At 46.6% G+C, this 53,649-nt stretch overlaps 2 protein-coding genes across 2 annotated transcripts; both read left to right on the top strand.

The window, feature by feature from the left end:
- The first annotated feature begins 3,822 nt into the window (after positions 1 to 3,822).
- On the top strand, positions 3,823 to 18,730 carry LOC136653191 (von Willebrand factor A domain-containing protein 5A-like). Its single transcript, XM_066630101.1, has 17 exons — positions 3,823 to 3,884; positions 3,967 to 4,169; positions 5,409 to 5,631; positions 6,281 to 6,444; positions 8,650 to 8,764; positions 9,625 to 9,797; positions 10,033 to 10,121; positions 10,643 to 10,787; positions 11,051 to 11,130; positions 11,225 to 11,339; positions 12,008 to 12,172; positions 12,382 to 12,485; positions 13,514 to 13,722; positions 14,296 to 14,340; positions 15,385 to 15,545; positions 16,056 to 16,179; positions 18,651 to 18,730. The coding sequence occupies exons 1-17, from the start codon at positions 3,845 to 3,847 to the stop codon at positions 18,728 to 18,730; spliced, it is 2,235 nt and encodes a 744-aa protein (XP_066486198.1). The 5' UTR covers positions 3,823 to 3,844.
- Positions 18,731 to 25,563: 6,833 nt separating this feature from the next.
- LOC136653190 (von Willebrand factor A domain-containing protein 5A-like) lies at positions 25,564 to 53,347 on the top strand. The gene is made up of 21 exons (XM_066630100.1): positions 25,564 to 25,808; positions 26,122 to 26,203; positions 26,288 to 26,490; positions 28,626 to 28,848; positions 30,522 to 30,694; positions 32,670 to 32,784; positions 33,317 to 33,489; positions 34,050 to 34,138; positions 36,523 to 36,667; positions 36,827 to 36,906; positions 37,004 to 37,118; positions 37,838 to 38,002; positions 38,205 to 38,308; positions 39,225 to 39,490; positions 41,157 to 41,300; positions 42,624 to 42,686; positions 47,724 to 47,837; positions 49,601 to 49,693; positions 50,490 to 50,704; positions 51,244 to 51,367; positions 52,517 to 53,347. Exons 2-21 carry the CDS (start codon positions 26,164 to 26,166, stop codon positions 52,594 to 52,596), a joined length of 2,724 nt encoding a protein of 907 aa, XP_066486197.1. The 5' UTR covers positions 25,564 to 25,808; positions 26,122 to 26,163; the 3' UTR covers positions 52,597 to 53,347.
- Positions 53,348 to 53,649: the final 302 nt, after the last annotated feature.

Raw genomic sequence — 53,649 nt, 5'->3', positions numbered from 1 at the left:
GTGTTTAAATTAACCACCTGATCCCTGCATTATGCTGTGTGTACAGGGTGGGAGAGTAGCATTGTTGGCCTCTCTCCCTGTGTGCCAACACAGAGATGCGGGGCAGGGTCCCTGCTGCTGCTGCTGCCTGGAAATCATCTGATCCCTGCCTCTTTCTTCTTAAGTGGATTTCCTATTGCCCAAGAATTTCTGCTGCAGCTGTTCAGTGATGAGGGATCCAGGCTCAGATGGGGAAAGGTTCTCAGTCTGTACTCCCAACATGGTTTCTTCCAGGAAAACATGTTTCTAGATGTTTGTGATTCAAAATCAGAACTGCAAGACAGGAGGTTATGCAAAAAGCGCTTCTCTACTCTCCTATTAGCAGTCCCCGTCCCCCGCCAAATTTTCAGTTATGCAGGGGATGGATACAATGGGTAGAACAGTGGTTCCCAAACTGATAGGCCACAACCCACCAGGGAGACCAGAAGCAGGGCATTCCCCCTTAAGGAGGGGTGACAATGGCAGTGACAGCACCACAGGGACAGGGTGACCAGACAACCTCCTTTTCTAGGATGTGTCCTCTTTTTTTTAGCTTTGTATCCTGGAAAATAACTTAAATGTCTCCTGTTCCCTGTGAGTGCCCCCTGCAGCAGCGCATCGCCTTCTTGCAATTATTAAATTCTATGTAATATAGTTTAAATTTAATAGTAAGTAATGTAGTGTTTAAATTAACCACATGAAATCAATCTATGAGTGTTTTTAGCTTTTATTTTGCCATGTCCTACATTTTTCTTGAATGTCCTACGTTTTGGGGTGCCTTGACCTCTTTTGCAGTTAGGACATCTGGTCACCCTGTGCAGGGATTGTGGTGCTGCCTCTTCCAAGGGGCAATTTTGGGGGGGGGGGGACAGCACTAACCTCCTGCAGGGTCCTAGAGGTCACAGTGTCCTCTGATCTCCACAGCTGCTATATAAAGCCTTTATCTCCAATCTAAAGTTACTTCCTGTTTTCAGCAAAAATGGGAAGTAACTTTAGATTGGATATAAAATCTGTTTACATCAGACAAGGAGGAGATCAGAGGGGGCTGGGAGCCTCCAGGAGGCCACAGCACCTTGGAAGCCACAGCACCTTGATCACTGCTCCTCTTCCCACCCTCCCTCTCTACCCATGCAGTAGGAGTTTGGGAACCAGTGAATAGAATAATGTTCTTTTCCCTTTTCCCTGTGTGTTTTCCGCACAGCACCAGACCAGGGGACATCCACTAAAAGTAAGCGTCAGGAGAGTTAGAACAGACAAAAGGAAAAGGGAATTTTTTACCCAGCGTATAATTGGTCTGTGGAATTCCTTGCTGCAGGTTGTGGTGATGGTGTCTGGCCTGGTGGTTGCCTTTAAAAGGGGATTGGACAGATTTCTGGAGGAAAAGTCCATCACAGATTACAATTCCTGATCGGTATGTGCAACCTCCTGGTTTTAGAAGTAGGCTACCTCTGAATGCCAGATGCAAGGGAGAGCCCCAGGATGCAGGTCTCTTGTTGACTTGTGTGCTCCATGAGGCATCTGGTGAGCCACTGTGAGATACAGGAAGCTGGACTAGATGGGCTTTTGTGTCACAGAAAAGGCAAAATTGGACAAAGTATAGGCTTCTGCCTGAAGCCATGTTAACTGCCTGGAACCATGTTGGCCAGATGCAACTGTGGGAAAGTTGTTGATTAGGACATTCCTGAGAAGCTAACTTCTCGGAGGGGTGTGGGAGCAGCTACCCCTCATCTCTAAGAGATAGCTGTTCCCAGAGTGGCTTGATTGGCCAAGGACACCTTAACTGGGAATCTGTTCCAGCTGCAGGTTTCAGGCTGGGAAGGGTGATCTTCAGTGAGCAAGTTGCCAGAGTGCATGTCCACCACTAGAACATTTGACTGGTTCTGAATTTTAATTGGCTGTTGAACTCAAGTTTGGTGTAAGAATTACCAGTTGGCAACATCGTTTGTCTTAGTTCTTCTTTGGCCTGAGCTTTCACCACTCTGGTCAAAGATGGACAACCCTGACCATGGCAGGGTCAGCTGATGGACTGAGATTTATTGATGTGAGACTTTTGGTGAGTGATAGTATTAGCGTTGGAAGTTAATATCTATTATTTTAATTTTGGTGTATGCTCTCTTTAAATTCCCATTTCTATCTGAGAAGTCTGGCTGAGACTCTGGCTGAGAAGTCAAGGCTTTGGAGGGCAAAATTGACCTGCTGGAATGGTCTGTGAGCTCCTCAAGTTGAGAGAGCAATTGGTAGTAACCAGAAGCTGGTTGGGTAATTAGAGGGTGATTGGGTTATTGCCCTGCTGATTGCCTGACTTGTGAAAAGCTTCTGCCCTCATGCCCGTCACACTTTGGTCTGATCCAGCGGAGCTCTTCATGTTCTTAGTTTTATACCTAGTACACATGGAGCTGATGTTCTGTGCAGCACAGCTGATAGAGAAGAGCACTGGAAGCTATACAGCTGCAAGACTTTAGTCCTTTCCCCAAGCAAACAACTTTTCTTGGGAATGCAGCTCTGTTCTTAGTGGGAAGCCTGTACCGATTCTCAAGTTGTCTATGGGTGCAGTGCCCCCCCCCCTTGCAGAACTCTGATTTCTCAGGTACAAAATCTTGGCATTGGCATCCTTCAGTCTCTGAAGACTATGGTATCGGGCTCTGAAAGGTGGTTCTGGAACAGCGTCTAGTGTGGCTGAAAAGGCCAATTCGGGAGTGACAATCCCTTCAACACTGGGAGCAAAACTTCCAGAAAAAGACAAATTAAAATTTCTTAGCTATTTTAAATCATTTGGCTTTCACTTTCCATTTTTATGCTTTATTATTTATACAGGTTGGGCACCCCTTATCCAGTGTTTGGGAGCAGAAGTGTTTTTGGATATCTGATTTTTTGCCCGCATTTTGGAATACTTGCATAATGAGAGATCTTGGGGATGGGTCTCAAGTCTAAAGATGAAATTCCTTTATTTTTCGTATACTCTTTATGTGCCTTGCCGGAAGGTTATACAATATTTTGAATAATTTTGTGCATGAAATAAGGTTTGTGCACGAAATACAATTAGTGATTTTATTTTTTTAGGCAAAAAAAATGTTTTTTAACAGTCATGTTGGTGCTCAAAAAAGTTCTGTATTTTGGAATATTCCATGTTCTGAAATTCTGGATAAGGGGTAGCATGGTGGCTTCAGAGTCCATAGTGCTTTTCACAGGTCTTCACTCGGTTGCTCCTACTTCCCTGGCCACTGATCCTTTCTCCTCCCCCCCCCACCATCTTCATACTCTTCAGTGTCTGGCACACAATCCACATACCTGGATTTACAGGCCTCAATCCTTAACAGTGCCCTTGCTACCTCATTGTACCCTGCCACTGAAGTTCTTTACCTTTCAGCAGCCACTCCTGTTCAAAGTAGCAAGAAGGTCTCACAAACCACAGGATGAATTTCTCCGCAGCAAAACTATGGAGAGCACCCAAACCACTTAGACAATATGCAGGCTCTGCACAAAATATTGAGTCTTATATTAACTAATATTAATACTGATGCAGAGTTTATTAACAGTGAAACACAAGTGTATTAAAAGAGCTGAAAAAAATAAATGCTTTCATGTTGAAGAGGAAAGATTGCCAGGTATGGCTAGCTGGAGAAAGCATTGAACTTGAATACCAGGTATGGTGGGGGAAGCAACAGATGCAGGCAGAAGAAGACATTGTTTGATAGATTTGTCTACATTACAACTTTCCTTTTCTCAAATGAAGAGAGAAACAGAAATGGAATTCTTTCTTTTTTTACCACAGACTGTACCTTCTTCCCCTGGACTCCTGCTTCCTCCCCGGAGGTTATCATCAGCCATGCCTGAATGTGGCCTTATTACATGCTCCCAAAAGCCAGGTAAGTGATCTGCTTGTGGTTTCCTGACATGCCAGGCCTAACATTCAGCTAACCTCCACTCTTCATTGCTACCTTGCCCCAGTGCCTTTGCGAGGCATCTCTGTGGATGTGGTGGTTCGAGGCTTCGTGGCTGACGTGGTCTCTGAGCTTTGCTACCAGAATGAGGAGAAGTCCCCAGTGGAGGCTGTGTTTGTTTTCCCTCTGGATGACGAGGCTGCCGTGTACGCCTTTGAGTGCCTGATTGGTGGGACACGGATTGAGGCCCGGATCCTAGAGAAGAAGAAGGTGGGTTCTTCATTACACTGCAGAGAAAGAACTTACTTGAGAACCCCACCATTCTGGTCTGTGATGCTTGACATTGAAGCATTGCTGGGGAGGGTATGGCTTTGTGATTCTGGCAAGGGCCAACCAGTCTGCGTGGCCAACTTATCTTGAAAACAGGAAGAACATGTTTCTCCTACCTTTTGTTCAGTGCAGATGTTTGCACACCTACCCAAAAAAAGTGTGACTAAGGAGTCAGTCCAGATTCACTGGAACAACATAAGTGCGCCTGTGAAGGAGTTCAGCATGTGCCAAAATCACTGAGCTGAACTTGATAGGACTTAAAATGTGTGATTGACAGTTGTGTGAATACTACCAGTGTTAATTTACTTTCGGCCCATTCCTGGCAGTACCTTGTGATCCATCATCTCGTCCTGCAAGCCATTGGTACAGCAGCTGCTCCATAGAGCTACTGCCAGCACAAAGGCTTGGAGGCTGTGTGCAGGTGCCAGCAGATTGTGGACAGCATTCCCAGTAAGGGGCCCATGCATGGACTTCTCCTACAGCTTCACAGTGTTGCAACACTGCCTGTGGACATTTGCCAATGATGTTGTTGCCGAACTGCTGAACTCCATGCTGTGTGGAGTGTGTCAGGGAGGTGTGCAGCCCACACCTTGTTAGGAACAATGCTCACAGAACTACCACCAACCCAGGGAAGATGGGAGCAGGATCTTTTGGACTGGGATTTGCAGGGCAAATCAGGCTGGGGGCATGTCTGAAGTAGATCTTGCCAGCAGCAGCAGTGTCCATGAGATCCTATGTTCTCAGCCTGGGCCCAACACAGTTCAATTGGACCTACCGTGTTTATGTCAGCAAAATAGCTAGCGTAGCCCAGTGGGGACCAGGGAGCAGTGGAGGAGGTAAGTAAATATGTCTCTACTTACCTATGTGCTGCTGACTAGGCCTCCGCTTGCCAGCTGAGGGTAGGATTGGGCTGTTCTGTTATAGAGCCGCATCTTTCATAAAGCAATGCTTATCACCAGCATGTGCAGTATATATAGGTTCAACAGAATACATGCTATCGACAGTAAAAAATAAACACCTGTATATGTTGCATATGTATGCTCTTGGATAACAGTGTTATCTAACCATTTTTGTTCTAAAATTCTCAAGGGAACTGGTATTGCAACCTTTCTTGGGATCTTCTCTCCTTGCCCTCTTCGCTCCTCCTTTTCCTTTTTCTTCTCCCCCACCCCAATGCAGGCAGAGCAGGAATATGAGGATGCCATAGTTGAAGTCCACCAGGCTTTCCTGCTTGAAAGGCAAATGAGTGACATTTTCAGCTGCAGCCTGGGCAACCTTCCTCCCGGTGGGGAGGCCACCCTGAAGCTGCGCTACGTTCAGGCATTGGCTCCAGAGGCTGACGGAGCCGTCCGCTTTGTCCTGCCCGCTGTGCTGAATCCCCGCTATGATCCCCAGGGTAAGAGTCAGCCTTGTGACACCAGAAAATGAAGCTCCTTCACTGCCACCCATTCCTCTCTATGCTGTCTGACGCAATATGAAGCAGCTTCCCACATCCCTCTACAGCCCTAGAAGGAAAGGCACAGGTTGGGATGGGAACGTTCTTCCAGGCACGCTAGTTTTTCATTCCTGTCCTGTGGTGTGATCAGTGAGGTGGCAGAGTGGATTCCCTTGCAGCTGAGCGACTGCATGCGTGAGACTCCATGGTGTTCAAAAAGGAAAGAAAGTAGCAGTTTGGGCTAGTGGGGCCTTTGTCCCAGGTGAGCCTGCTTTTTATGTACAAGATTTTGTTTTAAGGGTGGGAGTCTTTAAAAATGGCAGCCCTCTGTGTTACTTGAAGTGCTACAGTCTGCTCTTCCTCCGCTGGATCTGACCACTCCATCCTGCTCCCTGTTAGACCAAACCTCAGGATAGTTCCCACCACCACTCCCATACTAGGTGGTCCTGCCTCATGGTGTCTCCACCTGCCACATCCGCTCTGCTTGGGTGTTTCTACTGACTGTTGTTCATTGCCAGTAGACGCTGGAGGGAGGGTGGTTTTTACAAGAGGATTTTGCTTGTTCTGTTCTACAGTCACAGGCTTGACTATGATTTTCACTTAATAGATTCGGCAGGCAGAGGTATCACCAAACTCATACCACGATGGTCCAAGGGGCAGCTTCCCTACTCACTCAGTCTCAGGGCCACACTGGAGTCCCCATATGCCATCAACCGTGTGGAATCCAAGTGCACCCTTACGCCCCTAAACTATGTGGCACAAGACCGTACCAATGCCCAGGTAAGGGGATTGATGCACCAAGCAGAGGGGTTTGGTGTTTGGTTCTGAAAATAGGTGAATTTGCTCTACTAGGAGATCAACATACATTGCCCCCAGATGAATGCTGTAAACCAGTTTTACTTAGCCCAGGGACAGAGCACAAGCATTACAACACCACAGGAAAGAGGGGATCAGGAAAGGAGAAGAACATCCATTCATTTTGATTCAGAGCAAAAACACAGGTATAAAGGATGGGAGCCAAGGAGGCTTTTCACAGCTTCAGGTTCAGACCATGGACCAGGGGTGTCAAGAAGGTTGGATACAGCCCATGGAAGCTATATATCCAGCCACCATGATGATTGGGTGGGTTTTTGGCCATGGCTAACTGTTGCAGTTATGCTGGCCGTTCACAGTCAATGGTTGCTGTTCTCACCTGGTCCCATCCCCATGTGAGACCTGGGCTTGGTGGAAGCATCTGATTGGCTCTTTAGGTCTCTGGAAGCACCTGATTGGTGCTCAAGAGATGGCAGACTTCCAGATGGCAGCAGCCTAGATAGCTGACAGTGTAGCTGAAGAGACCGCTTGCAGTAAAAGAACAATTTGCACAGATAATGTTTTAGGCCTCTTTTCAGTCTTAGTAATAAACTTGCTCCTTTTGTCCAACTTTTAAAGTTCAGAGTTTACAATTGTAGGTCAGTCGTTACTGGGGGTCACAGGGGTACCACCCTGTCTCTCTTTACACCTTGGGCTGCAATCCCTGAGCTTGAATTTAAAAACTTGCTTGTTTTTAAAAGAAAAGAGAGAGCCAGAAGACAAAAAGGGGAGCTGTTTTGAGATCCTCACTGGCGAAGGAATGTGTCCACTGCATGAATAGAGAAATATGTTTTCAGTCTAGTCCCAGACTCACACAAACAGTAGGGATGGTGGTTTGCCTTTAACCAGACAAGTTCAGTGCTTCTGCATGAAAAAGAATTACATGTGGGACCTTGGTATTCACTGATTTGACTTACCACTGATACCGAAGTTCACCTTTAAATGCCTTGTGACAAGGCAAAAAAGCACCCAGATCCCATTTCCTACCTTCACACTGTTAAATAATTATAGTTTTATTCCCTTGTATTTCATTATTCACACCATCTAATGGCGTGATCCAATCCAAGGAACCTGGTAGTTGGTCTTTTTCCTCTGATCTGGTATCCGCATGTTTTTTTATTTTTAATCTACTAGAGGTTCCAGAACAGAACCCCAGTAGACAAAGAGGCATGACCTGTACATGCATACCGAATATGCATGCATAGGGCACCTTTAAGCCTAGATAGGGAGGAAGAGGAGGAGCCAACGGTGTGGCTGGGGAGAATAAAAGCAGCGATGACAGGCAGTTCTGGAAAGGGAAGGCAGGAGGCTGGAGCTGCAACCCCCTACCTGAAGACCAAGGGCCTCAGGTTCTGCCTCCAGGAAGGACGACAAGGGTGTTGTGAACCCCCTCCCCCTGACTTGGTCAGAGGCTCCCCCTGCAGGGAACCCCAGGGAGGTGGACACACCCACCCAGGGAATCCCAAGAGACCAACCAACCGACCCTCGGCACCCTGCTGGGTGACCCCCAGAAACCCCCTTCACGGGGCACCCCTCACAGAGGGAATTCCTTTTGAACTGAGCAGCAGTCAGTCTTGTTGCCTTCTTCATACACCCTAAAATGAAGAGCTCCAGTAAATATCCTACCATCTTATTTCCTGTCTGAGTGAACAAATAAGCAAGATGACCACGAACCAAACTTTGCACACTATAGAAAAAGTGAAGCCTGCAAACGGATGGTGGTGCAGATCCAAAATGAAAGCAATGAAGGAGAAAACAGTCTCTCAGGCCAGCATATTCTATTCCATATGAATACAAAACCACACAGCTAAGATTTCTGAATCCTATGCCTGGACCAGAGTTTCTCATATGACTGGAGAAGATTGGGAGGCAGATGTGATATTGACTTATCAGTCTGGCAGACTGGGCAGAAGTGAAGGAACCTGAACAGTGAGTCATGCAGTGACATCTGCTTCTTTCCCTGGTCACTTTGGGAATCCTTTTATTCTTTAATTCATTTATTTATCAGGGGCTTTACATATTTCCTAGAGGTGCTTGTAATTTAGGAATTGATGCTCCTGACCCTGAGGCATTCTGAAATCTTGTCCATCCCTCAACTTTTCTTCTCCTGTCTGTTCTCTTCTTCTTCTGAAGATCTCCTTGGCTGAAGGATACAAATTCGATCGAGATGTGGAGCTGCTGATTTATTACGAGGAAATTCACAAGCCCAGTGCTCTGCTGGAGACAGGGAAGACAGGGGCTGCCTCAGGTGAGCAATGCTGTGGTGCAAGAAGGAAGTGGAAGCTGGAATGTAAGAGGTGTTAGGAGGCCAACTTGTACTAGAATGAGGTCCTAGGTGCAGTACTTGGTGCCTAGGCAGGGATGACTGAAGGTAATCCATTGCTCAACCCAAAGTCCTCAGCAATAAAGCCGACAGCCCACTGATGTACTCTACAGTGCCTTCAAGAAAGTGCCTGTCTCCTTGCATTACTTCTCTCTTGCATATTCCCTTTAAAGAGGTCAGGAAGTGTGGAGCATGCTTGGGGTGTGCTTGCCATGTCCTGCACTCCCTTCTTTGTTTAAAGCAGAGGTGTCAAAGCCATTGGCCGAATAGCATTCATGGTGCCTGCTGAGGACTGTAGTGACATCATTAAGCAGGAAGCTACATCATTAAGCAGATAATGGCCAGAAATAAACACTTGGTTCTCGCATAGAAACTCCTTAGCTGCCAATGACAGAAGAGAACATGTGCAAATCTTGTTCCTAACTTCAAGGTATGCGAGAGCCTAATTATGACACTGGGGGAGCCCAATTATAACAGGAGTGGAAAAAGGCTTCAGGGGAGGGAGCGCATTTGTCCTACAGACCTTATGTTTGACATCCCTGGTTTAAAGGGACCACATAAGGAGAAAGTGGGCTAGATTGCTGTCTTTCGATCTGTTATGGAAAGCAGATTGAAGTGTCCATGTGGCAGCCCACTTGGTGTGAAAGGAACCCCAAATCCATTTGCTGCTCCCCGTAACCCACCGTAAAAGAAAGTTTCATTATTTGTGTCATTCATGATCCAGTTGTGTACAAATCTGGGTGTGGAACTGACTACTGAATGTCCTTTCTCTGTGCAAAAAACAGGCTCTCTGATGGGGGATCCAGCACTTCTGCTTACACTGTACCCCAGCCTCCCTCCATCAAAACCTGCCCTGAACGCCACTGGGGAATTCATCTTCCTTCTGGATTGCTCTGGCAGCATGAGTTGGAACATTGGGGATGACCCAAACTTGCCTACACGCATTCAGAGTGCGAAGGTGCGATGCCAATTGACACATGTGGTAACACGTGTAGTGTGATTGAAAAGGATGATCCGGAGGCTGCTGTAAAAACGTGGGTGGGATATTAGGAGAGGAAGGAGTCAGGGAGTGTAGCATGGAAGGGTAGTAGCAGATGGGTCCTTAGACTGGGGTCTGCTGCATTGAGTCTGAAAAGAAAAGCCCAGATGTCCAGGGTGATTCTCTAGTTTTTGTCCTCCCCTCCCCACTTCAGGAGACCCTCATTCTTCTACTGAAGAGTCTTCCTCTGGGGTGTCACTTCAACATCTATGGCTTTGGATCACACTACGAGTCTTTCTACCCGTGAGTGTCAAAATACCCTGCCTTTCGCCAACCACTGTCAATTTCCGGTTTTCCATGTTCCTGCCTATTGCGAATTTGCATTAATGGAAAAGGAGAAAAGGGATTTTGCTCATCTTTGACATTTGGGGTCCAAGGATAGGAGAGAGCCGAAAGAAAAGCAAAACCACACTGAGAGAGGGGCTTGGGACAACCCCCTCCTGTTTCTCTTGGCCCCAAACCCCTTCCTTATATATGGCCTATCAGGGGCTACTCAGATCTCCTGTCCTTGCTGCTTCCAGGAACCTTCCTGTTCCCCACTTATGCCAACTCTGCCCTGTACAGTGCCTAGTTCCTCATCGGCTTGATAGGAGGAGCTTGAATCTGAATGCATAAAGGGACATTTATGTGCAGAATATCAATGATGGAGAATATACAGGGAGTCTGTTGGGATATGGTTACTGCTAGGAACTGCTGATCAGAAACAAGACTGAGCCTTTGCAGATTGGATCCACTGTTCCTTTACTCTTTTATATGCTCTGCAGGAAGAGCGTAGAATACACCCAGCAGACGATGTCAGAATCCCTCCAGCGGGTGAAGGAACTGGATGCTGATTTTGGGGGCACAGAGATTCTGCAGCCACTCCAGGCCATTTATAGACAGCCATTCCAGGAAGGACATCCTCGTCAGGTAGGAGAAACTCTGTTGGGAGGTCATTTCCTTTCTGTTATAAGTCAAAACAAGACCAAAAACATGAAAAAAGAGAACAGGAGAATCGTGATTGTACCTGGCCTGGGGTGTTTGTGATTTGAGGCCCGTACTGGGGCATGCGAAAGCAGAGGGAGGCTGCAGCATGCTTAGGCTCTGAGAAATGGAGGCTCCCAGCTCTGATCCTGTCTCTATCTGTCCTTCCATAGGAGAAGCTATGATCCTGTCTCTATCTGTCCTTCCAGCTCCTGGTGTTCACAGATGGAGAGGTGGGGAACACAGATCAGGTCATCTCAGAAGTTAGACGTCACAGCAGCTCCCACAGGTAGGAACTGAGAAAATCTCACACACACCCCGTTCTCCATACTGTGTTGTGGTCCAGCTTCTCTGACCATGTCTCCTCCCCCCCCCCCGCACAGGTGCTTCTCTTTTGGCATTGGAGAAGGGGCTTCTACAGCCCTCATTAAAGGCATTGCCCGAGCAGCTGGGGGCAGTGCAGAATTCATCACGGGCAAGGAGCGCATGCAGGCCAAGGTGAGGATGCTCGAGAGCTCTGCCACCCTCTCTCTGAAAGTCAGCTAGGCTTCGTTTCTCTCCACTCAGCTATAGTTTGTTTACTGAAATCTCCAACATGTGTGTGTTCATGGGCCCTTGTGATCCCAGCCCCTTCTACCAGAGAACTTAGCTGCAGATTTTGGGGGTGAAGAAGAAACCTGAGTAAGGAGCTCTTTCTCTTTGCAGCTTCTTTGACAGCACTGAGGATGACCTTCTTGAGCGTCCTTTGTCTGAACCCTCACCCTCCTGTGGTGTCCCAAGACAACCTTTTAAAAGCTTTGTGCAACGAGTAGTACCCAAAGTTTTACCTCTAGATTTTCCAAAGGAGGCATTTTAAAATATTTTGGTGAGGGGGGAAAAATCCCACCCATCTGGTTTCTGTCCAGAAAGAATGCTTTCTGAACATTAGCACAATATCCCGTGCATGCCAGCTGTGCGACACATTTCTGTCTCTGGCCCTGTACATAGACTGCATGTGTACTAAACTTAAAGGTTATCTTATTCAGCCACTTCTCAGGCTTCAGCAGGGACTGCTCACATCATTTCAGGCATATTTTTGCAGCCATCAGGGCGAGACACTTTCCTTTTTGTTGCCCAGGAGCCCTTCTCCCTACCCCTCCGTTCACATGATAATTGTCTTTCCTCAGGTACTGCAGTCTTTGAAGAGAGCCCTGCAGCCAGCCGTGACAGGGATTTCTCTGCACTGGGACTTGCCTTCTGGACTGGAGGCCAAGGTTGTGGGATCAGGCCCTCGGGTGATCTTTGAGGGTCAGCGTTGCCTCATCTATGCCCAGATATGTGGGCAGCATCAGGCAAGTAACTCTTGCTAAAGCTTTAAGCAGTGAGCAGCCCTCCCCACCCACCCCTAATTCTGAATTCTATCAGGTGAAGAAGTTCTACTCTTGTGCTTTCTGTTCACTAGAGCCAATGCTGTCCAAAGGCAGCCCTCCAATATGATGTCTTTCCATCTCTGTTTCCCTCCAACCCATCCATACTGTGACACTCTTCTGTTCTCCCGCAGTCATCAGGAGTCACAGAAGGGTCTGTTGAGCTTCAGTACACCTTCCAAGACCAGACTATCAAGGAGACTATGAAGTTCCCACTCCAAGCTCAGGAGACTGGCAGGTAGGGCACTCTAGACTCTCCTCTCAGTCCAATGCCCAGGTACCTTAGCTAGAGATATGACACTCTGGAAACTTTGGCTGCACCAGCAGGGGCCAAATGTGCAAAGCTGCACTCACTGTTCTGTGTTTCCTGTCTCTCCTGAAGGTCTAATTTGCCCTGCAATCTGCATCTGAGGATGCAATTCACAGTTCATACACTGAGTAGCTGCATCTCATCTCACCATTTTTCAGATAGGAAACCCTTGCAGGGCCCTCACTGCATGTGAGTGATTTCCTAACCAACTTTCCAGCACTGGCATAGCTGTGCCAGTGGGGCATGTGCTGCATCCTGCAGGTGGGGGGCAGTCATGGAGGACTCCTCAAGGTAAGGGAATGTTTGTTCTCTTACCTCAGAGCTGCACTGCCCTTACCTCTGTGCTAGAAAGTTGGTTAGGATTGTGCCCTTTGTCTCATTTGTCCATTTGGTGCTTTGAGACATTTTCAGGCTTAGCTTTGCAAGCAATGATAATCCACTTTGGAACAGGCTTATTAGAAAAGTCGGTATTAAAATGTATAGCTATTCTAAACAATTAACCAAAGGCTTTTATTCAGCAGCATCAGTTTCCAGTGAATTGCAAAGGTTGCAGCACAGGTTTACCACCTAAAACCAATATTTTGTGTACAAAGGCTGGGGTTCCAGGTGAATTGGATGGTGAGAAGGTTTCTGTCTGAAGAGCCATGGTGACTGTCTTGCTAGGGATTCCACAGCTGCACACTGGCGATATGGCCTATGTGCCAAATATTATTGTTTGCCATGAATTCCACCTCGGTACAGGGGCTTTGCACACATAGATCAGGCACAGTTAGTTCTCCTCTTCCACTGCCAGTGAAAAACATGTTTGTGCAGCATCAGCAGAGGTGAACATAACACAGAGCACCTGTGGTTTTATATAAGGATGCTAATACTGTTGAGAGCCCAAGGAAAGGCCCGTGGACTTCAGATGGATAAGCTGTCCTAAGTGTTCCCCCTCCCCATTTCTCTCTTTCTAGACTCCCAGTTCACCTCCTGGCAGCTCAGACCCTGTTGCAGGAATTGGAGGAGACTGATGAGGAGGAAAAGCAGCATTTGGCATTGGAGACCAGCCTGAGCTCGGGGGTGGTGTGTTCCCAGACAGCCTATGTGGGGGTGAACACCGAGCTCGGCAAGACCCTTCAATGCCCCCTCGTCCACCGAGACATCCTGCTTGAAGGTTCATTTGGTAGGTTGCCCCCAATCACTTTGGGCCTCTAGAACTCAGGTGAGTTCTAGATGTATAAGTTTATAGGCGAGAAATTCATCTGGGAGCAAGAGCTGGAAACGTTCTGCTAGAAAGCTTCAAGGTACACATGGTGGTGGAGCGTAGCATATGTTACGTCTGGGCTGAGAAGAGAGGAGTGTGCCAGCTGCTTTGGCATGGTAATGTCACCACACTTGCCAGTTTCGTTAACTGCATGTGTACCTTGAAACATACACACCCACCTAGTTTCTCCCCCTTGAAGCCTCATTAACTTGGAGAACTCGTGCCCTTGATCATTGGTCTGCCTAGAGGAGAGCAGGTTGCCAAGGCCGCAGGCCCCTGTCGGGAGTAGTAATAAAGTGATGTCTTTTCTATGCTCATTTTCTAGCTGACTCAGGGGACAAGAGGCTTCCCCTATATCAGCTATCAGGACCTCTCCTGTGCAGAGCTCAGTGCAGGAATGGCATGATACAAGCAAAGAAATAACAGGAAACGGTCTGGTTTGTGTGTGGTTAGCTCTCCTCATCGAAACTGTGTATTTTCCTCCTTCCCCAGGTTTCTGCAGTGCTCCCATGCCAGAGGCACGTGTTTTGAAGCGAGGTATGCATTGGGCCCCAAAGATCATGATGTGTGCTAGTTCCCCCGCTAGGCCTTGCTCTTCAGGTAACAAATGATTTCCAAATGTGTAGCAGAAACCAGAGATGTCTTGATAAGTGTGAGGTCAAGAAACTTGCTTTTAGACGTGGAGCATTTACATCTCTGGAGAAGTCCATGTTACCAGGCAGATAGTTGTAAGCCATCTTTAGAAAGATTGTCAAGGTATGCTGTAGACCAGGGGTGTCAAACTCATTTCATACAGAGGGCCAACTAGCATTCATGATGCCTGCTGAGGGCTGAAAGTGATGTCATTAGGCAGGAAGTGATATCATCAAACAGGTCATAACCAAAAATAAGCACTTTTTCTCACTTAGGAACTCATGAACTGAAAATGACAGAAAACACAAACCTTGATCATATTTCAAGACATGGGAGAGCCCAATTTTCATGTGGGCTGCCCTTTCAGCAGTGCCACCTTAGCACTACTCCGCAGCTGAGAGCCTGAGGGCCGGATAAAAAGCTTCTGTGGGCCGCATCCACCCCCCGGGCCTTATGTTTGACACCCCTGGTGTAGACAGATGAGCCTAAAATGCAATGGTGAAACAGACCACAATTTCAAAATATTATTGAAGTAAATTAATAATTTTTTTGTGTTTTTTTTTTTAAAAGCATCCAGTTGAGATATATAAAAAATTAAAAGCACATATGATTGTGGAACAGATGAGGGTGCAAAAATACAAGAATTGGCCAGGTAACCAAAATGGATTACAATGAATGGAAAACATAATGAAGCACAGAACAGCCATCAAAGAGCTGATTGGTGTAAACCAGTGGTTCCCAAACTGTGTGCCATGGCGCCTTAGAGTGCAACTGGATGTCCCAGGTTGCTCCTTCTATTGGCTCTCCTTGGTACCACCGTCTTGGATCTCATGGGATTTTAGATTTTTTTCTAGTTATCTTTATGCATTGGTGGATTCTCAATTGTCAATCAAGGCAGATGAGAACATTCCCAGGTCATTTCTGGCTTCCAATCCTGTGCCCTTCTAGGAGTACAAGAAGATCAAGAGTTCGACTCCATGGAAAAAGAAAGTCCTTTCTTAAGCCTGGTCTGCCTGCAGAATGCAGATGGCTCCTGGCCCCTTGGTACTGAATTGGCCAGCATACTAGGCCTAAGTGAGGCTGAAATCTCAAGCAAAGCACCTGCCCAGGTACATTTGGGGCAAGACCAGCATTTGGCACTTGGCTGAATGCTTGTGGCAACTCCTGTGTGTATGGTGGGACATTTTGCACTTGAATGGGTGATGGTTTGAAAATGGCAATTTTAAGAATGTGCTTTCCTGGTTTCATGGCAGGCAACTAACAATTGCTGTGCCTGAAGGGATGGCCCAGTGCAGACATAAGACAGTTTAAAGTTCACCAAAATTTCTCACCTAAATGTAAATTACAGTTTCAGAAGTACATTCACCATGGTTTTGCTCGGGAAGTGAAGTGCTGTCTATGGAGGGCACTATGGAGGGAGGGAGCAGTGATGCCTGGTTTTTGCCTTGCAAGCTGAAAGACTGTCATATTAGGGAAAGTGGCTTAACCATGGCTTGCTCAGTGCAGATGAAAGGCAAAACACTGGTTAAGAAAAGCAAACCACTTCATTCTTACATCTGCACTGGGCCATTAAGTGAGCAGGACTCCATGTCTGACTTTTCTTCCAACTTCACCACAAGGTGGTCCCCGATGCCTGGGCGACTGTGCTGGCCATCCTCTGGCTTCACTCCAACGCTGCGGAGCAGATTGATGAGTGGCAGCTCTTGGAAGCGAAAGCTCTCCGCTGGCTCCATGCAACTGCAGGTGAGAGACTGTAGGCAGCCAGGCTGTAGGCAACCCTGTTGCCCTGCCTTGAATGTCATGGATGCCAAATTCATTTATTTGCAGCTTTCCAGCAAAACGTAGTTCACAAAGCAGTTTAAAGTAAATAAATAAGAACATAAGAACATAAGAACAGCCTCACTGGATCAGGCCATAGGCCCATCTAGTCCAGCTTCCTGTATCTCACAGCGGCCCACCAAATGCCCCAGGGAGCACACCAGATAACAAGAGATCTCATCCTGGTGCTCTCCCCTACATCTGGCATTCTGACTTAACCCATTCCTAAAATCAGGAGGTTGCGCATACACATCATGGCTTGTACCCCATAATGGATTTTTCCTCCAGAAACTCGTCCAATCCCCTTTTAAAGGCGTCTAGGCTAGACGCCAGCACCACATCCTGTGGCAAGGAGTTCCACAGACTGACCACACACTGAGTAAAGAAATATTTTCTTTTGTCTGTCCTAACCCGCCCAACACTCAATTTTAGTGGATGTCCCCTGGTTCTGGTATTATGTGAGAGTGTAAAGAGCATCTCCCTATCCACTCTGTCAATCCCCTGCATAATTTTGTATGTCTCAATCATGTCCCCCCTCAGGCATCTCTTTTCTAGGCTGAAGAGGCCCAAACGCCGTAGCCTTTCCTCATAAGGAAGGTGCCCCAGCCCCGTAATCATCTTAGTCGCTCTCTTTTGCACCTTTTCCATTTCCACTATGTCTTTTTTGAGATGCGGCGACCAGAACTGGACACAATACTCCAGGTGCGGCCTTACCATCGATTTGTACAACGGCATTATAATACTAGCCGTTTTGTTCTCAATACCCTTCCTAATGATCCCAAGCATAGAATTGGCCTTCTTCACTGCCGCCGCACATTGGGTCGACACTTTCATCGACCTGTCCACCACCACCCCAAGATCTCTCTCCTGATCTGTCACAGACAGCTCAGAACCCATCAGCCTATATCTAAAGTTTTGATTTTTTGCCCCAATGTGCATGACTTTACACTTACTGACATTGAAACGCATCTGCCATTTTGCTGCCCATTCTGCCAGTCTGGAGAGATCCTTCTGGAGCTCCTCACAATCACTTCTGGTCTTCACCACTCGGAAAAGTTTGGTGTCGTCTGCAAACTTAACCACTTCACTGCTCAACCCTGTCTCCAGGTCATTTATGAAGAGGTTGAAATGCACCGGTCCCAAGACAGATCCTTGGGGCACACCGCTTTTCACCTCTCTCCATTGTGAAACTTGCCCATTGACACCCACTCTCTGCTTCCTGGCCTCCAACCAGTTCTCAATCCACGAGAGGACCTGTCCTCTAATTCCCTGACTGTGGAGTTTTTTCAGTAGCCTTTGGTGAGGGACCGTGTCAAATGCCTTCTGAAAGTCCAGATATATAATGTCCACGGGTTCTCCCACATCCACATGCCTGTTGACCTTTTCAAAGAATTCTATAAGGTTGGCGAGGCAAGACTTACCCTTACAGAAGCCATGCTGACTCTCCCTCAGCAAGGCCTGTTCGTCTGTGTTTTGAGATCCTATCTTTGATGAGGCATTCCACTATCTTACCCGGTATGGATGTTAGGCTGACCGGCCTATAGTTTCCCGGGTCCCCTCGTTCCCTTTTTAAAAATAGGCGTGACATTTGCTATCCTCCAATCTTCTGGCACCATGGCCGTTTTGAGGGACAAGTTGCATACCTTAGTCAAGAGGTCTGCAACTTCATTCTTCAATTCCTTAATAACTCTTGGGTGGATGCCATCAGGGCCCGGTGACTTATTGATCTTTAATTTATCAATGAGGTCTGAATGTTTCCTTTCTTCATGTGAAATGTTTCCCTTTCTTCATGTTTCCCTTTCTTCATGTGTTTCCCTTTCTTCATGTGACTGACATTGTTTCCCTGAAAATGAAAATGACTGAATGAATGAAAATGAAATGACTGAAAATGTTTCCCTTTCTTTTCCCTTTTCCCTTTTCCCTTTCTTCATGTGACTGACATTGTTTAAAAAAAAAAAAGTTACAAAAGAGGCACTAGCAACGGCCACTGGAAAAGTTTCCATGCTGGGGCAAAGAGGGAGAGCTGCTCTCCTCCTGTTAAATGTAGTGGGCACTTCTTTGTGTAGTTAGCAGGGGTATTTCCTCCTCCTTCCTCCTGTCAGTTTGTCTTTTCCATTTCCAAGACATGGACCATGTCCATGGGTATCTTGTCCATTTAGTTCCTGCTCTTTGGCGTCTCTACTTTGCTGAAATCATGTCTCCTTTTAAAAATCTTTTCAGAATTTTGCTCCCTGCATTGAAGCAGACACCCTTAGCACTTACCACTCCCTGCACTTACCATGAGAAGTTGTGCTGTTGTCCTCATTGACAAAGGACCTGCTGAGCTCTTGTTCAGAGTCAAACATGTGGCCATTTGGGTGGTGCTGGAAGGCTGTAACTCTGTCTCTTTCTTGCAGGGCCGCAGTTGGCTGAGTGCGTGAAGGCCGGCAATACCCTGCTGGTAAGCAGTGTGAGCCTCCAGGTGTTGGGGCTCTGAGCTCCACTGTGCAACCCTCTGCCTTTAACTGGAGTTTCTGCTTCGCTTTGGCTTTGCTTGCCAAACTGGACCTGCCTGCTTCTCCACAGTTGAATCAGTACTGTTGGAATTATGTTGTCTCCCTTAAACTCTTCCAAGAATTGTGCTCCCACTTTCCTATGCTGGAGCACACACTCTTAGCACTCATTGCCTTTAATGACCATTTTGGGCTCTGAGCTCCACAGTGCAACCCTTTGCCTTGTACTGGACCTACTCACTTCTCCACAGCTCTGTTGATAATGCAGTTTGTTGATGCTTGTAGTACCTTAGGGTGAGTAGCAAGGAGTAGAAAGAAGATCATGATGATTCTTAAGCAAAAGAACTTAAAGATCTTAACACAAAGTAGTTATGCCTAAACTGTTATGAGATCCTAAATAGGCATTCTTGCTTTCAGGTGTGTGGTAGACTAAGATCTCCCATATAGTTGACCTGGAAGACCACAGGAGATTAAAGCAGGGAAAAGAGAAGAGGCCTTGCAAGACTGGAGTCAGCCAGCCCCAGTCCTAGTGTCTCCCTGGCTGCTGGCTTGTCTATATTTTTCTTTCCTCAAGGGGACTGCTGAGTCCTCCAGTGCCTGTCTTAGCAAGGGTCAACTTCCTTCCTGAGCATGCCATGTGGAGTAGAGAAGAGAGAACAGTTAAATCTTGGCCACTTTTCAGAGTGGTCCATTTTAGGGTCCAGGTGGAAAGTGTGTGGCATAGTAATGACAGTGGGCATAGTGATTAAACTTCTTATATGCAGTGGCTGGGATAGATGCCAAACATGGCATGCAATGGAATGAGCCGCTTTTGTTCCTGTACCAAAGTAGAGCCCAGTAACTGGGTCAGATTAAATGGTATGGAAATAAATGTCTGCCAGGCACTCCTTTGTTTGTTTGGGGCGGGGGGGGGGGGGAAGAGATGGAAAACTTCTGTCTTTGGATCTCCTCTTTGAGGAGCTTGCTGTTTGGTTCCTTCACTTGCTTTGTCAGCAGGGTCAGGGGTGGGACCTCCTGACAAGTCCTCTTTCAAGATGCACACTTGGAATGCATGAACTTTTTTCTTTTTTTTGACTTGGGATAGGATGAGACTCTGCACTGGCTCATTCAGAGGGTAGTCTTTTAAGTGGGCCTGTAGCCAACACTCCCTACATCTGAAGCATACTTTCTATCTATACTGCTCTAGGTTGTTGTGGCTTTTTTTACAGGTGGGACCTTGGTATCCACTGACTTGGTATCAACTGAATAATCACTCTGCTGTAGCACCTGTGAGTGTTCAGAGTGCTTTATGTACACAACCTTCCTGTAAGACTTACAGTAACCCTGTGAGGCAAATTTATTTTCATATTGCCAAAGGGGCGGCTGAGAAGGAGTGACTTGTCTAAAGTCACCTTGAGAGGAGGGGAGGTTCCAGGGGAAGACAGAGGGTAGCTCTCTTCCCATTTAATACAACAGTATAAGTGTTTCATGGGGGGGGGGGCTAAAAGGAACAAAGAATGGACCACAAACTCACAATTGGTTTTTTTCTTTCTTTCAAAGTGGGGCCATACCAATTAGTTAAATACTGGAGTAAAGTCAGAGTAAGGCACTGGTTACACTGTGGACCCAGAAGACCCACATTCAAACCCCCTACTCAGCCATACCACTTACTGTGGACCAGTCTCTCTCACACAAGTTTATTGTGCAGGTCAAAAAAAGGGGAAGAGGATGTCAGGGTTAGAACATAACCCAGGTTAAATTTGCAGGCCTGAATAAGGTAGGGCCTAATGTTTGTGAAGTGCTGAGTCGCCAGGACTCAGGTGTAAAGTGAGCTAGCTGATAAGACATGCATCATGAGACAGGCTGTGGCAGGAGGAGGAAACACCACCCATCCTGATTCGTGCACACAGCTTTATAAGAGACTGTGACAGCCTTCATGTGTGGGTCATTGGTGTGTTGTATATTTTGTGTATATGTGTTGTCTCTGCTTTGTTTTGCTATGCTGCGGCTATTGTAAATTTGTAAATACAGACTGAAATGCTGATGGATTTCCCCGTGTCTGTGTACTCTCTACATTGTGGGCTGTGTCCTTGAAGCTGCATTCCGCTGGACAACCAGATAAGGTGCTACTCCCTCCTCGACAGAGGAGCAATGTGTGGCACTCTGAGCTTTGTGGAGGAAGGGTGGGGGACTGCTCACTCAGGAGACACTTCCCCATGGACCATCAGAGGTGGTGGTGAACGGACCACCTGCAGCCACAGCCAACAATAAAATCTCTATAAATAAATCTCTAACAAATAATCTCTAATAATTATTACACGTTTATTTGTATTTTTTGTATGCAGAGGGGTGGGGAAGTTATGGGGGCTACAGTAATTCCAATTTTTGCCTCAATGGTCTGTGGGCTTCTAAAGGGTGGGAGCCTCTGGTCTAGTTAATACTTTGAAAGTTGGGTGAATGTATATGAGAGCATAATGAATTCGGGAACTTAGGGCCCAATCCTATCCAATTTTCTAGTGCCGGTGCTACTTCCTGTGTTGGGGAGGCAGTTGTATCTGAATGAACACACACACACACGATTCTTTGGATTTTGGAGAGGCAATCAAACAGGCGACAGGAGAATTCAAAGGACTTCTTACGTTTACTCCCGTTTGCAAACGGGACCCTCCACAAACACACACACGTGGAGAGACCCCAGAGGATTACAATGATCCAGGTTTTATAGGGTAGTCTAGGTAGGGGAGGGGGGACAAAAGTACACAAAGAGAGCAAAACACATCACAAACATTTGGCTTTGTTATCAGAGCAACATCTTGATCCTCAGGATGTTCAGGAGGGCAATTCGATATGCATAGGCAATTTGTTCACAGAGATATCCATTACAAAGGATCTGGTACTCTATGCATCCCTTTTATTTGTTTATGGCTCTTATTTATGACTTTCTGTTTACCCTTGTGAACGTATACCACAGTTAGCCTGTTCTCTAAGAGGGATTTTAGATGCTGGCTTTTGGTCAGAGAAGAGCCTTATGGGTGAACTGGGCATCTTGGGATATTTCCATATTGTGAGCTGGGCATATTGGTATCACAGTCACAGAAGCCTCCTCAAAGTATGGGAACATTTGTTTCCTTACCTCAGGGCTGCACTGTGGCCGCACTGGTGCAGGAAAGTTGGATAAGATTGGACCCTTATTTGTTTCTGCCTCTTGCTGTAAATTAATAACACATCTTTTGATTGATATTGCTGACTCCTAACCTGATATTACAGACTCTCCTAGCCAGAGAATAAAACCTCTCAACAGAGGGGGACCCCAAAGGAGTCTGAACAAACACCAGGATGCAATCATAATAAGCAAAACTGCCAAGGGCAGGGGTGCTGGCAGCAGTGGGCACACATGCCCTCTGTCTCCCCTGGCTCTAGTCAGCCGTGGGCTGCTCTCCCACATCATGCTTTTAAATCTCCAGAAGGTTCTATGTCTGTCATCCAGCAGAATGTGATGAGTCATCTTTGGAATGAGTGCCAAGCTCTGCTTTCAGCTAATGAACCAGGATGATGGGGCGGGTGAGTGGGGGTGGTACGAAACAGTAAATCTTTGGCAACCCATGTCTAGGCATCCAATTTTGGGGAAAGTGACCAGAGCAAGTGCACAACGAAAGAGACCATCTGCTTTTTCTAACCTCGTCAATTTTTGCCACCACCTTCCCCTCCCCTCCAATCTTGTTTATTACTTGCAGGTTCTTTCCCACCCTTTTGACATTTGACAGCATTTTAATAAACTTCTTGCACTTTTGACTATGTTACCCACTGCATTCCACAATTGGCTGGTTTTAAGGAGACCCTCTTGGATCACTGACAAGGAGGATTATTTCTGTTTGGGTCTCTAGCATTTGGTGATGACAATTACAGTGTCACTACAGGAGGTGGGGGGGTGTGGGCCACACTGGGTGACATGTATGGGGGGGGTAATAGTGTTTAAATTAACCCCATGAAATTCATATACATGAGTGATTTTAGCTTTTATTTGGTCATGTCCCATATTCCTCTGGGATGTCCTACATTTTGGGATGCCTGGACCTCGCTTGAGGTTATGACATATGGTCACCCTGGTCATATCCTACTTTCTTCTGGGATGTCCTACATTTTGGGGTGTCTTGTCCACTTTTGCAGTTAGGACATCTGGGCACCCTGCCCAGTCAAAAGGGGAGAGGAAGGCAAGGAAAGGGTTACAGGGTGCTAAGGCATCTTGCCCTCCCTCTCCCCTTGCACCCCTTCAGTAACAGGCTAAGAGCACAATCCTAGGCATGTCTAACATAAGAACATAAGAACAGCCCCACTGGATCAGGCCACAGGCCCATCTAGTCCAGCTTCCTGTATCTCACAGCGGCCCACCAAATGCCCCAGGGAGCACACCAGATAACAAGAGACCTCATCCTGGTGCCTTCCCTTGCATCTGGCCTTCTGACATAGCCCATTTCTAAAATCAGGAGGTTGCGCATACACATCATGGCTTGTACCCCGTAATGGATTTTTCCTCCAGAAACGTGTCCAATTCCATTTTAAAGGCGCCCAGGTCAGATGCCATCACCACATCCTGTGGCAAGGAGTTCCACAGACCAACCACTCAGAAGTAAGTCCCATTCTAGTTAATGGGGCTTACTCCCAGGTAACTGCGGCTAGGATCGCAGCTTATGACCGCCTCCTCCAGCCCCCGCAAAGGTCGCAGAGCACAATCCTATGCTTGCCTACTCAGAAGTAAGTCCCATTGTCTTCAGCGGAGCCTACTCTCAGGAAAGGGTGGACGGGATGGCAGCCTCGCTCATCTCATCCCCACGTTCTGGGTCTGTGGCGGCTGCTTGCCCGACAGAAAGGAGCGCTAGGCTTCGCGCTCCTCAGGCGGGGGCGATGCGGCGGGAGGCCAAGGCACGTCTGGTCTGGTCTGCTCTCCCGCGACGCCATTGGTCCTCCGCCAGCGCTGCCCGTCGGGGCGATGCGGCATTGGCTGGCGCTCCCTGGCTGGAGGCGGGGGAGGGGCTGCCCCGGGAGTGTCCCTCTGGGGCTCAGCGTCCCCCAAGGCACAGCTGCATCTTGCAGCATCTCCCAGGAAGGCTCCTTGCACTCCCCTCCTCCTCCACTTGATGCTGTGGATCGGCTAGATTTCCCCCCCCCATCCAGCACACTCAGCTCCTGCTCCCTGCGCAGAAGGCCCCCTAACCCAGGGGTCCTGGTGGTTTTCCTCTGCCCTCCCCAGGGCTTTGGATTCTGACTGCTTCGACGGGATCAGGAGTGAACCTAGCCCTGCACAGTGTCCTGCAGGCACTACAGGTACGTCGCCCCACCCTCTGGTCCCCACTCTGAACATTCTCTGCCCTTTTCTTCCTAGGAGGACCAGAGCTGAAGTTCTGCGCTGTACAGCCTGAGCTGGAGAAGAGGAGCGCCCAGCATCCCTTTGCAAGACATGCATCCTGCCTCCCGGGCAGCACCTGTTCTTGATAGCTCTGGACCGCTTCACACGTTCTCAGTGCACCCTCTGGCGAAATCCCCAGACTGAACTTGGTGCCTCAGCTCCCAGGTTGATTTCTAGGGCTGCCATCCTATCTCACACTTTCCAGGCTGGGAGTAAGCCCCCTGGACTATAATGTGACTTATGTAAAGGATTGGGCTTTGAGGCTGAACTCCTAGCCACACTTACCTGGGAGTATGCCCTAAGGACTGTAATGGGACTTCTGAGTAAATATGCATAGGACTGGACTATGAGGCTGAAATCCTATCCACACTTTCCTGGGAGTAAGTCCCATGGACTATAATGGGACTTACTTCTGAGTCGACATGCATAGGATTGGGCTCTCAGTTCTGTGGGCAGGGATGGTTTTTAGAATAGGAGAGAGTTTTTTTATTTCTGGGATTCTAAACGCAGACTTTGTTTCCCAGATTTCCAGGAAAAAAAAGGCAACAGGTATTTCTTAGCTGTTTTAAACCACATGGCTTTCACTTCTCATGTTTATGCTTTTTTAGTTATACTTGTATGCAGCATCAAGTGTCCATGGTGCTTTTATAGTTCTTCATTCTGTTGTTCCAGCTTCCCTGGCTGCTGATCATCTCTCTCTCTCTCTCTCTCTATCTCTCTCTCTCTCTCTCTCTCTCTCTCTCTCTCTCTCTCTCTCCACAGCCCTCCTAATCTTGCACACAGTCCTCCACGTCCCTGGATTTGTGTGCCCTGGCAATGTCCTTGCTTCTTCACTGCACCCTGTACTGGAGTTCTTTACCTTTCAGCATCTGTCTGACTCTTTCCAATGTTATCTCCCCCACAGTTGGTGTGCCAGATGAGCTTAGGGCATTACCAATCTAGTTAATCTGCGGCATCACCAATCTAGGCCTATAAACTAGTAATCTCACTCCTCACTTGCCTTGTGTGTTCGGCCTGTGTGGCTGGCCTGCGAATCTGTGGCCAGGTCCTGTGATGTTGACTGTGTGTTTTGTGCAGAGCCTGCTTATGGTCTAAGCCAGTGTTTCTCAAACTGTGGGTCAGGACCCACTAGGTGGGTCGCAAGTCCATTTCAGGTGGGTCCCCATTCATTTCAGTGTGTATCTTGTTTTTAATATATTACACTTGATGCTGCCATAGTATGTGACTGCATTTGTCGAAATGTTACAGATTATACTTTTAACAGGCTAAGGAAATGTTACAGATCTGTACTTTTAACAGGCTAGTATGTATATGCTTTTAACAATGATAGTCAATGGGACTTATTCCCAGGTAAGTGTGGATAGGATTGCAGCTTTTCAGATGTTTGGGGAATTTTTTTTAAACAACAGATCAGCAACTGCTTGGGAGGGTTAGGACAGGTCTTTATTTTAAATAAATTTTTAAACTTACTTATTGTAAGCTTTTAATTTACTTAATTGATTTGGTTTTGTCATATGGGACATCTCTTCCAGGTTAATGACATCACTTCTGATGGGTCGGGACAGATTGTTCGCATAGCAGATAATATAGAGACCAGCCAGGCCTCACAAGGGAGAGAATTTTATAGCTGGAGAGGGAGAGCTGTTTCCAGAAAGACCCTGTCCCGTGTCTCTTAACGGGTAAGCATTTGGCAGCGAGACATGGAGCAGAGCCATACAGGAGAAATGCCATACAGGATAAATGCAGTGTGTGAGCTGGCTCCTATGGGAGACAGCAATCCTCCAGCTACCCAGATCTCAAGCCACATAGAGCTCTAAAGATAATAACCAGCAGCTTTAATTATGCTCAGAAACATACTAGAATCCAGAGCAAATGATAGTGAAAATGGTAGGGGAAGCAAAAGGTGAGAACAGAAGAAGGAAGTAATTTCTCAGATTTGTCCATATTTTTCCCTTTCTCAACTAAAATTGAATCCCTTTTATCCCCACACAGGTTGTGAATTCTCCTCGGACATTCCAGAGATTATCCTCAGCCATGCCTGAGTGTGGCCTTATCACACGCTCTCAAGAGCCAGGTAAGTGATCTGCTTGTGGTTTCCTAACCTGGAACAGGACAGATGTTGAGCTGAGCTCCTCTCTTCATTGTTTCCTCGCCCCAGTGCCTTTGCGTGGCATCTCTGTGGATGTGGTGGTCCGAGGCTTCGTGGCTGACGTGGTCTCTGAGCTTCATTACCAGAATGAGGAGGCGGCTCCAGTGGAGACTGTGTTTGTCTTTCCTCTGGACGATGAGGCCGCCGTGTACGCCTTTGAGGGCCTGATTGGTGGGACGCGAATTGAAGCCCAGCTCCAAGAGAAGAAGAAGGTGGGCAGCACTGGGAAAAGGGGAGAGCTTTGGGAACAGGGTGGTCTGGATTTGGGGGGGGGGGTCAGCCTCTTCTAGGTCTCCCAATGCAGAGCTTGTGTCAAGAATCCCAAATTTTGCATTTGGGTTGAATGTTGCCAGATACCCAGTTTTGCGCAAGTATTCTGCATCATGCACTTGGAGAATCTGTCTGTTTGCAGAATTCTAACAGCACAAGGAAAGAAAGCTGGCATGCTGTAGCACAGAGTATGTGATAAGCAGAACCATTGATTTTTTGGACAGGCAGGAATATAGGGAATATGGTTCAGGAAATGAAGGCCATCTTCCTAGCCTTCCTTGACAGTGCACTAAAGATAAGTGAAAGACAGAAGGTAAACCATTGTTTCTCAACCAGAGGTACGGGTACCATCAGTCGTACTTGAGGTGGTGTCTGCTGGTACTTGCCACCCGGCAACATGGCACAACAAACAGTGGTAGGAGGCCCAGCTTGTCTGGCAGAGCTCCAAAGCATGCTTCTCTGTGCTCAAAAACGCCCTCCCGTCCACCCTGAGCCTCTTACTGGTGTTGGTTGCATCATATCTGGCCTTCTGACCCAGAAATAGTTGGCAATGATGTCATCACCAGTTACTGCTGATGGTACTTCAAATAGGTGGAACATGTGAGGTGGTATGGTGAAGGGCAAACATAGAGAAACACTGAGGTAAACCTTTGCTGTGAATACCCATGGCACTTCTGAGCTCTCCTCCTGGGCAGCTAGAAAGTAATATAATCGGCGTTCTCCACCCTCAGAAGACCCTTTCGCCTAAACAGAAACTGGTGCTGCTTGGTTTTTTGCTTTGTTTTGTTCTGCTGTCTTTAAATTTTTGAATAATTACCCCCCTTCTTCCCCTTCCCCTTCCTGCCCCCAAGTGGCAGAGACAACATACAGTATTTAAAAATAAATAAAAATAAACACAGTCAGAGTTTGGTGGCTCTGGGTTGGCTCTTTCCATGACCAGATGTGAGTTTTCTGCTGTATAAGGACTTCTGTTTGTCTCTGATTCAGCGCCTCTGCTGACATGCACACCTGGCTACAAATCCAACATAAGCCCTGCTGGATCAGGCCAAGGGCTCATCTAGTCCAGCTTCGTGCATCTCACAGTGACCCATCGGATGCCTCTGGCAGCAAAACTAGATTCCTGTTCCCAAGTTTTCAGCTTCTTCCATTTTTTTCTGTTTTTTTTCCCCAAGTGCTCAACATGCTTATCCATAAAAATGTTTCCTTGGATACCTTTTTGTTTCCAGAGCCCGCTTGGAGGCAGGCTGTGCAGCATGGCCTTTCCCAGTTTGAAGAGACACTTTGCCAACAGTCTGAGGCTAAGAGGCAAAGAAGGAAGGCCCATAGCCAGGGAGACAGACCAGGGACAGACTGCACTTGCTCCCGGTGTGGAAGGGATTGTCACTCCCGGATTGGCCTTTTCAGCCACACTAGACGCTGTGCCAGAACCACCTTTCAGAGCGCGATACCATAGTCTTTCGAGACTGAAGGTTGCCAATACTGTAGTGTTTGAAGTAGAAGCATTGCTAGGGAGGGTGGAGCTTATAGATTCTTCTCAAGGGCCAGCAGACTGACATTCTGCACAACCAATGGGGATAGAGTGGCGTTGTCATTCCCACCAGGACAAAACTCTGCACAGCCAAGAACAGGTGCCTTCTAGTTTCTGTTCAGAGCAGATGTTTATACACCTGTCCAAAAGACATGATGGCTGACTCACAGCAGGCTTGCTGTTTGACATAAGTGCACTTGTGACGGTTATGCATGGGCCTGAATCTCTCTCGTTGAACTTGATTTGGCTGGTTTGTGTCAGGATTGCCAGTTTTAATATGTGTATGTCCTAGAAGAGCCACAAACTTTGAAAAAACAGTGCTTGTAACCAATAGAGGCAATTATTCAGGTCCACATGGTAGTTTAAAAACACACACACACACACACCTGTATATGTTGTGTATGTAAGTTCATGGTTATTGTTGCCTAACCATTTTTGTTCTGAAAATCTCAAAGGAACTTGTTTTGCAGCCATACTTGGGGTCATCTCTCCTTGCCCTCTTCACACTTTTTTTTCCTTCTTCTTCCCCCCACCCTCGTCCTAGTATAGGCAGAACAGCATTATGAGGATGCCCTGGCTGAAGGCCATCAAGCATTCCTGCTTCAGAGGCAGACGGAAACCAGTGACATTTTCAGCTGCAGCCTGGGCAACCTTCCTCCTGGTGGTGAGGCCACCCTGAAGCTGCGCTACGTTCAGGCATTGGCTCCAGAGGCTGACGGAGCCATCCGCTTTGTCCTGCCCGCTGTGCTGAATCCCCGCTATGATCCCCGGGGTAAGAGTCGGCCTTGTGACACCAGAAAACAAAGCTCCTTGCAAAGGTCTTTCACTGCCACCCTCCTCTCTCTATGTGTTCCATAATGAAGCTCCAAAGATCTGCTCCAAGCAGGTGTGACCCTGGGCACAGCTAACCTAGCTGAGGCCTTCCATTCTTCACCCCTCCTCCACTTTCTGAATAGATGTTTGAACCCTGCTAGTGACCACGTGCCAATGTCTCTGGGGAAAGAGGCACAAAGAAAGTGATGCAAATGGAGAAGGGTTGAAGCTCAGTGTCAGAGCATGTATTTGGTATGCAGAAGGCCCAAGATTCATCTCCAGGTAGGGCAGTGAAAGATTCCTGTCTGAATCTGTGCAGAGCCCCTGCCAGTTGAGGTCAACAGCACTAAGCTAGATGGCCCAATGGGCTGTGGGTATACTCTGTAGGAAGGCAGCTTCTTATACCTCCTGTACCTCTCAACTTAGCCTCAGAATACGGAACACAGAATCACAGAACACATGTGATTCAGAATTATGGAATACCTCGAGATGTATGGTTCTGAAGTTGTGGGAGAAATAAAAGTACAGGAGTGGACTGGGTGTTGTTGTTTTAAATAGGAAATCTTGGGGAGCTACAAGGGCCAATGAGCTGACTCTGTATAATGGAGCTTCCTAGGTCCTTCAGCTCATATTAGGGTATTTGACCTGAACAATTGTGTCCTGGTCAAATGCATCTGTCATTGGCATACCTGGACATTCTTGTCTGATTTTTTTTTTTTTTTTGCATCCCACTGTAACTTGTCAATAAACCCCATGTTATGTATGCTAAGCCTCTTTCCCAGCCCTATTTTAAAAATAAAAAAGAACATAAATATACATATATTGGGGCACAAACATCCAGGGCACAAAAAGAACAGACACCAATGTCCAATACTGGGATGCATTTGACCAGGACACTGTTGTATAGTGTGAGGGATGCATTTCACCCAAAGTTGAACAGTGCATAAAACACATTATTGGCAATATTGGGGATCTATCAGGCAGGAAAGTTCTACTTGGCCCAAAGTGCACTACTCCCATTGGTTGGAATGGCTGTCAGTCACTGTGGGAGAAAGAGCACTGTGACAAACTGGTGCTAAAGGAAGCACATGAAATTGTACTGTCTGGTATAAATATGAAACATAAGTTCATATCCTGGGATGCTGCCAACATATGTAACGGAATGAGGTGGTAGAGTCCCAAAGTGGTAGAGAGGATTATACCACTTCATATTGTGGCTGGGACATCAGTGTTTAACGCATTTAAAAAACCTCTGGAAAAGAAAGAAGCAGGGCAGGCTAAGGCTGTTGTCCCAGGTGAGTTTTTTTATGTACAGGTTATGCATGGGAGTCTTTAAAAATGGCAGCGCTTCTGTGACACTTGAAGTGATACAGTTCACTGTTCTTCCACTGGATCTGACCACTGCATCTTGCCCCCCTCTTAGACCAAGGCTCAGTATAGTTCCCCCCTGCCCACTCCCATACTAGGTGGTCCTGCCTTATAGCGTCTCCACCTGCCACATCAATTCTGTTTGAGAGCTTCTACTGAATATTGTTCATTGCCAGTCGACACTGATGGGAGGGGTATTTTTGCAAGAGGATTTGCTAGTTCTGACCTATACTCACAGATTTGACTGTGTTTCTCGCTTCGTAGATTCAGAAGGCAAAGGTGTCACCCAAAGCATACCACGACGGTCCAAGGGGCAGCTTCCCTACTCACTCAGTCTCAGGGCCACGCTGGAGTCCCCATATGCCATCAACCGCGTGGAATCCAAGTGCACCCTTACGCCTCTACGCTATGTGACACAAGACCGTACCAATGCCCAGGTAAGGGGATTGATGAAACAAGCGGAGGGGATTGGTGTTTGGTTCTGAAAATGGGTGAATTTGCTCTACTGAAAAATCAACATGCTTTGCCCCCGGATGAACACTAAAAGTTTTTGCATAGCCCGGTAACAGAACACAAACATTACAACGCCACAGGAAAGAGGGGATCAGGAAGGGGGAAGAACATCCATTCATCCAGGGCACAATCCTAACCAAGTCTGCTCAGAAGTAAGTCCTATTTTGTTCAATGAGGCTTACTCTCAGGAAAATGTGGTTAGGATTGCAGCTTTAGATACAGAGCAAAAGCACATGAATTCAGGGTGGGAGCCAAGGATACCTTCTCATAGAATCCTAGAGTTGGAAGGTACCTACTCTAGGTAGGTCATATAGTCATATACTCTAGGTAGGTCTAGGTAGGGGGTTGGAAGGTCATATAGTCCAACCCCCTACTTGTAGCAGGAAATCCTCCTAGAGCATCTCCAGCAGGTGCTTGTCAAGTCTTTGCTTGAAGATCTCCAGGGAGGAAGAATCCACCACCTCTGTTCTCTGTGATCTGTTCCACAGCCGAACCGCCCTTACTGTCAGGAATTTTTTCTGATGTCCAATCGGAATCCCTTCTCACAGTTTGTATCCATTGGATCTAGTTCTACTTTCAGAGGCAGTTGAGAACAGATTTATCCCTTCTTCCATATGGCAGCCCTTGATGCATTTGAAGAGAGCCATCATATCCCCTCTCAACCTTCTCTTCTTAGTCTGAACATACCAAGTTCCCTCAAACGTACCTCTTGGGCTTGTTCTCCAGCTTGTTTTCATGTGACCTGCTTCCCATCTGCATGTTCATGCACTGAAGCAGTATGAATACACAAGAATAGGGGGAAATGCTCTCAGTCTAATCCCTAACTTACATAAATATATAGTGGTACTAACCCTGTTTCCAAACTGTACCACTTCAATTTACTAGTGGGGGTGTGATGGTTCAGTGCTTCTGCATGAAAAAGGATTGCCTGCATGCAGAATGTTTGTATTCCTGGGAGATGGCTAGGCTAGACCCACCCACCTTGCTCTCCCTGGTAACTTGTTATCTATGGGGAAGGAATTTGTATTGCACCGAGCAGCAGTCAGTCATGTCATCTTTCTCCTATACTTTGAAATGACGAGCTATAGGAAAATTTTTACCATCTCATCTGAATGAAGCACACGATCCTTGAGCAAGCAAGGTGACAGCAAACCAAACTCTCCACGTGGCAGTAAAAGCAAGATCTGCCAGAAGACATGGTGTGAATCCAATATGGAGGCAGAGAAAGAGCAAACTGTTTTAGATGAATGCTTTCTAATCCATATGAATGGACAACCACACAGCATCGAATACAGGCACATCAGTCTATCAGACTTGGGAAGTCAGACTTAGTGCAGGGGAAAGTAGAAGGGGCCTGAGCAATGAATCATGGACTGGAAAGACATCTTCTTTCCTCTGTGATCATTTTTGGAGTACTTTCATCATTTAATTCATTTATTTCTCCAGGTGGTGGGGGGGGGTATACAAATTTTCCAAAGGTGTTCAAAGTTTGGGAATTAATGTTCTAGTCTAGAGCTGACGCTCTCTCAGGACCCACCTAAGTTTACCAGATTTTTAAAGAGGAATATTTTATTTACTTATAAGTAATAATAACTAGAAAAAAGACCTTCAAACATTTATCTCCCTACATTTACACATGCTTGCAAATTCGAGGAGCTGAGCTCTTTGCAGAGTAATTAGCAGCTACGGTAATTTATTTTCAAATAGCCTGAGGACTTGAGGCAATGAGTTATCTGATCTCTCCATCACACTTTGGCAACCCACCAAAAATCAGGCCGTGACCCACCAGATGGTCCCAGTTCTCAGTTTGGGTACCACTGCTCTAGACCCTGAAGCAATTCTGAAAATCTTGCACATCTCTCAACTTTTTATTCTCCTGACCATTCTCTCCTTCTGAAGATCTCCTTGGCTGAAGGGCACCAATTTGACCGAGATGTGGAGCTGCTGATTTACTACGAGGAGCTCCACAGGCCCAGTGCCCTGCTAGAGCCTGGAAAGGCAGGGGCTGCCTCAGGTGAGCAATGCTGTGGTGAAGGAAGGGAGCTGAAATGCAGAGTGCTGGGGGTGAACCTGAAGGGCTTAGAACAGGGGTTCCCAAACTTTGCAGCGCTGCAACCCATCTTGTTCTCTAAGGTGGGTCTCGACACTTCTGGTGGCGCTAGAGGCCTCTCTTAGCCTGGTGACCCACTCTACAGACTCTGAAGGTCAAACCTCCATGAGCCACTTCAGAGTTTTGGAAGCAAACTGGAAGTGGCTTCCAAAAACCAGAAGCGCCTTGGCAGAAGCTTCTGAGGGCCATTCTGAGGCCTACAGAGGCCTGTAAACTGGGTGGCCAGACTAGGAGAGGCTTCCAAAGGCTCCAGTAAGTAATGAGGCTTCCAGAATGGCTCCTATTTGGAGCCAAATCAGTGCAAGGGAAGGCAGGAACAGTAAGCCTTTGTGACTGTGCTTGGGCTCGTGGCTCACCATTGGGTTTAGAACATTTGTTGGAGCCCAGATGTGGCTTGAAACGCCTATTGACCAGCCTTTCCCCTTGCAAACAACAGGTTCGCTGATGGGAGATCCAGCACTTCTGCTAACCCTGTACCCCAGCCTCCCTGCATCAAAACCTGCCCTGAACACCACTGGGGAGTTCATCTTCCTTCTAGATTGCTCTAGCAGCATGTCTGACAAATCTGGGAACAGCCCAGATTCACCAACACGCATCCAGAGCGCCAAGGTGCGATGCTGATGGACAAATGTGGTGACATACTCATATGCGTGAAAAGGATTGCTACAAAACAGTGGGAGGGTGGGAGGAGACAGAATGTGATCTGTGGAAGGTTGGCAGTAGATGGATCTTTGGAATGGGGAATGGCTGCGATGTTGTATCAAGTTCAATAAAGGTAGGTTGGGGCATCCAATGTGATTCTGTAGTTCAGGGTTCTCCAAACTAAAGACCGCTGTGTGCCGCAAACAGCCTTCTGTGTGCAATCGGAGCATACCATTCCGCCGGGGAGGCTTTCATTGTCTCTGATCACCCCCAATGTTTGCTCCGCCCCAGCACGTCTGTCAGGAAATCCTGGAGCAGAACTTGCTGGGCCAGCAGAACACGGAAGCAGCAGGGCAGAGTGAACATGGGGAGTGATCCATGGCGATGGCAATGGAAGCCTTCTCGCAGACCGGTAAGCTCTGTTCATGCAGGGGAAGGATTAGTGAGGGTGCCAGATCCGGGATGGAGATCCAGGATGGAGTCTGGAGAACCCTACTCTAGTTTTTGTCTTCTGCTCTCCACTTCAGGAGACCCTCATTCTGCTGCTGAAGAGTCTTCCTCTGGGGTGTTACTTCAACATTTATGCCTTTGGATCCAGCTACCTCTCATTCTACCCGTGAGTGTCAAAATGTCACCTGTAAATTTCCGGTTTCCTGCTTCCCTGAATAATGGAAAATGAGAATGGGCAGCAAAATGGCAGATGTGCTTCAATGCAAGTAAGAGTCAAGTCATGCACATTGGGATTAAAAATCAAAACTTCACATACACGCTAATGGGTTCTGAGCTGTCATTACTGTTGCGGATCAGGAGAGAGTCATTGGGGTGTTGGTGGACAACTCAACAAAAGTATTGACCCAGTGTGTGGCGGCTTTTTTCTCTCTTGCACTACACCAGAACCAGGGGACATGCGCTAAAAATGAGTGGTGGTAGGACAAACAAATGGAGATATTTCTTTACCCAGCAAATTTAATCTTTGGAACTCAGAATGTGACGAAGGCATCTGGCCTAGATGCCTTTAAAAGGGGATTGGACAGACTTCTGGAGGAAAAGTCCATTACAGGCCATGATGACTATATGCAACCTCCAGCTTTTCAAGGTACCCTGTCTCTGAATGCCAGATGCAAGGGAGTAATAACAGAATACAAGTATCTTACTGTCATATGTGCTCCCTGAGGCATCTGGTGGGCTGCTGTGAAATACAGGGACTAGATGGGCCCTTGACCTGATCCAGCAGGACTCTTCTTAGCTTCTTATGAGAAAAAGAGTTCTTGCTCATCTTTGTCCCTTGATGTCAAAGGAAAAGGAAGTGCCTAACGAATTCATGAAGGAATTGAAAGGTTACATTGTGCTGAGGGAGGGGCCTCGCACAACCCACCTCCTTATGTGTACAAGGCCTGTCCTGGGCTTCTCAAAGTCTCCTGTCCTTGCTTATTCCAGGAGCCTTCCTTTCCCCCACTTCACCTATGCCTCCTCTGACCTGTGCAGTGCCTAGTTCATCATTGGCAAGACAGGAGGAGCTTGAAACTGAATGCATAAAGGGACATTTGTGTGTAGATCAGAGATGGGCAAATCCAGTGCAGCTTGACTTGAGTTGAGTGATGAGGCTCTGCCCCCTTTAACTCAACTCCAAAACAAGGCCTAATGGGTGAACTTTCTGAGTCACCCAGAGTGTTCTGGGGATTCTAAAAGATTCGAGTTCCAAGTCTTTTCTGTTAAAAAAAAAATCAACTATGAAGAAAACAGAGCTGTTGTTGGTGTGTGTGTGTGTGTCACAGTTCTCATTTATTACTCTCCTGATGTCCCCATCCCTTGTGTAAACAAGGCAAGAGGGTGGGAAGGACTGTGTGAGAGTGGGAGAGAAGCAACAAGAGGGTGGAGGATCACACACAGCAATGAGGAGGCTTACAAGTATGACCCAATCCTTTGCAGCTGTACTCAGAAGTAGTCCCATTTGTGCCATTCATTCAATGAGACTTCCTCCTCCTAAGTAACCACGGAGCCCACAGGAGCCATGACGTTGAAAAGCATGATCGCTATGAACCACCTCTCCCAGGTTTCCCGCCCTCCTTTTTTCCCCTCCCTGGGCTTCTCCAGCCAATTCTAAGGCAAGAAACCCTTTGGGTTCCTCCTCCTGCCCTCCCTCATCCAAAGAAAAAATCTGACCACCCATCCTTTGTCCTATGATCATCAGTTCCTTCAGAATTGGACAAGAGAGCCTGCTCCCACCTCCCTCCTTTCCTGCTCCAGTGGCGGACCTCCCCAGCCCCGCAACCTACACCCTGCACCCTGGGGCAAAATGGCCCATGGGATGCCGCCGCCCCCCCCCCACTCACCTGAGGCTCACGGAACCTCGGGGAAGCTTCCTGAGGTTTCCCTGAGGCTTTAAACTGTGCTTTCGTTTTTCTGGAAGCACAGTTGCTGACCCCATCAGGAGCCTCAGAGAGGCTTCTGTGGAGTCCTAAAGGCTCGCGCCTGGGGCATTGCCCCATCATTCTTAATGGGAGGTCCGCCACTGCCTGTTCCATGCAAAACCAAAACATTAACTCTTCCCTGCCTCCCAGCTAGAACTTCTCTGCTGCTCGCCTGGGCTGAATGATGGCCCCAGAAGATCTTCCACACCGCAAAAAAAAGTAACCAAGCACATCCAGACACAGACTCCAGTCTGCATGCATGGGGATGAGAGCTATGTCAGGGGACCTCAGTCTCGAGTCACTGATGGAGTCATTGACATGCCTAACTCAAGTATACATGAGTCAGCAAAAAATGGAGTCATTGACATGCCTAACTCAAGTATACATGAGTCAGCAAAAAATATATGTTTTTGTGACTGACTCAAGTCACCTGACTCGAGTTCTCATCCCTGGTGTAGAATACCAATGATGGAGAATAAACAGGGAGTCTGATTCAATATAGTTACTGCTGGGAACTGTTGATCAGAAACAATACTGAGCCTTTGCAAATTGGATACATTGTTCCTTGACTCTCTTATATCCTCTGTAGGCAGAGTGTAGAATACACCCAGCAGACGGTGTCAGAATCTCTCCAGAAGGTGAAGCAGCTGGATGCTAATATGGGAGGCACAGAGATTCTGCTGCCACTGAAGGCCATTTACAGCCAGCCCTGCTGCGAAGGACATCCTCGTCAGGTATGGGGAGCTCTGTCAAAAAATCATTTCCTCTCTGTAAACAGTCAAACTGTGCCCAAAAACCAAGGGAAAGACTTCACAGGAGAGTCGTGATTGTTCCTCTTCTTAAGAAGGAGAGACTTTGGTTCTCTGATCCTGCTGCTCTTTCTCTCCTCCCAGCTCCTGGTGTTCACAGATGGAGAGGTGGAGAACACCAATGATGTCATCTCAGAAGTTAAAAGTCACAGCAGCTCCCACAGGTAGGAATTGAGAACGGAAAATCACTACCCTCCCCCCCCCCGTTCTTCCTACCATGCTCTGGTTCAGCTTCTCTGACCACGACCCCTCCCTCAACAGGTGCTTCTCTTTTGGCATTGGGGAAGGGGCTTCTACCGCCCTCATTAAAGGCATTGCCCGAGCAGCTGGGGGCAGTGCGGAATTCATCACAGGCAAGGAGCGACTGCAGGCCAAGGTGAGGATGCTCAAGAGCTCTGCCACCCTCTCTCTGAGAGGCAGCCAGGCTCCACTTCTCTTCCCTCAGCTATAGCTTATTTGCTAAATCCTCAGCTTGTGTGTGTTCGTGGCACTTGGCATCCCAGCTCCTTCCGCCAAAGAGCACAGATGCACATTTTGGGGAACAAGAATGAAACCAGAGTGAGAAAGGAGCTCTCTTTCTCTCTGCAGCTTCTATGAGAGCACTGAGGATGGCCTTCACAGGCGACTTTTGTCTCAGTCGTCTCCCTCCTGTTGTTTCCTGAGGCAACCTTTTAAAAGTCTCATGCAACTAGTAGTACCCAAGTTTTTACCTTTAGATTTTCTGAAGGAGGCATTTTAAACACTTTTGTTAAAGACAATACCATCCTTGTGCTTTTTTTCTGTTCGTAGAGAATGCTCTGCTTTGTGAACATCTGCCATCCTTATGTTGTTTGAACATTAATTCATCATTCCCTGCTTGCCACATGTCTTGCACCATTCTGTCTCTGATCCTGTATGTGGTCTGTAACTGCCTGGGCAAGGCACAGGAAAGAAACTTGAGATGACATCTTATTCTTCTTCTGGCTTCATCAGTCACTGCTCACACCATTTCAAGCATATTTTTTCAACCATAAGGACTAGAAACTTTTTCTTATTTTGCCCAGGAATTCCATTCCCTGCCTCTCCATTCCCAAGATCATTTTTTTTTCCCCGCAGGCACTACAGTCTTTGAAGAGAGCCCTGCAGCCAGCTGTGACAGGGATCTCTCTGCGCTGGGACTTGCCTTCTGGACTGGAGGCTGTGCTTGTGGGGTCAGGCCCCCAGGTGATCTTTGAGGGTCAGCGCAGCCTCATTTATGCCCAGATCCATGGGCAGCATCAGGCAAGTATCTCTTGCTGAAGCTTTAGCTCTCCACACCCTCCCCTAGTTTGGTACCCAATCCCCCTTCACTGAGGAAGTTCTGCTCCTGGATTCTCAATTCATTGCATTTCACTCTCCCTATGGAACTCTCTCATGAGAGCTATTCCCACTCTCTCTTCCCCCCCCCCCATTCCACCTATGACACTTTTCTGTTCTCCCACAGCCATCAGGCACTACAGAGGGGACTGTTGAGCTTCAGTACACCTTCCGAGACCAGACTATAACAGAGTCTATGAAGTTCCCACTCCAAGCTCAGGAGAGTGACAGGTGGGCAATCCAGGAGTCCTGGCCCTTCCAACTCCCCCTCTCAGCCCCTTACCCCAGTGCCTTAGCTAGAGATATCACATTTTGGAAATTTTGATTATGCCAACAAGTGTCAAACTTGCAAAGCTGCACTCCCTGCTCTGTTTTTCTGGCTCTGCAGAGAGGAATCCTTAAGGCCTGTAATCTGCACCTGAGGATGCCATTCACAGTCCAAACACTGAGTAGCTGCATCTCCCATCACATTTCAAATAGGAGACCCTAGCAGAGCCCTCAGTGCATTTGAGTTCCGTGCTCTGTGTCTCATTCATTCATTGGTGCTTTGAGACATTTGCAGGCCTAGCTTTCCCAACAGTGATAAACCACCTTGGAGCTGTCTTATTGGGAAAGTGGCATAAAAATGTATGGATCTACACAATAAATCAAAGGCTGCAAAAACCTGGCTGCGGTTTTTGCTAACAATGTCAATTTTATTTGTGTGTCAGTTCCCAGTGAATGGCAGAGGTTACAGCACAGGTTTGCCTGCCACTTGAAACCAGTGTTTAGTGCACACAGCCTGGGACTCCAGGTGAAGGGGATGGCAAGAGTAAGCGAAAGATTTCCATCTAGAGCGCCATGTTGACTGCATTGGAAGGGATGCCGCAGCTGTGCTCTGGAGATGTGGCGCTAAATATTGTTTGCTGTAAATTGCCTCAGTACAAGGCTTTGCACCCACAGACCAGGCAAAAATCAGCTTTGTCTTTTCCATTGCCAGTGATCCCAGTAAGAAAATGGTTGGTGCAACATCTGCAGAGGTGAACATTTCAACACAGGGCATCTGAGGTTTTATATGCTAACACTGTTGAGCGCTGGAGGAAAGGCCCGTGGACTTCAAATGGATAAGCTGTTCTAAACATCCCCCCCCCCATTTCTCTCTTTGCAGGCTCCCAGTTCACCTCCTTGCAGCTCAGACCCTGTTGCAGGAACTGGAGGGGGCTGACGAGGAGGAGAAGCGGCATTTGGCATTGGAGACCAGCCTGAGTTCCGGGGTGGTGTGTTCCCAGACAGCCTACGTGGGGGTGAACACCGAGCTCGGCAAGCCACTTCAAGGCGCCCTTGTTCGCCGAGACATCCCGCTTGCGTATAATCCTATTGATGATATAGTCGCCATCATGTCCACAGCCGATGTGCGCCTCTTGACATCATCACGTGAGATATACCTCTAGGAATAAGAACTGGAGACATTCTCCTCAAAAGCTAGTTGTGGAGCATAGCCATTGTTAACAGCTAGGCTGAGAAGAGAGGAATGTGCCAGCGACTTTGGCAGGATAAGGAAAAAGAAAGCAAAAGAAATGGGAAGAAGCTGTATACCTCTGAATTCCAAGTGCTGGGGGCAAACCGGAGAAGGCTGCCGCCGTATAGCAGAAGGGCGTCTCTCTGGCAACACTTGAAAATGGGAGATGCCAGGTGTGGTGGGCTTTGATCTGATCCAGCAAGGCCCCTGTCTGGATGACAAATAAGATATTGCAAGGGAGGGTGGCATCACACACACTGGCCTCAGTCTCTAACCTGCACACATCAGGTGGCCCTTTAGCATACATATGGAGGTCTGTGGCTACAATCCCACCCTTTTCTCTCCCCCCATCTCTGCCTTGATTATCTCCAGCTTTGTTGTCGCCACAGATAATTCATAATGTGTGATGTGTGCATGACTTGGCACATAGACTCACCTAGTTTTCCCCATTCTAGGCCCTGTTGAGTCTTGGAGGGCTAATGTCCTTTGACCGCAGTCGTTAGGCTACGTGTTTCCCAAACTGTGGGTCACAACCTGATTGGTGACGGGTTGTGTCACAGACAACCTAATAGCTGACCAGGAAAATATATTGAGCCATACGGAAAGTGAAACTGACAGCGCAATCCTAACTTGCACTGGAACAGGCAGGCCAGGAGGCCTGTGCTGTATCCAGCACAAGACTGGGGCCAGAAGTGGCTCAACCAGAGGCAAGGATAAGCAACCACGGCCCCAGTGAGTCTCCTAGGACTTGTGCAACCTCAGGAGGCGGCACAAGTCCGAGGAGAACGGAGCAACTTAGAGCCGTTCTGCACTGCTCGAGGAATAGGGTTTGGATCTGGCATAACAGCTGGGTCCCAGTCCTACCTCCCGCTCCCTGCCCGCCCCCAGGACTGCCCTCCACCCTCCCCCGCCCTGGAACGCCTCCCTCCCACCTCTTCCCCACCTTCCCCAGACTCCAGCGTCAGCCGAACTTGGCTGATGCAACCCTCCCTCCCCAGGTCAGCGCGTAGCCCTGCCTGTATTTGAGGCCAGCCTAATGGGGGGTTAGGTTTGCGCCCTGACCCACATGTGCATGTTTACTCGGGAGTAGGCGACAGTGCCTCAGCTCCAGTTCTGTCAAAGGCCTCGCAAAGGAGGACACAAGGCCACCAGAACGGTCTCGATCCAATAAATGTGGAGCTCAACAAATGCTCCAGAAGGTCGTGTCCCCCCCCCCCCCATAGTAAGAAGAGTAAAAACAGAGGCTTACTTGGCTGGTAAATAAAGCTAGGTGGGTGCCGCTGATGGAGCATCATTTTAAAAAGTGTTAAAATGTTTGGGAACCACTGGTCTATGTAGAGGAGAGTAGTCATCAGAGCTGTGGGGCTTTCTTGGGGAATCTTAACCATTTGACACCTTTTCAGTGTTTAGTGGGGGGGGGGGAGAGAACTGTACCAGCTGCTGGATTTTTCCTGTTTTGAGATCAGTGGAGGAATGGCAGATCAACAAACTAAATAGAAGGAAACCATTGAACTTGGTTGCTGACAGCCCTGCTTGTTGAAATAGTGCCTCTCCTTCACTCTGCCCCGCCCCCACGTGCAGTTCGCTTGGACCCAGGAAACCAGCGTGCTGTCCAAATGACAAGGGATGCCTCTGATGCCCCTGAACTTGTTCCCTTTAATTTAGGAGACTATTGTATTGTCCAAATGACGACGGATGTCTCTGATGCCCACCGGTTCTCTGCAGGTAATGGAAGCAATGAAGCCATTGGGGAGAGTTTCTTGATGCTGGGACTGGGAGAGGAAGCTTGAGACTCTAACAGCGCAATCCTATCTTGCACTGAAGCAGGCAAGCCAGAAGGCTTGCCCTGTATCCAGCGCGAGATAGGGCGCCAAAGTGGCTCAGCCAGAGGTAAGGGGAAACTCTTCCCCATACCCCCAGGTAAGCCACTGCAGCCCCTATGGGTCTCTTCGGACTTGTGCCACCTCCTGAGGTGGCACAAGTCCGAGGAGAGCAGAAGCGGCTTGAAGCTGTTCCATGCTGCTCAGGAAACGGGGTTAGTATCTGGCATAACTGCTGAGTCCCAGCCCTGCCTCCCGCTCCCCACCCACCTGCCCCCAAGACCACCCTCCACCTGCCCTTCCCCCACCCCGGAATACCTCCCTCCCGCCTCCTCCCCATCCACCCCAGATCTCAGCAGACACAAGGCTTCTTTCCCAGGTTGGCACAGAGGCTGGATTCAGCTTCTGCAGGCTGGTGCGTCTCCATGCACTGGCCCAGCCAACTCTCGAGGAGGCGCAAATGTGCCTTATGGCATGTTTGCAACCCTCCTGGGCTGGCTTAAGGGACTTAAGGCCCAGGACGCTGTTAGGATTGCGCCCTGAATGCTTTATTGAACTGTGTGCCTGTGTGGCTCTAGAAAATGGTGTCCTGAGTTTTGAAACTGAAATAATTGTGAGATTGTTGCTTGCATTGGCTGCTGTTGTTGATTCTTCTGCCCTTGAGGTTCTTTCACTGGAGGAGTGGTTATAATATGATTTGAGAGAAACTGGAATTTGAATGTGTTGGAGAATAAATGCATGGGGTGGAGCAAGGAAAGCGACGTGGGGAACTCTTAGACAGAGGCTTAGGATTTATGACCTTGACTATTGGTTGCCTTGCTCAGCTCTTCGGTCTTCCATGTGTAATTTGTAGCAGATACCACACATAACTCAGCAAGCACGAGGTCTAGAAACCTGCTTTTAGAAAAGTAGATTTTTCATCTCTGGAGACTTCCATATTATCAAACAGGCGTGTTGCAAACCATCTTTAGGAAGATTGCCAAGGCCTGCTATACACCAACGGGCCAGAAGTTGAATTGCACAAACAGAGCTAGTTTGGGACAGGTTACAACTTTGCCCATGCTTAAATGTTACTGTGGGGAGACCTACAGCAGTTGCAAGGGTCTTTCCTGGTTTAGGTTCAGTGGAAGAATGGCAGGATATAAACAGAATAAAATAAAGGAAACTGTTGAACTTGGATGCTGTGGCTACTGTACTCACAATGTCTTTCCTTCCCCCCCCCCCCCAGATCTATGCCACATAGATGAGAGTTCCTACCATACCTATAAACCAGGACGCCATTCCTTTCCAGGTAATGAAAGCAATGCAGTTCTCTTGATGCTCAATGAGGAGTATTCAGGGTCTGAATGTTGTATTGATGTGTTAGAGTGTGCACAGCCCATGAGAGGGCAGGTGCAGGGGGTAAATTTGACTGGGGCCCAGGGTCAAAAAGGGGGCCCAGGAGGCAATGGAGGGGACCCACAAATGTCCTGGGATCATACATTTTCTTATGTGTGTGTGTGTGTGTGTGTGTGTGTGTGTGTGTGTGTGTGTGTGTGTGAGAAGAACTTATTTATTTTATTTGTTGTTAAGAACTTATTATTTTCATTACATTGTTGAACTAACACAAAATTTTAAAAGACTTCCATTTATCTCTATTACAGGCTTACAAACACAAATAATATCTATCTTTATAATATTTGATACAATAAAGATTAAACTTAATATTAGATCTCTTTTATATCTATCTCTTCAGTCTCCAAACCCACAGGTATATAATTCATTACCATCTAAGCTCTGCAGGAAAATCACAAATAGCTTCCACTCAGTCAAAAATGAGTGTATTTTATTTTCTCTAATTAAAGATGTCAACTTTGCCATCTCCGCAAGCTCCAGCATCTTTGCCAGCCAATCTTCTACTATTGGCACTTCCATTTCTGTGCATAGAGTAACCTTGCTGCCGTTGTCATGTACAGCAATACTACACCATGTTCTCTTTCCAATTGTTTATCCATCAAACCCAATAGGAAAAACTCTGGCTTCCACTGTATATTAATCTTTAAATTTTTCTGAATCTGTGAATGAATTTGTGTCCAAAATTTTTTTGCAAATTTGCAGGACCACCACATATGAAAAAAAAAATGATCCCTCCTGGTGTTCACATTTCCAACAACGTCCTGTTGTATTATAAATTTTAGCCAATTTCATAGGAGATAAATACCATCGGTACATCATCTTATAGAAATTTTCCTTAAGATTAATATTTAAAGTAAACTTCAAACCTCTTGTCCACAAACCCATCCATTGATCCATTGACATATTGTAACCAAAATTCTGAGCCCATTTTATCATGCAGTCTTTTACTTGTTCTTCTTCTATTTCAAGTTTTAATAAGAGTTTATAAATTTTAGCGATAATTTGTTTATCGTTTAAACATAATTCCCTTTCAAATTCGGATTTGTGTTGTTCAATACCAAAGGTCCTTTTTGTCTATTCTTCCCAGAATCGAGAGTTGAACTTTATCCCATCTTTCTAAATCTTTTTTTATTTCATTCCATAGCTTAAAATAATTATTTTTGGAACAGCCTACAATTCTTGTTTGTCAAAATGATACCCAAATACTTTACTTTCTTTTTAATCTTAAAACCTGTTTTATTTGACAATTTTAATTGATCTTGTATTGGCATATTTTTAGTTAAGATTTTAGTTTTCTCATTATTAATCCTAAATCCGGCAACTTCTCCAAATTTCTTAAATTTAGCCATTAAAATGTCAATCCCTTTTATTGGGTCTTCCAAAATCAACACCAAATCATCTGCAAATGTTCTCAACTTATACTCTTCTTTCTTAATATTTATACCCTGAATTCTATTATCTTGCCTTATATCCCTATTCAATATTTCCAGGGCAAGAATAAATAACAAAGGTGATAATGGGCAACCTTGTCTTGTGTCTCTTTGTATTTTACATGGTTTTGTCAATTCCCCATTAACTATTATCTGAGCTGTTTGCGTACTATAAATTGATGTCACCCATTTTATAACATTTTCTCCAAAGCTCATAACTTCCAAAACTTAAAAAATGAAAAACCAGTTCAGATTGTCAAAGGTTTTTTGTGCATCTAAGAATATCAATGCTGCTTGCTTCTCATTATGTTTCTCCATATATTCCAGTGTATCTAACACAACTAACATTGTCTCTCAATTGTCTTTTTGGTAAGAATCCACTTTGATCTTTATGAATAATGTCTTGCAAAACTATCTTAAATCTTTCAGCTAATATTGTTGTAAACAGCTTATAATCATTATTTAATAATGATACCAGTCTATAATTTTGTGGTAGAGTTGGATCTTGACCTTCCTTAGGTATTAATGTTATATTTGCGTTTCTTCAAGTTTCGGGCATCTGTCCTCCACTTAAAATGAAATTCATCGTTTCCTGCAAGGATATAAGAGCTCCTTCTCGAAAGTCTTGTAGTATATGCAAGGGAATCCATCTGGGCCTGGTACCTTCCCTAATTTAATCTTTTTTATAGCTTCTTCCAATTCCTTTATTGTAGTGTTCTCCAAACTTTTTGGCCAGAGGGCCGCATCAAATATCTGGCGTGGTGTTGAAGACCAGAAAAATAATTTAAATATAAAATTTAAATAAATAAATTTGAGATGGAACTTAGATGAGTGAATAAATGAATGAATGGGCTCATTCATTAAACCTCTCTGGCCCTCAGAACACCCTCCAGACACAATCAGACCACAGTTCAGGTCATGTTCAGTAGAGTGGGCCAGAGGCTTTCAGGGGACAAGAGGTTGCCCGCAGGCCAAATAGTGGCTTGCCACGGGCCGCATCTGGCCCCCAGGCCGGGGTTTGGAGACCCCTGCTTTATTGTTATGGGACCGTTCATGATTTGCCTGTGCTCTTGTGATATCCTAGGTAACTTTTGCTTCCCAATGTATTCATCTGTTTTTTCAGAAGGTAGCTCATGTCCTTTATATAAATTTGAGTAATAATGTTGGAATGCTTTTCTTATTGCCATATTTTCTGTTAGAGTCAAATCACCCTTCTTTATTTTCAATATCGTTTTCTCTTTCCTTTTGTAACTTATAAGCCAACCATCTCCTTGGTTTATTTGCAAATTCAAATGACCTTTGTTTCAAATAATTCAATTTAATTTCCATTTCTCTTACAGTTAACATAGATAACGATTGCTGCAAAACTTTAATTTGTTGTATGACGTTTGCATTCCCTAAGGATCTCTCTAGTTCTTCCTTCCTTTTTATCTCCTGTAAAATATTTTGTATTTTATCTTGCCTCTTTCTTTTTAATTGAAAGTTATATTGCATGAAACATCCTCTCATAAAAGCTTTACTAGCATCTCAGACCATTCTTGGATGTGTTCCCTGACCCGAATTGTCTTCAAAAAATTCGATCAATTTCTTTTTACAATCTTGAGTAATAACCGGGTTCTGTAACAAAGCTTCATTTAGTCGCCATCTATAAGTATTAACTGTTCTCCTATACTTCATCATTACTGGATTATGATCTGAAAAGCTCTTTGGAAGGATATCTACTTTATTGACCTTAGTAGCTAAACTTCTAGACATCAAAATCATATCTATTCTTGATATCATCAAAATCATATCTATTCTATGCCTCACAGAGAAGAACGTATATTCCCTTGAGTCACCATTCTTCTGCCTCTAAATATCCACTAATGCCAAATTGTCCATTAAATAAAAAAAATTTTTTGGCAATTTGCCCTGATAATTTTTGATATTTCTTTCTGATTTCCTATCCATCTGTGGTAGTATTATTCCATTCCAATCACCCAACAAACACCAGTTCTCAAAAGGCAACTCTATAAGCTTAAGCATAAGTTGTTTATAAAACTTCTTTTTATCCTCATTAGGTGCGTACACCCCCAACACCATAATTTTGGAACCATTTATAATTACTTGTACTCCCACATATCTACCTGAATCATCTGACATTACAAGCTCTGGTTTAAGGTGCAACTTAATATATAAAACAACTCCATTTTTCTTTTTATCATTTGCCGATATAAACTCCTCCCCTAAGGATTTATAAACCAGGTATTTTGTGTCCTTTTTCATTATATGTGTTTCTTGTAAACTTGTGATGTCATTCTTTAATTTCTTCAAATAATAGAATATCTTTTTCCTTTTCTGGGGGCCATATACCCCATTGACATTCCATGATAACCATTTATAATCCATTTGCAAGACTTGGAGCTTCTGTTTCTTCTATATTTTGCAGTTCTTTCAGTTCCCTTCCCTCTCTTTCCAAAAAGTCTCTCATCTTCTGGATGGAATTCAACTTAAACCTTTGGCCTTTAAGCATAAATGACACTCCTTATGGAACTTCCCATCAAAAGGGAATCCTTTTATTTTTCAACTTGGATCATACTTTTTCCAATCTCACCAGTACCTGTGAGAGGGAAGGTGTAAGGGGTACGTCATACCTTGGGGCCTGAGAATCAAAGGTGGGAAGCCAATATCTTCTTGAAATCTCATAAAATAGTAATAATAATACTGGTATTTATATACTGCTTTTCTGGCCATTGGATTGCTCCTTTATTCAAGCTGGTTTTCATGGGCAAGCTAAACCTCGAAGGATTTTTTTTTTTTACAATAAACGAAGAAGTTCTAACTTTCAAGAACACACTCCATTCCAGGTGGATCTTTCTGGCCGTGTTGCCTCCACTCTGAGAAACAACTGCACCCGGCTGCTTCTTGTCTGCCATTCAAGAGAGCCTTGCTCAGCTCATCACCTTCAAGGTCTTGCCGCACACAAAGCTTCTGGTGTTCTTGAACTGGCAACCTTCAGTTGTAGTCTTCGGGCTTAATGATGGCTCTGCCCTCTAGACCAGACCTTCTGCCCATTATATGCAAAAATGTTTGCATATATTTTGTAAAGACTAGCATTCACATTTGGTGTAAACTTACAACGTTTAACATATCACCATTCATAGAAATTATGATCCAATGATTGTATGAAGTTATGATCCAATGGAGAAGGGAAGGGACCTGAAAGAAACTTTGTACCCTCTGATAAAATTCTTCTCTGAGGCCCTGATTGTGTATAAAATGAGTAAGAGAGAAAGGAATCCGTTAGGGATTATTGAAAAGCAAAAAGAGAGATTTTCCTTTGGCATCCTAGAGACCAAGGAAGTGCTACACTCCAAGGAAAACAAGAGTGCATCAGCTATCGGGACCTCTCCTGTCCAGAACTCAGTACAGGAACAACTCAATACAAATGCAAGGAATAAAATGAAACTGTCTAACTTGATAGCAATGCTCACTGAGATTGTGCCTTTCCCTCCTTCCCCCAGCTCGACTCTGCAGTGCAGTCAAGTCACAAGCGCATGTTTTAAAGCGACACTTAAGTGTAACCGCGAAGAAGACAGGTGCCTGTTTTGCCAGAGGATTCTACCAAATTGCTCCAGGTAACAGAAGTCCTGCAGCCATTGGGAGACTCTTTTTGCTCTGAGGGGAAGACTCGAGACACTGAGAGCCCAATCCTGAGCTGCCCGGGGCACGCGGCTGTGGCGGCACCGAAAACGGCTGCTGCCACATCTTGCATGCCCAAGGCAGCCACAGGTGGTACCTCGGGAGAAGGGGACTTTCATCCCCTTCCCCCAGGTAAAGGGAGTAACCCCGCAGTGGTAAAAGCCTCTTTGTCGGGCAGTGAGCCTGACACAGAGGATTTGGATCCGGTGGAGCAAAGCTGCACCAGTCCCAACACTCCCCGGCTCGTGCAAGGGACTTGCGTTGGCCCAAGGGCACTTCAGGATTGCGCCCTTGATTAGAGAAGTAGGCAGGATATGATGCTGATTGGAGAGGAAATGAAAGTGAAATGCAATGTGGGGAAAATGCATGTGGTGGAGCAAGAAACGGTGATATGTGGACCCATCGACTGGGATTTATGTCTCTGACTTCATTTATTTTTTACATTTTTATGCTGCCCTTCCTCAAAGGATTTCAGGGTGGTGTACATAGTTCCTTCCCTCCTTTTGTCCTCACAACAACCCTGTGAGGTAGGTGAGACTGAGAGAGAGTGCCTGGCCCAACGTCACCCACAGGGCCTAGGAGAGGAGGGTGAAGGGAGTAATTTGTACCCAGGCCCAGAGTCTGAAAGGGGACCCAGGAGCCAAAGGAGGGGGCCCAGAAATTTCCTGAGATCTTCCATTTTCCAATCTCACCCAGACACAAGGGATGCTGGGGGCATTACTGTGGGCTCATGGCAGCAACTACTACCCAAGCCATACGCACCGGGCCCAGGAATGCATACATTCCTTAACAGTGTCACATCTGGGAGGAAGCTGACCTGCTACAGTCATTCTTTGGCTTGTGGATTTGCTTCCCATGAAGGCATGTATAAGAGCTCAGGGACACAGCTCTGGGACTACAGCTGCTGCAGAAGTCAGTTTTGGTATGCACAGGATACTTTCCATTCTAGTGTGAGCCTAAATACGATGATGTTAATTTTCTGCGATGATTTTCTATACGGTATTTGAAAGATTTTAGAGAGGCTTAGGAGTGTGTTTACTTTTCCATATTACTGTATCTAGCTGCCAACACCGGGCAGGCAGGTGGACCTGAAGAATTGGGAAGATTGGTAGACCTGGGCTCCAAAGGCTATTCCATCAATCGCCACTTCCCCCCTGCCTGTTTTGCTCCCATTCTGCCCGCCCACCCCCCACTCTGTTTCACCCCCTCCCTCTTTAGGAAGGGACCCAAAAGAAACTTTGTAACCCCTGATAAAATTCCTCTCAGAGGCCCTGGTCACCCAGGAAGCTTCATGGCTGAGTGGACATTTGAACCTGGCTCTTCCAGATCATCTGTTTTCCAAGAATCTCTAGAAACTTGCTAAGGACCGTAGACGAATGAGAGCCCAGTCCTATGCATGTCTACTCAGAAGCAAGCCCCATTGGAGTCAGTGGGGCTTACTCCCTGGTAAGTGTGAATAGGATTGCAGCCTGAGCCAGAAATGCAGTGGCCCAATCACAAATGGTTTTGCTCAAGGTACATCTTTGCCTCAAACAAATGTTACTGTAGGCAGGAGAGACCTACATTAGCTGTCTTTCCAAGTATGAGTTCAGTAATGACAGGTGATAAACAGAATAAATAAAAGGAAACTTTTGAACTTGGATGCTGACAGCTATTCTCATTGAAATAGTGTCTTTCCTTCACTCTGCCCTGCCTCCAGGTCAAGTCCTCTCTGAAGAGGGAAACCAAGGTGCTGTCCAAAGGAAGGTGGATGCCTCTGGTGCCCCAGAACTTGTTTGCCAATCCTGTGCAGGTAGTGGAAGCAATGCAGCCATTGGGGGAGGCTCGATGCTGGGAGATGAAGTTTGAGGCTCTAAATGCTTTATTGAAGCATGAGCATGAGTTGATTGATTTAAAAAGGTGATCCTGATTTTTGTGAGTAAAATAACTGTGGGATTGTTGCTTGCATTGACTCTTGCCCTGCCCCTGAGATTCTTTAACAGGAGGAGTGGGCAGAATAAGTGACAGCAGTTCATGATGCATCTTGGACATAACCCATATTTTAATGAAGATCCCCTTGATTCCAAAAGTCATTGTAGGAGTATCTCTGGATTTTTCCACTGACCCCTGGATCAGACCAACGGCCTGTCCACTTCAGCATTCTGTCTCTAGCAATAAGAATTTGGGAAGCTCTCAGGCAGGTTTTGGAGGTGACAGTTCTCTCTTGTTGTTTGTCCCCCAGCAACATAGATACTGATTGTGAAGGTTCCCCTTAGTTGTCTGAACAAATAATTGACGAATATCTCCATGTCTAAGCCTTTCTTTAGAAAGTAAGATAGTGAATCTTAATGGTGGTCAGATGATGAGTTGCATATCTTAAAAAAGGATGTCTCCTGTCATGAGGCTCTCTAGTAAGATTTCCTGAAGCATCCCACCCAAAATAGAAGATTGGCTAAGAGTAGATCAGATAAGACACAGCCCTGCTGAATGCAAAGGCAAGCAGCAAATGGAAGTGGTTATCTGCATTCATTGGTGAATTCAGAATTGTCAACCAAGGTAGATAAGAATATTCACAGGTCATTTCTGACTTCCCATTCTGTGCCCTGTAGAAGAAGATTTCTTTGCCTCCCATGATGCTCTAAGCTCTTTCTTGGCCAATGGGACTAGTCAACCAGAAGAACAGTCCACCCCCAAAGAAGAAGAAATACCTATCTTAAAATTGGTCACCCTGCAACATGCTGATGGATCCTGGCCTCTTGATGCTGGCCTGGCCAGTCTGCTGGGCCTGAGTGAGGCTGAAATCTCAAGCAAAGCACCTGCCCAGGTACATTTGTGGTAGGACCAGTGTTTGGTATTTGAGTGGATACCTGTGGCAACCCTGTGTGTTGGAAGTGGGACATCCTCCACTTGAAGGGGTGACAGGGGTTGGAAATAGCAGTCTTAGGCATGTGCTAACCATGTTACAGGATAGTGGGCACAAAACTAACAATTACTGTGCCTGAAGGGATGGCCCAGTGCAGACATAAGACAGTTTAAAGCTCACCAAGATTTTTTGCCTAAACCTAAATTATAATTCCAGAAGTGCAGTGAAACAATGGTTTCGCTTGGGGAGTGAAGCGCTCTCTCTGGAGGGCACTATAGAGGGAGGGAGGGAGGGAGGGAGGGAGCAGTGATGATTGCTTGTTGCCTTAAGAGCTGAAAAACTGTCATGTTAAGGAAACTGGCTTAACCATGGCTTGCTCAGTGTAGTTGAAAAGCAAAACCCTGGTTAAGAAAGCAAACCACAGTTCATTCTTACATCTGCACTGGGCCATTAAGTGAGCAGGACTCCCTGTCTGTCTTCTCTTCTAACTTCACCACAAGGTGGTCCCCAACGCCTGGGCGACGGTGCTGGCCATCCTCTGGCTTCATTCCAATGCTGCGGAGCAGATTGATGAGTGGCAGCTCTTGGAAGCGAAAGCTCTCCGCTGGCTCCATGCAACTGCAGGTAAGAGACTGTGGGCAACTAGGCTGTAGGCAACCTGAGGAATGGGGAGAAGGAAACATGATCCCATGCAGAGTCTGTAGCTTGAGAATGAGAGTCGCCCACTTTTCCTGATTTCCCCCCCCCCCCCCATTTTCCTGATCCACTTGATTGCACCGTGAAGGTTCCAGGTTTTTTGGAGGGAGAGATCTTGCATCTCCCTCTTGATCCCTAATGAAATACTTCCACCGTTGGAGGTTGATCAATGTTATGTGCAATTTCTGATTCTGTTATCAAAAGAGACTGAAGAGTCTGGCCCCACCACAACTGTTTCCCTCAGTTGAACTGGAAAAGCACAAGTCCTCTCTTTTCAGGCTTACACTGGGGCTGTCTTCAGCAATAATCCAGGGGACAGCGGTGTAGCAGAGAGTCAGCTTCTTTGTATCTTGATCTTGGAGATGGCAAGGAGGACAGAAATAATCTCCTGGGAACAAAGAAACAAAGGAACCTTGTGTAGCAATCAGTGGAGCAGTTACACTGGGATGTCTGAGCTAGACGGGCAAATGGTCACACTTGCTATCCATGGTCACCTTAGAAAGTGCTTGAAAAGTTCCCGTGTTGTTGCCCTGAATGGCCAGTCATGCTAGTTTCCACTAAGAGACTAGCCCAAATGTCATCTTGCCCCACTTACCACCACACTGCTCTCTAAGCATCACTCTGCACAGTCATTCCCTTCTTCTGTCAGTTTATCTGTGTTTCTCAGTTTTGGTTCATGGGTCAGTGAGGTCTCTTCCACTCAGTGCCTACTGTTTGGTGAATCTATACTGTTGGGATCATGTTGTCCCTCTTAAGATCTTCCAAGAATTGTGCCCCTACTGCCCTGTGCTGGAGCACACACTCTTAGCACTGTTCACTCCCATCCTCTTTAATCTGGCCGACTATTTTTGCTCACCCCAGTAGATGAATGAGTTGTTGTGCTCTTATCCTCATTGACAAAGGACATGCTGAGCCCTTGCTCAGAGGCAAACTGTCCAAGGCCACGCACATCTATTCAGAAGCAAGCCCCATTATAATCAAAGGGACTTACTGCCAGGTAAGATGGATGGGATCATAGCCTAGCATGGCCATTTGGTTGGTGCTGGATGGCTCTGATTCTGTGCCTCTTTCTTGCAGGGCCGCAGTTGGCTGAGTGCGTGAAGGCTGGCAATACCCTGCTGGGAAGCAGTGTGAGCCTCCAGGCTTTTGGGCTCTGAGTTCCACTGTGCAGCCCTCTGCCGACAACTGGAGTTTCTGCTTCGCTTTGGCTTTCCTGCCAAACTGGACCTGCCCACTTCTCCATAGCTGCATCAAAACCCCCTCCTGTTTGCCTTATTTTGATTGTTAGAGTGGGTAGCAGGGATGGAAAGTGGGAGTAGAAAGCTGATCGTGATGGTTCTTAAGTAAAAGAGCCTGCTCAGGATCTCTTAACACAGAGTACTTATGTCTAAGCTGTTACGAGATCCTAAGTAGGCATTCTTGCTTTTAGTTGTGTGGTAGATGACTATCTCCCATAAAGCTGGTCTGGTAGATAACAGGAGGTTATCTACTGATAACAGGAGGTAGTAAGGCGAAAGACCTGTCTGGAATCAGCCTTTCCCTACCCTGGCTGCTTTCGTGGTTGCTTACCTGTCAATATTCTTCCTCCCGTAAGATGGCTACCGCTTCTTTCAGCCCGCAAGTGCCTGCCTTAACAAGCCCTATGTGAAATGAGAACAGTGGAGAGAACAGTCAAATCCCGACACTAAAATGTGTAACCCTGAGCAAGATGGCCAAGATGGAAAGTGCGTGGCACAGTAATGGCACACAGCATACACCCCTTGTACACTGTAGATGGGAGCAGGTTCCCTGCTTGAAAGGAGACACTGATGCCAAACATGACCTGCAATGGAATGAGCTGTTCTTGATCCTGTACCAAAGCCTGTAGTTCCAGCGCAGCCCAGCAACTAGTCAGATTAAATTGTATGAAAAAGCATGTCTGTCTGGGCACTTGATGTTTGTTTCTGGGATGGGCAGAGTGAAGAGTTTCCTCTGGATTTTCTCTTCCTGTGATGCACTTGCTGTTTGCTGATTTCAGCTTCTTCATTTGGTTTGTGTGGGTCAAGAGCATGCCCCATGTGCAAGTCCTCTCCAGAGGACTCCTCTCTCCAATTGGAATGTTCAACCATTTTATTTCTTGACACAGGATGGGATGAGAGACTCTACCCAAAATACATGGATTTATGTACACAGAAGAATCTGCGCTTGTGGTGTCCTCATGCACAGGTGTG

The sequence above is a fragment of the Tiliqua scincoides genome, chromosome 5 (assembly GCF_035046505.1).
Source record: "Tiliqua scincoides isolate rTilSci1 chromosome 5, rTilSci1.hap2, whole genome shotgun sequence".
In the NCBI taxonomy this organism is placed as follows: domain Eukaryota; kingdom Metazoa; phylum Chordata; class Lepidosauria; order Squamata; family Scincidae; genus Tiliqua; species Tiliqua scincoides.
This window is presented reverse-complemented; position numbering and strand designations above follow the sequence as displayed.

What these genes read in the sequence shown, in the direction of transcription:
- LOC136653191 (XM_066630101.1), top strand. Translation starts at nt 3,845, where the DNA reads ATGCCTGAATGTGGCCTTATTACATGCTCCCAAAAGCCAG. An exon ending in CGTCACAGCAGCTCCCACAG is followed by an intron (nt 11,131 to 11,224) that starts GTAGGAACTGAG and finishes CCCCCCGCACAG; the next exon opens with GTGCTTCTCTTTTGGCATTG. An exon ending in CAAGCTCAGGAGACTGGCAG is followed by an intron (nt 12,486 to 13,513) that starts GTAGGGCACTCT and finishes CTCTCTTTCTAG; the next exon opens with ACTCCCAGTTCACCTCCTGG.
- LOC136653190 (XM_066630100.1), top strand. Translation starts at nt 26,164, where the DNA reads ATGCCTGAGTGTGGCCTTATCACACGCTCTCAAGAGCCAG. An exon ending in TCCCCGCTATGATCCCCGGG is followed by an intron (nt 28,849 to 30,521) that starts GTAAGAGTCGGC and finishes CTCGCTTCGTAG; the next exon opens with ATTCAGAAGGCAAAGGTGTC. An exon ending in AGATCCATGGGCAGCATCAG is followed by an intron (nt 38,003 to 38,204) that starts GCAAGTATCTCT and finishes GTTCTCCCACAG; the next exon opens with CCATCAGGCACTACAGAGGG.